The sequence below is a fragment of the Arachis stenosperma genome, chromosome 1, assembly GCF_014773155.1.
Source record: "Arachis stenosperma cultivar V10309 chromosome 1, arast.V10309.gnm1.PFL2, whole genome shotgun sequence".
Classification (NCBI taxonomy): Eukaryota; Viridiplantae; Streptophyta; class Magnoliopsida; order Fabales; family Fabaceae; genus Arachis; species Arachis stenosperma.
The window spans coordinates 119,695,126-119,767,214 of NC_080377.1; the positions used below are offsets into that span (position 1 = coordinate 119,695,126).

The window sequence follows — 72,089 nt, forward strand, 5'->3', positions numbered from 1 at the left end:
TAGCATTGGATTCTGATTGGTGGTCTTCTTGTTGGTCGGCGTTCACTTCCTTGTTGACATTTTTTCTTTTGCCTTTATTTTGCATAGTGGCTAATAGCTCGGTCATCCGCTGATTCTCTGCAAGCAGTGCGGTGTTTGCTGCCACGAGGTCGGGACCAGCATGGGGATGCTGTTGAGTGCCCGATTGATCCGTCATGCTTCAGTTCCTGAAAAGCAAAAAAGAGCACAAGGTGTATGGGAGTAAACTTGTGAATGAGAGAATCGAGGCCCCACGGTGGGCGCCAATTGTTTCATCCAAAGTATGCTTCTGAAGCTTGATCGGCAATGCGGTTTGAGGAAGACTCGGAAGCGATCTCCTGAGAACTGTTGACCTCGGCGTGGAACCTGCAAAAAGGACTCCGACGCTCAAATCAGCTCGAGAATTAAGAAGTTAAAAGAAATAAAGTTAAGAAATAAAACTAAGAAATAAGGAGCGGGAACGATTGCTCAGTATCTTCAATGATCCACTGATTGCTCGTGCTTTTTTTCTGCCCCTTTGATGAGTCTTGCTCGTCTGTTTAAATGGATCTCAAGGTGGTCTATGTTCATTAGGTGAATACTCGAGTAATGTTCGGTTTTGTTGGAGTTTGTTATTAGAATTGGGATTCTGATTTCCGTTACACAAGAATATCAGCATAATTTAAAGTAGTGGACTTGTTCTCGATTTATAGTTTTTTGCCGAGGATATTGAAGAATTTGGCTGAGAATATCGAGAAGGTACAGTTTCTATTCAGTTATGCAGAAGATAATCCAACTTCTAATCATAAAATGCTTTATTCCAATTCTAGATGTTGGTTGTCATGATGAAATACAATAGTTGTAAATAATGTCTTTGTCAAATATACTAGAAAACCATATGCTTCTAGGCTTCTAGCATGCATGTGTTTAATATGGCTAAGACATTTTTGTGGATTGATTTTGCCACTCTTGCCATATATGGTTGTTGGTGGGTATTTAAATTTGTTGATATGGTAGACCTTAGTTTATCTAATTCTTAATGTAGTAAAAGAATTATTTACACACAATTGACACAAGAGCAGACGCAAAATGTCTTTTCAATTTACTTGATAAAAAAAGACGATATTTATAAAACAATATCTAAGTGAACAGGAAACACACTTAATGCGCCTGTATTGCATGAAGAATATTTTTACTATTCTAAAAATTAAGCAAATCTTATCGTAACAGCTAGGGGTGACAAGTGGGGAAGCCCATCCCGCCCCGCCAGAAGCCCGCCTTTTGACGGGCTGGCTCGCTCCGCCCCGCCTAATGAGGCGGTCCCAAAATTCCAGCCCGCCCCACCTAACGGTGAGCTGGCAGGCCGGCGGGCTAAGCTCGCCAAATTCTTTTTTTTTACTTTTAACTATTAAATAATATATATAAAGGCATAAAAAAATCTCTTCTATTTTTTACTTTTAAATATTATAATTTATAAAAATATAAACAAATTATAATTTTTATATTCACAAACATTAAAGTTTTTGTAATTATAAATATCTAATAAACATAATTATAAACCAAGTTTTCATTCAAAACATAATTATAAATATTGTTCTCGAAGTAAAATAAACATAATCCAAAACATAATTATAAATATTGTCTCTAAAACAAAATAAACATAATCCAAAACACTCAATTTTCATCTTCATTCTCTTGTAAGTTGAGTTGGGGGAAGTTGGGTTTTGACAAAAAATTGTAAAAGTACCCCTTGCAAAAAAAATACTAAGCCCGGTGGGGAAGCCCGCCCTGCCCCGCCAAAGCCCGCCAAAACCCGCAGTTTAAGCGGTGCGGGTTAGGCGGGCTTTTACTATTTGGCGGTCCCAATTTTCAAGCCCAACCCGCCTTTTTTGGCGGGTTACGCGGGCTGGCCCAGCGGGTTTAGACCCATTTGCCACCCCTAGTAACAGCAGCAAAGACAAGCTACAAAAAATTAAATCAACTAAAAATATATTTGAATTATTTTGTTATCGATAAAAAAAATTATTAAATTATTTAAAAATGTAACAAATTACATTATTATTAAAAATTAAAACGTTTTACGTTAACGTTTTACGTTAACGTTTTACGTTAACAGAAAAATTAATGTAATAAATGGAGCTTTTTATAATAACTAAGGGTGAAAATGAATATGCCGTCTATCCTATTTATTAGGCGATTCTAAATTTCTATCACGCTTTGTCTAACGGCAGGTTAATGGGTTAAGTCCGCCAATTCTTTCTCTTAATAATTTTATAAACATTTTAATAAACTTATAATTTGACAAATACTAAAATATTTATAATTTTAAATATCTAATAAAATAATCATCAATCACATTTTTTAAAACAAAATAATAAAATCAAGATTGTTTGAAGGGAAAGCAAAACAAATATTTTAAAATATATAATTAAATATTGTCAAAATCTTTAATCAATCAAACATAATTCAAATTATAACTTAAAATAAAACGAACAAACATTTTAAATACGAGCACAATAATAACGTTTCAAATTCAATTATCATCTTAAAGTCAAAAGTCTCATCAAAATCTGTCAAAATCTGTAGATTAAGCAGTGCGGATTAGACAGACTTTTTATTATGGTAGTCTCAAATTTTTAATCCAACCTATTTTTTTTTTGCGAGTTATGCGGGTCAGTTCGACGAGTTTCGTCTCGTCTACCAGCCTTATATATAACAAGTGAAACTGTGACATTAGTAAATGTATCATGTCACACTTTTTTGTTAACGGAACAGATTTTTTTATCACGATCGAGTATTTTTATCATATTTTTAAATTATTTGATAGTATTTTTTATAATAAAATTCAAAGACATTTTTATTAGTATTCAAATAATTCAGGTATATTTTTAATAATTTTTTTCGTCTATAAAAATATTTTAGGCATATTAAACATAAACATGCTAAAAAATTTTAAATTATGTAAGTAAAATGTTAAATTAGTAAGATAGATGTTAATTGACATTTGACAACATATGCAAAGGAGATTGGTTAAGAATTAATTAGCCTCTGATTCATATTAGTAGAAACTCATGAACAACACATATATATAACTAAATAAATAAATATCTATATACATATAAAAAATTATGAAACTTTTGGTAGAAGGAATATACGGTGTAAATTCCTTCTTTCAGGGGCACATGGAATGAACTTCTTTTGTTGAATGCAAATATTTGAATTTTGGACTCTTAATTTGTAGTGTAGTGTTTGAAAGGGATATGATGATCTTCATTTACGGGATTTTCTTTTGGTCGTAATTTATGGGTCTATCTGGGTAAGGCTAATACCACCACAACGACGGTGTGTTACTGTTTTGGATATTGTCACATTGACGTTTCCACTGGCCCTCATGTCTCACTCTCACCCATCAAATCTTCTTCTTCCCTTACCATAAAACATCTGAATTAATTATTAATTAAAAGTATAACTTTAATTAAACTTAATTAAATATCAGCTTTCAATAAGAAATAAAAAATTATGTGTACATACATATCATATTTTAATATATATTTTAAATTTTAACATATATTTTATATAAATAATTAATTTAGTCACTAATTTTTAGTATATAGATAATATGATAATGTATGTTGTGGATTAAGTTTAAACTAAGAGTATTTATGTTGCGGTTTAGATCGATTTTGAGTAAAAAAATCATTTGATTTACACACAAATTTAACTTGCATAATGATATGGATTGGAGATTTTTTAAAAAAAAACAAATCCGATTCAATTTTAAGCGGTTTAAATTGGAATAGATTTACGATTTTGTAAATTAAAAAAATTAAATATATATAACAAGTCTCATCATTAAATTTTAAATAACTAACAATGACATAATAAATTTCAATAATATTTTGAAAAATCAATAATAACATAACAATAAAAATAAAATTATAGATTAATTAAAATAAATAAATAAATCTTATTTTGAACATAAAATATTTATTAAATAATAATAACATATGAATAATATAAAAATGTATAACAAATTAAACATATTATAAATAAAATTGTAAATATAATAATAAAATAATAATATTATAATATATTATGCAATTTGAATTGAATTGAATCGATTTTGAGAATTAAATCCAAAATTTGATCTGACTTATATAATTTATAAAAAAATAGAATCCAAATAAATTTAAATTAGTGTTATTTTAATCGGTAAACATCCTCCCTTATAGGATACTATTCCAAACTCAGGTTTATTGTTCATGAGCTTTGACCTCCCAAAAATATCTATTCGAAAAATAAATAACTTTAATCATTTTTGCTCTAGATTGTTGATTAGTCTCTATGGTTATTTTTCAGTTAAGCCATATTCATGACTCAACTCTCTAAATTTTATATCATTTTTTTTTTGAGAAAAGCTCTATATCCATATAAAAATTACATGGATCATATCCATATAACTTTCACTCCACGCCCCACACCCCCGCTTGTTTTACACGCGCCTCTTATAATCTAGATAACAAATCTTTATTTTGCGTTATCAACGTTTTTCAACGTAAACTTTTTCATACAACGTAAACCTCTTCCTCCTCCTCCTCCTCCTCCTTATTCTTCTTCAACCTAATTAAATTCGTTGTTCTCCTCTTTCGCATTTTTCTTCTCTGCATTATGGATCTGGATTGATTCAACACAATTATCTTCGTCGTTCATCTTCTTCTTCGTTTTCTTCTTCGATCTGCACTTTTGAATTGAAACAATGAATGAATCAACTTCAAATCAGTTGAATGAGTGCGATTTTGATGATTCTTCTCAAACGCATCAATTTGATGAGGTTTGAATTATTGAATTCTAAATCGAATTTAATGAAATGAAATTCCTAATTTTATTTGAAGTGAATTGAATGGACTGAGGTGATCTACATCTGAATTGAATTTAATTGAATTGATAATATGTAACCGTGAGTGTCAGTAATTGTGAGTAACTCTGAGTAAATGTGACTATGTGAGTAACTTTTTGGTTCGGTAAGTACTAAAGAGGTGGTTCATCACTTTCATGTTTTCGGTTCGGTTCACATAAATGAGTCTAACAAAAATTAGACCAATATGTTCTATTTTCTTCCTCAAGCATTATATAATTGTTTCACTGTAATTAAGATTTCGGTTTATCATAACTAAGATTTCGGTTCATCATGAGTACTGTGTTCGGTTCACCATGAGTACTGTGTTCTGTTCATTCTGCACTATTCAAAACTCTTCTTCCTCACCTTCTACTGCTTTTTCACCAGAGAGAGAAGGAGAAAAAGACAAAAAATACAGTAGCAACAACAACAAAAGAATGACGATGGGGTTTCAAGGTTTTAGGGTTTAGGGTTTATGGGTTCAGGGTTCAGTATACAGGGGTTCAGTGTATTTCAAACTTTCGGTTCGTCCCATGTATTAATTTTGGTTCACTGTGTTTATGGTTGAGGGTTTAGGATTTAGGGGTCTAGGGTTTAGGGTTCATGGTTAAGGGTTTTAGGGGGTTTAGGGTTTAGGGTTTACAGTAGGGATTAGGGTTTGGGGTTTAGCATTTAGGGTTCAGAGTTCAGTGTTCAGGGTTCGGGTTCAGGGTTTAGGATTTAGCGTTCAGAGTTCAGAGTTCAGGGTTCGGGTTCAGGGTTTAGGGTTTAGGTTTTAGGGTTTTAGGGATTTAGGGTTTATGAGTTCAAGGTTCAGTATTCAGTGTTCAGGGTTCTGGTTTTAGTGTTTAGGGTTTAGGGTTTAGGGTTCAATGTTTATGGGTTCATAATTTTTTGGTAAACAGGAGAGCGATTTGGATTACTCTTCTAAAACAAATCAAACTGATAAAGTTTGGATTATTCAATTTTGAATCGAATTGAATGGAATACAATTGCTAATTTGAATTGAATTAAATGGACGGAAGTGTACTGAATTAAATTGAATTGAATTGATAATATGTAAATTGTAGGCAGAGTTATTTGAATTTGATTTTATATAATGGATTATGTTTCGTTCATTCAGTACTATACAATTGTATTGTTTTCGGTTCACCATGAGTACTGTTCATACCCTGGGTCAAGCTGTCCGACCCGGGATGTTTAGCGACAAGCCGACCGACCTCTTCAGGTCAGACTATCCGACCTTTTCTCAAAGAGCTCGGCTAAATCGCCAAAGAAGCCCAAAGCAGGCCCAAAACGAAGGAACACAGCCCAATCTAAAGGCAACCAAAGCCCAGAAAGATAAAGGCGGTTTCCCTAAAGATAAGATGACCTCACTCAAAGATAAAGATAAGATAAGATAAGATAACTATCTTATCTCCAGAAAGGTCACTCCTCACCATTATAAATACACTGGAGCACCCAGGTATAACTCATACTCTGATTCTACTCAATACCTGCTTAATACCCTTGCTAACTTAAGCATCGGAGTCCCTTGCAGGTACCCCCCACCCTCCGGGGACGAAGGATCAGCACCACCACCAAGTCCAACAAGTCGGACACACCAGCTCCGGCCGCCGTACACCTGCCGGACACGTCGGCTCCAACCAACACAGAAGATCTCATCCGAGATTGACCTACAGTTTCAGGTAACCCTCGGAACATTGGCGCCGTTGCCGGGGAACCTGGAAGTCATCCCACCACCATAGCGGACAACCATGACAACGACCACGATTTAGATCTAGAGGATAGAACGCCGCACAAAAACGCGGACACTACACCAAAGGATACTCCTCAACTTAACAACGAAAAGAATTCTCCAAATGCGGGAGCCATGGAGGTGCTTCAAGACCGTTTCAAACAACTGGAAGAAGAAGCCCTACATCAACGAGAGGCTGATAAAGACCTACAAAGGGAGATAAAGCGACGCCGGGAATTGGAGGACAAACTCCTAAAACTCGAAGCCGATCTCAAGGCCAAAGCTAATCGATCCTCTTATGAGGATAGCTCTTGCAAGGACCAAGATCCATTCACCAAAGAGATCATGAAAGCTAAAGGTCTCAAAGGACTTCAAAACTCCAGACATGACCCCATACGACGGTACATCAGATCCAAGCCAGCATCTTAGCAATTTCAGAAGCAGGATGTATTTCACGGAGGCCTCAGATGCAATCCGTTATTCTCCATCCAGAAGGACAAAGCCAAACACACACCGAGCCTATTAGGGATCAAGCAAGGAGATCGAGAGAGCCTTCGCAACAACATGGAAAGATTCAACAAAACATGTATGGGCATACAAAGTCTGCCAACAGAAGCAGCTATCAGGGGCCTCATCAATGGTCTACGAAAAGGACCTTTTAGCCACTTAATATCCAGGAAGCACCCAAACATCTCTAAACAAGGTACAAGAACGAGCAGAGAAGTACATCAATATGGAGGAAAACTCTCAACTAGGAGAGATCTCAAAAACCGAACATTCCTACTCCTCTCGGGATAAGGATAAAGAGTCCAAGAAAAAAGAAGATCAACATGGAGAGAAGTCTAGAAAATACCACAATTACACCCCCTTCGGGTGTCTGTTGTGGATGTCTACCGAGAAATATGCAACACTGAGAAGATCCCATCAACTTGCCCAATCAAAAACCAAAGAGGTCGGACGTGTTGAAGGTCCACCTCACACCAAAGAGGTCGGACAAGTTGGAGGTCCACCTCACACCAAAGAGGTCGGACATGTTCGACCTCGTTGAAGGTCCACCTCACACCAAAGAGGTCGGACATGTTGAAGGTCTACCTCACACCAAAGAGGTCGGACAAGTTGAAGGTCAACCTCATACTAAAGAGGTTGGACAAGTCGAACGTCTCGCACCAAAGAGGTCGAACGAGTTGAACGTTCACCTCACACCCCTGAGAGACATGTTCATGGAAGATTCGCAGGAGGAGAGATCTCTAAATCATCTCGCAAAGGACACCTCAAAGAGGTATATTAAGGAAGGGAGAGAGGTTTGAATAGGACAACGGGGTGCAAACAAGCCTTCCGAGATTTCAAAAGTTCTTGGGGCAACCACCCATTCTTTCCCAACCAAGGGAAAGTGAAAAGCTCATATTATACCTTGTAGTGGGAAGTCGGGCAATAGCCTCATCACTAGTTAAAGAAGACAAAAGTGGGCAACAACCCATCTACTTCATCATCAAGGCTCTACAAAGGGGCCGAACTATACTATCAAAAGATAGAAAAGTTCGCCTACGCCCCCATACTCACCTCTCGATGACTCCACCCATACTTTCACACACTATCAGAGTTCGGACCAACCAGCCCATCGAAGGCATCCTACAAGAAAACAGACTTATCAGGAAGAATTCTACAGTGGGCAGTCAAAATCAATCTTCGACATAAAGCTCAGACAGCCATCAAATCATAGTACTTGGCCGACTTCATTACAGAGTACACTGACACCCCGGGAACTCCTACAAAATGGAAACTCTACATGGATGACTCTTCAAACAAAACCGGGAGTGGTGTAGGTGTAATTATAGAAAAGCGATCAGGGAAGGCAAATCAAGCCAAATGACCAAGCTGAATACGAGGCACTACTAGCTGGTTTAAGGCTAGCTAAGAAGGTAGGAGCTTACCATGTCCAATGACTCACAAGTAGTCACCTCACAAATAGAAGGGAACAACCAAGCTGAGGATCCCACCACAAAAAATACCTCGGACAATTCAGGGGACCCTAGACAAAAATAGAAAACAACTCGGACATTTCGGGGAATATGAAGTCTGACACATACCTCGGGAGTAGAATGCCCGAGCTGATGCATTTTCAAAACTAGGCAACACCAAACTAGGGGGCAATAACAGAAGCCTCATCCAGGCTACATCACAAGACCACAACATGTCAATCTCAGGGATGTACTCAGGGTCAGCCACAGTAACACGCATTAAAAAACTATGGAATCCAGCCAATTAGACATGCCGTCCGGGATCTTAATATACATCTCAAAGACATAGGTCAACTATGGGGTTACTACCAAACAACTTGGGCAACAACTCAAACAATAACAGCAAAATATCAGGTGTCAGATACAACAGTAAAAGGGAAACCCCAGGACTCACACGAAGGTCCAGGGGCACCCTTTGGAGGCAACAACGGAGCAAAAACCCAAATACAAAGTCAAAGCTTTACATAAAAAAACATGCCAACTTCCACATTTCCCCACCAGAGGAGCTCATTAGTGTAACATCACCTTGGCCGTTCGCAAAGAGGGGACTCGACCTCCTCGGACTATTTCCCCAAGGATTGGGACAAGTCAAGTTCCTCATTGTAGGGGTGTTCATAAAATGGATTGAGGCAGAGCCCCTAGCTAATGCCACTACTCAAAGAAGTCAGAAATTCTTGTACAGAAACATTATTACAAGCACCAATTCACATCCGTAGAACACCCACAAGCCAATGGACAAGCAGAAGCTGCCAACAAAGTCATACTAGCTAGGTTAAAACAGAGACTACAGGACGCAAATGGAGCTTGGGATGAAGAGCTCCCACAAGTCCTATGGGCATATCGGACAACTCCACACTTCACCACGGGGGAATCACCCTTCCGATTGATTTACGGAATGGAGGCAATGATCCCAGTAGAGATCAAAGAAGGATCCCCCAGAATGATCTTCTACAATGAAGAGGTCAACTCCCAAATCCAAAGGAAAGAACTCGACCTACTTCCAAGAGTCCGAGAGAGAGCTCCGATCAAGGAAGAGGCGTTAAAACGTCGAATGGCCTCAAGATACAATCAGAAGGTAGTACAGCGAAGCTTTGCCAACAAACAACCTCATCCTAATCCGAAATGATATCGGAATAACTCGACCTGGAGAAGGAAAGCTAGCAGCCAACTGGAAAGGACCATACCAAGTTGTTCAGAAGAACTGGGGAAAGGTTGCTACAGACTGTCCGAACTCGAAGGGCAAGAGCTACCAAGTTCATGGCATGCCTACAATCTAAAAAGGGCGCCAGGCCGAGATCCAAAAAGATTGCCCGACCTAGAAAGGTAAGTACTAACATGTACACACTCTTATCTTTATATTATTGTTTAAAAGATTGCAGATTCCCTAAAAAGTTTCCTACCAAGACGCCCGACTACGGCAGGTCGGCAAGGTGAAACACCAAAATCACCGCCCGATCACGACAAAGTCGGCAAGATGAAAACCAAACTCATCGTCCGATTACAAAGCGACAAGTCGGCAAGGTGAAAACCAACTTCACCGCCCGACCACGATGAAAACTGAATTCATCATTTGATTTCGACAAAGTGAAAACAAAATTCACTGCTATACCAAGACGCATTAATCTGAAACGCAAATTTCACTGCCGAATCACGACAAGGTCGGCGGGGTGAAAACCAAACTCACCGCCCGATCATGATAAAAGTCGGGAAAGATGAAACCAGAATTCATCGCCCGATTTCGACAAGGTCGGCAAAAAAAGTGAAAGCAGAGTTCATCGCCCGATTATAAAGCAACAGATCGGCAGAAAGTGAAAAACAATTTCACTGCACGATCACGATAAAGACAACCGTCCGATAAAGGTGAAAACGCGATTCACCCAAAGGACGATCTAGAGATGACAACCACTTTCTACAAATCGGCAAAGATGAACACAGAATAATGTAAGAAGTTATCGAAAGTGATCTAAAAAAGAACCTGACGAGGTCTTACGGATCGCTAAAATAATAACTTAAGGACTGTTCGAACGTTAAGAAGTCGAACCAAATCAACCCAAGTTATAAGTAAACCCTGGAAAGAGGTCTAGCCAACCCTATTAAAGAGGATTACTTTAACTTAGAAGGGCCTGACATAACAAAGTCAGCCCAAAACAAAAAGTTATATAAGTAGTCCCTGAAAGAGATCTGACAAAGATCCAAGAAAGAGGACTACAAAAAATAACTTAAAGGAGACCGACGTAACCAAGTCGGACTCCTACCACTAAAAAGTTATCAAAGTAATCCCTGAAAGAGATCTGACAAAGATCCAAGAAAGAGGATTACAAAAATAACTTAAAGGAGACCGACATAACCAAGTCGGACTCCTACCACTAAAAAGTTATCAAAGTAATCCCTGAAAGAGATCTGACAAAGATCCAAGAAAGAGGATTACAAAAATAACTTAGAAGAGACCGACATAACGAAGTCGGACTCTTACCACTAAAAAGTTATCAAAGTAATCCCTGAAAGAGATCTGACAAAGATCCAAGAAAGAGGATTACAAAAATAACTTAGGAAGAGACCGACATAACGAAGTCGGACTCCTACTACCAAAGAGTTATAAAAGTAATCCCTGAAAGAGACCTGACAAAGGTCCAAGAAAGAGGATTACGAAATAACTTAGAAGAGATCGACATAAAGAAGTCGGTCTCCTACAACGGACAAGTTATAAAAGTAATCCCTGAAAGAGACCTGACAAAGGTCCAAGAAAGAGGATTACAAAAATAACTTAGAAAGACCCGACATGAAGAAGTCAGCCTGAGCCAATTAAAGCGACAGCTTGGATCGACAAGAAGAAGTCGGACCAACTAAAGCTGCTGCTTGGACCGACAAGAAGAAGTCGGACCAACGAAAGCTACAGCTTGGACCGACAAAAAGAAGTCGGACCAACGAAAGCTACAGCTTGGACCGACAAGAAGAAGTCGGACTAACAAAAACGTGCGCTAAAACGGACATAGCTCCGCCCAAAAAGCCACGGCTCCACGACAAGGCTATCAAAATTGTTCAGACTGACTAAAAAGTATTCTACGAGAATACTAAAAAGTCGATGGACAAGTTATCCCCAAGGACCACCTCGACCAAACAGAAAGTGGATGAAACCAGAAGTGATCAAGAGAGGTCGGACAACGAAGTACCGACACTCTGCAAAGATCCACAAAGGGGACAAAAACATCTCGAAACGGCTAGAGGAAGGCCAGAAATGCTTTGCTAAAAAGTACGAAGTCTTGAAAAAAGACACTACTTAAAAGGCAAAAGCACAAATCAAAACGGCGCTATAAAGTCATCCAAACAGACTATAAAAAGGTTTCCCATCGGAACAGTTGTTGGATTATGACTAAAAAGCCCGAGCAATGAAGACAAACAAATCAGAAGAAGGCTGAAAAGACCTCTCAAAGTAAAAAAGGGCAATACCAGACTCGCACAAGGAGAAACTACTCAAAATCGACCGAAGACAAGATGCTTGAGCACGACTTCCCCAAAGAGATCAAATCTCTGAAAAGCACGATCTCACGGAAAGATCGAACTCAAGCAGGGGCAAAGTCATACAGGTCGACGTTAGATAAAGAAGAGGCACAAGTACGACTTCAAAAAAGAACAAGCCAAAAGGTTGGGAAACAACTTAAGGCTCAAATGTGCTTAGCCAAAAGGGATACAACTCCACTCAAAGAAGGCACAATCTCAAACAGGGCTACGAACATCATCCGAGACTAAAAAAGGTTCTATATAAAGAACACTAAAAAGTCATTGGACAAGTCACTAAAAGCTCGGATATCAAGCCGCAAGGATAAACTTTGCCAAAGCAGAAGGTTGTCAACACAAACTTAAAGCAAGGCATGATCCAGAAGGCAAGGGTATAAAACCCGCACTACCACTCAAAAGGGGTTGGACTATGAAGTACCAAACCTCTAGAAAATCTGCAAAGATTGCGAAGCAATGAAGAAACAAGCCAGACAGATGCTTGAGCACGACTTCCAAAGAGATCGAAGCTCTGAAAAACACGATCTCACGAAAAGATCGAACTCAAGCAGGGGCATTGTTCATACCCTGGGTCAAGCTGTCCGACCCGGGATGTTTAGCGACAAGCCGACCGACCTCTTCAGGTCAGACTATCCGACCTTTTCTCAAAGAGCTCGGCCAAATCGCCAAAGAAGCCCAAAGCAGGCCCAAAACGAAGGAACACAGCCCAATCTAAAGGCAGCCAAAGCCCAGAAAGATAAAGGCGGTTCCCCTAAAGATAAGATGACCTCACTCAAAGATAAAGATAAGATAAGATAAGATAACTATCTTATCTCCAGAAAGGTCACTCCTCACCATTATAAATACACTGGAGCACCCAGGTATAACTCATACTCTGATTCTACTCAATACCTGCTTAATACCCTTGCTAACTTAAGCATCGGAGTCCCTTGCAGGTACCCCCACCCTCCGGGGACGAAGGATCAGCACCACCACCAAGTCCAACAAGTCGGACACACCAGCTCCAGCCGCCGTACACCTGCCGGACACGTCGGCTCCGACCAACACAGAAGATCTCATCCGAGATCGACCTACAGTTTCAGGTAACCCTTGGAACAAGTACTATGTTCGGTTCACCGTGAGTACTGTGTTTGGTTCATTCTACACTATTCAAAACTCTTCTTCCTCACCTTCTACTGCTTCTTTACCAGAGAGAAGGAGGAAAAGACAAAAAAATACAGCAGCAGCAACAACAAAAGAATGACGATAAGGAGAAAGCACATGAAGAAGAAGGAACGCGAAAAAGGAGGAGAAGGAGGAGAAGGAGGAACGCGAAGAAAAAGGCAAAGAAGAAGAAGACGCTCCGTGCGTAAACGAGCGTGAGAAGAAGAAGAAGAAGAAGAAGAAGAAGAAGCATTGGGCAATTTTGTGTGTATTAAGCGCGTGTATTTCACATTTCATTTAATAGTATTGAATTTTTTTAGTGTTGGGTCAACTTAATTACATGGATGTGTAACATCTCCATTTTTTTTATATTCCTAACTTGTTCTAATTTTTTCAATAATTTTTTTTTTGGAATCCACCACCAAAATCTATCAACTTCCGCACATATTTTTTTTTTGCAAAAGTACTTAGGAAATTTTGAAACACTCATGGCATATAAGGAAATAGCTTGAATGATATTTTTAACGAGCATTTTTTTTGGTAACTACTCAAATAAAGATGATAAAAATATCTTCTTATAAAATACTTTGTTTAAAAATGTAACTTATTTATTTAGCCACACTTTAAACAAAGATAACACTTTTATAAATATTAAAATCTAACCATTCAATCTATCATCTAAAGATAAAAAAATATATTCACATAAAAACAATTATTAAATTTTCATTATAGTATCTACTTTTTTTTTTCCTTTTGATTAAAGAGATTTTTTTTCATTCTTCAATTTTTCCATCTACTTTGTCCTCTATCCATTTCGAAACCTTTGTTTTTTTTTTTTTTTTATCTTTTTCATTGAGCCAAAAGATCTATGTATTTTTTTGAGTTGTCTAAGGACGAAATGTGTAGGATGTCTTCTATATTAACCATTATTTGGATGAAAATTTGGTGGCTAAAGATGATTCGTGGTTTTTTTAAATTAATCATCTGTCCCGACGCTAATATGTAGCAGTTAAGAACTTTGAATTACTAAGTAGATTTCTTTCTCTTGAATCCCTGAAAAAATAATACAATCATCAACAAATAAAAGATGAATAATAGTTGAAATATTAGGAGTTAGATTAACCACTAAAATTAAAATTTTCCTTTGTGTCTCATACATTAAAATGGTGAAGAATTCCAAAAATTATGATAAAAAGATAAGGTAAAAGAGATTTTTTTTTTTAGGGAATGACTTCTTTTTATTGAAATTGTCATTAAATTTGAATATGTATTTTACAACTTTTACACATTTCATCATCATTCAGCCCCATCTACTTTGTCTAAAACCAAAAACTATCAACATATTTTTCAAAAAATCTCACTAGCTAGTCAGTCTAATTAGTCATACGCTTTATTCATGTATAGTGTGGCTACTAAGTTATCTCAGCTTCTACGGTTCTTCTTTAGAAAAGAGTGAAACACTTCTTGTGCTATATGACTATGTTATTTTGGACAAGTCTATGCTATTAAACGGATCGGCTTAACCTATTTAGATTTAGCCTGCTTAGGATTATAGGTTATACGAGTTGATTGATTTAAACTCATCCTGTTCACGAATTATAATTTTTCAGTTTAGATTGTTTATAATTAGTCTAATAAATTAAATGGACTGATGTATTTACTTTTTTTTAAAAAAAAAATATTTTTACTAAAAGATCAATTTTGAATAAAAAACCTTAAACAAATAAAGATTTTTGTTGACGAATTAAATTTTTACATTCGATAATATGAAATATTGGTAAAAAATTATTTTTTTAGAAATATAAAAAAATAAATAAACCAGTTTGGACAGGGGAGATGATCTGATTCTGAATCGCTTTCAGTCTTTTGGAAGTCGGCAGTCAAGAATGAAGAGTTGAAGACGGATGACTGATCCGCAAAATAGTGTTAGTTGTTCGTTGTATCTTTCTTTTAGTAGGGTTCGTTACACATTTAATTCTTCAAGCTTCTCCTTAGTTATGGGCAGGCCCACCACAAATAACATTTCTTTTCCAATTAATTGCCAGAAGGAGACAATTTCCATTTCATTGTGTGAAAATGAGAAAATGGAAAAAGGGCTCCACATTATATTTGTCTTTTGGTCGTGGCATTCAGGAATCACTCTTAATATTAATGCACCTTCGTCACATCACTTCTTTATTTATGGTATGCTTCGAATTTAGCAAAATAATTCAATGAGTGACATCATACGCGGTTTATCCATTTTAATTTTAATCGTTTGCAGATTTAATAATAAATAACAAGGGCCAAATGTTGGGTACTGTTAATGCCATTAGCCCATTACAGAAGGTAGGAATTAAGACAAGCTTGTATTTCTTGAAGACATATTAGTAATTATTTTGAAAGATATATTTTATTTTATTTTTTAAAACAATCATAAAAAATTCAAGAATGATTCTTAGTTAATACTTTTAATTATTAATAAAAAATAATAAATGAATGCTAATTATTTAACATTTTTCTCTTTAGATAAAGTATAAAATCAAAAGATATTGTGATCCTTGGCCCTTGGTAGTTGGTACGCGTTTTGGATCCCCTTTTTCTTTCCAACTAAAAGTTCATGGTTACTTATCATCAATGGATTATTCTAATTAATCCAAGGTTGCAGGGGAAAAGCCACTTGAGACTGAGAAGATGGATGATTCTAGCTTTTGTGGAATAGTAGGGCCTACATGACATGAAATCTTAGAACTCTATTCTTTTGGAAAATGTTTTATTTTTCTGTTCTGTTCAATACTTTTTGTTTTTAGAATTTTATAACAAAAAAAATAAAATTCTATTTTCAAACTGTAAGGGCCCATATTGACAGGTGGCCAATTTTCAAATTTTTTATATTTGAATGAATTAACTAAATAAAAAATAATCAACTTAGATTGGTCGAATGGTCAATTCACTCGATCATTTAAATAAGTGTTAGGTGTAAAGCTGAAAGTGAGTCAAGCCAGCTCGAACTCGACTCGTTAACAGCTCGATAAGCTAAGTTCGTGAGCTGGTGAGTTAAGCTTGAGCCTGAAATTGAGCTCATAAATTAAATGAGCCGAGATTGAGTTTGGATAAGCTCAGCTCATTAGCTCGTGAGCTAGCTCGATTATATATATATTATAACAATCTTAATTATTTAATATTTATATTTATTTTTTACATATAATTTTAATATAGGACATAAATAAAAAAATTTATAATTTATTGATAGATAAACAATATATAAAATTGATCTTTTCAAATATTTTTTAAAATATATAAGTTATAATTTATTGATATAAAATTATAGATTATGTATTTATGTTTCTCTTATTTGAGCCAGCTCGTGAGCTCGAGCCAGCTCGTGAGTTTTTGATGAGCCGAGCTTGAGCTTAAGAAATAAGCTCGATTGTTAATGAGTCGAGTCGTGAGCTAAGTTCAATTTTTGTAAGCCGAGCTTGAGCTTGGTCTAGCTTAACTCAGCTCGACTCACTTCCAGCCCTAATTAAATGTTTAAATTTTATCAACAATTTATTATCTATTAAATTAAAAGATATCGTAAAAAACTAAATAAAAGGATTGAGACACAATAATATGTGTTTTGTTTGTTGTTTGACTTCGACATAAGTGTCGACGATTAAGTTTTGTATCAACGATTTTAATTTGGAGAGTACATACAATTTTTATAAAAAAAGTAATTAAATTCTTATATTTATATTACATCACAATGTTCCTAACTTCACTGCTCAAATTAAAGTGGAAAGGGAGGTAAGCTCCTGAATCCTGATGTGGGATATGGATATTGACATTGACGAACCTCAAGAGCTGAGTAATGCACTTTCAGTTCTGAGGTTTCAGCTACCCTTCACAAGTGGACTCACGATATTTATCCAACACATATAACACGTTGCATGGTTATTAAGAATCTTCCTTATTAAGCAATTTCCTATTACTCAAGAGAAGACACCTGTATTCTAATATTTTGAATTTTAATGCGATTAATTTGAATCATATTTATAGATTTTTATTTATATTTTCCTTTTGTTTTTTCCGGGGGTTTTGCCAGGTTGACGTGAAGTTTGTTCTTTTTTGTTTTACTCATCTTTGAAATTGTTTCAAACAAGTTATCCAACTCTTTCTCTTTCTTATTGTTTATGGGCCTTGAGTTTTCAACGACAAAATAATTTCGAGCCCAAAATGCACATAGTTGAAGTCGAAAGCAAAATTAATTCCGCTGTTTTTACAGAATGAAGCCCGTTTTCCTTGATCGAAATTACATGATTATTTTTAGGACAAACACAAAGAGCCCACTTGAGACAAAAAATAAAAGGAATTTCCCAACTGTCTTCGTTATTGTTGATACAGTACACTGAGGAATGAAGATCACAGCAATAAACATCTTATCGTTTGTGGTAAGGCTATGAATAGCCTTGTAAAAATATCTTCGGGTTCCAATAGAAACAATGAATTAAGAACTTTTAAGTACACTATGTAAGTGTGTGTGAGTTGTATGAAAGGCAAAAAAAATAGGTGAAAACTCACGTGCAGTTATGAAGTTAACATAGGAGAGTCGTGATTTAAAAGATTAGACTAAATCTCATCTAATCGTTTTTAGTTGTCAGTTTTATGAAAAGTTAGTTGCACTTAAATTTATATTAAAAAATATTATCATTTTCTTTTTTCATGAACTCTATTCTTTCTGTTAGTGTGCTTCGTTGCGTTATTGTTGCGCTGTGAGAAGGAGAACTATCAGCGAAGAACAATCATGTGGTGGGAATTCAGTTTTTTACTGCTAATTGTAAATTTTTAGATTTTTTATTTCTTAATGGTTAGCTGGCAGTCGGGGGTGAAGATTCGCTGGCAGATAACACTTATTCAAATAAGTAACTACCCCTAAAATCTCTCAACCCATTTTCAGGAGCTATATCCTAACTTCCCTACGATAAAGGAACGGTTATCCTCCTTAAAAGATGGAACTACTTCAATGGTGGTTATTGGTTCACCACTATAAATACACTAACACCCCTCAAGTATCACTAACTTCCAATACTCTCTAAACTTGCTTAGACCCTTGCTGACTTAAACATCGGAGTGTCTTTGCAGGTACCACCCCCCATTCTCTCTCATACACAAGTCGGAAGGAGGCTCCCAGGCGTGAACCTGCTCGAAGGCTTCCTCTACTAGACGATTGGGCCAACCTAACGAGTTCAACCCATTAATCTCCGGTTACCCACCGTAACATTGGTGCTGTTGCCGGGGACCCGAGAGATCACCCAGTAAAAACGGCGGACAATTCACCCGAAGACGGTCATACAGTGTTCGATTATGAACAAGAGAATCTGGACGTTGGGAACAACGACGCGGACATGGCCACCCACCAAGGGGTGACCAACCAGCACAGAGAAGGCACCTCTGGGTTGAAAGACCTAAAAGCAAACTCTTCTGAAGGGCGCGAGTCAGGAAAAGAAGGACAACCCCATGCAGCTGACTTCATGGGTTTGTTCCACGACCACCAAGAGCGTCTGGAATAGTTGGAACAAGAACTGGAACGGCAGCGGGAGGCAGAGAGAAACTTGAGGAACGAGATAGTGCGACAAAAAGAGCTAGAAGAAGAGCTCTTGAGGCTGGAATCCACTCTCAAAAATCGAAGTTCCCGTAGCGACTGAGAAGATTCTCCCTTAGGAGAAGAAGACCCGTTCAGCGAGGACATAATGAGGGCAAAAGTTCCAAGAAACTTCAAAAGTCCTGATATGGACCTCTATGATGGAACCACTGAGCCAAAGCATCACTTAAGCAACTTTAAAAGTCGGATGTACTTGGCCGACGCTTCTGATGCTACTCGCTGCAAAGCTTTTCTGACCACACTGACGAAAGTAGCGATAAAGTGGTTCGATAATCTTTCCCCTAGGTCAGTCACTAGCTTCGATGACCTCTCGCGAAAGTTCCTGATGAGATTCTCCATCCAGAAGGACAAAGTTAAGCACGCACCGAGCCTCCTGGTAGTGAAACAGGAGATCGGTGAACCTTTGAGAGACTACATGGAGAGGTTCAACAAGGCGTGCTTGGAGATTCAAGACCTGCCCACGGAGGCAGTGATTATGGGCCATGTAAATGGACTTCGAGAAGGTCTTTTCTCTCAGTCCATATTAAAAAGGCACCCGACCTCCCTGAGTGATGTACAAGAGAGAGCTGAGAAGTACATCTACATGGAGGAAAATGCCAGGCTACGAGAGTCGAATGGCGATCTGGACACTCTCACTCGTCAAAGAGAAGGAAAAAGAGCCCAAGAAAAAAGAGGAAGTTGGCCCCGAAAGGCCTAGGAGATATCACTCCTATACTCCTCTGCGAGTTTTCCTGGTGGTTGTATACAGGGAAATCTGCCATGCTGAAAGGCTGTCGCCCCCTAGACCCATCAAAAATAAAAGGGGGGGAGTCGGGGTTACTAATGTGAGTACCATAAGATATATGGTCACTCAACGAATGATTGTTACGACCTTAAAAATGTGATAGAAAAGCTTCCCAGAGAAGGTCGGCTTGATAGATATCTCATGGAAAGGTCGGACCATCACAGAAAAAGAAAGCGAGACGACGAGGACCGAAGAGATCCACCACCACAGACCCCGGAAAGACATATACATATGATCTCGGGGGGATTCGGTGGAGGCGGCCTCACAAAGTCGTCTCGCAAGAGGCACTTGAAGGAAGTCTGCCAGGTCAGGGGCGAAGCTCCCGACCTCCCAACTATCTCATTCACCAAAGAAGATAGGCAAGGAATCATTCCTGGACATGATGATCCAGTGGTAATAACTATGATCCTTGCCAATGCCCATCTTCATAGAACCCTAGTAGATCGAAGGAGCTCAGCCGACATTCTTTTCAAACCAGCGTTCGACAAGCTGGGATTGGATGAAAGGGAGTTAAGAACTTATCCTGACACACTGTATGGACTGGGGGATATACCAATAAAATCATTAGGATTCATACCTTTCACACAATTTTTGGAAAAGGGAAAACATCCAAAACTTTGAGTATCGACTTCATAGTCGTCGATGTGGGGTCAGCCTACAATGCCCTAATCGGTAGGACTACCCTAAATCGGCTCGGAGCAGTGCTATCTACCCCTCATCCTTGCATGAAAATTCCAACACCAAAGGGAGTAGCAACCATCAAGGGAGATCAGAAATTGGCGAAAAAATGCTACAATGAAAACCTGAACCTGAGAGAAAAAGGCAAGGAAGTGCACACAATTGAGCTCGGAGGAGTCAGAGCCAAGGAAGAGTTGCGACCACAACCAGGGGGAAAAATTGAGGAAGTACAGGTCGGAGAAGAGGAAGGAAAAAACACCAATATAGGAGCCAACCTGAAAAAAATTTTGAAGGAAAATCTTATAAGACTCTTACGAGAAAATTCTGACCTCTTCACCTGTAAAGCTTCTGACATGCCAGGGATAGACCCCGAGCTTATGTCACACAAGCTATCAGTGTACCCCGATTCGTGACCTGTTCAGCAGAGAAGAAGGAAGCTCAGACCTGAGCGAGCTCAAGTAGTGGAAGAGCAAGTACAAGCCCTCCTAGAAGCTGGGTTCATCAAAGAGGTTAAATACCGGCGTGGCTAGCAAACGTGGTGCTAGTAAAAAAATAAAACGGCAAGTGGAGGATGCGCGTCGATTACATCGACTTGAACAAGGCGTGTCCCAAAGACCCATATACACTCCCAAGCATTGATACTCTAGTAGATTCCAGCTCAGGGTATCAGTACTTATCGTTCATATATGTATACTCGGGATATAATCAAATCCCGATGCACAAGCCGGATCAAGAGAAAACATCATTCATCACGCCTAGAGCAAACTATTGCTATGTGGTCATGCCCTTTGGGCTGAAAAACGCTAGATGCCACATATCAAAGGCTGATGAATAAGGTGTTTGCGCCTCACCTTGGGAAATTGATGGAAGTCTATGTAGACGACATGCTAGTAAAAACCAAGGATGAGGCAAACCTCCTAGCTGACCTTTCGCAAGTTTTCAGCACCATAAGGACGCATGGGATGAGGCTAAATCCCACAAAATACACCTTTGCGGTGGAGGCAGGGAAGTTTATAGGATTTATGCTTACACAGAGGAAAATCGAAGCCAATCCTGACAAGTGTAAAGCAATCTTAGAAATGAAAAGCTCGACTTGCTTGAAAGAGGTCCAGCAGCTGAACGGTCGACTTGCCGCCTTCTCCAGATTCTTGGCGGGATCAGCACTAAGATCCCTACCACTCTTTTCTCTACTAAGGAAATGATGCCAATTCGAATGGACACCTGAGTGTGAAGAATCATTCCAGGAGTTCAAAAGGTTTTTAAGCCAACCTCCCATTCTGACCCGACCTAAAGTTACGGAAGAACTCGTCCTGTATTTGTTCGTAGCAGACAAAGCTATGGCATCAGCTCTAATGCGGGAAAACGAGGTCGGACAGCATCCTGTATACTTCACCAGTAAAGTCCTACAAGTTTCTGAATTAAGGTATCAAAAACTCGAGAAGTTTGCGTATGCCTTAATAGTAGCCTCTCGAAGGTTACGACCTTATTTCCAAGCTCACACAATAAAAGTTTGAACTAACCAGCCCATGAAGCAAATCCTCTAGAAGACGGATATTGCGGGTAGAATGGTTCAATGGGCAATAGAGCTATCCGAGTTCGACTTATAATACGAAACTCGGACTGCAATAAAAGCCCAGTGCCTCACCGACTTCATAGCAAAATATGCAGGAGATCAAGAGGAAGAATCCACTATGTGGGAGCTATATGTAGATGGATCCTCTAACAAAATCGGAAGCGGTGCAGGCATAATACTAGTTAACCAAGGGAAAACGCAAATAGAAGTCTCCCTCAAATTCGACTTTCTAGCTTCTAACAATTAGGCAGAATATGAAGCCTTGATTGCAGGATTAAAGCTGGCAGAAGAAGTCGGTGCAACCAAAGTAATAATATTCAGCGACTTTTAGGTGGTGACCTCCCAAATAAATAGAGAGTATCAGGCTAAAGACCTCAATATGAAGAGGTACTTGGACAAAACCTTAGAGTATCTTAGGCGCTTTGCAGAAACCGAGGTCAAGCATATAACTCGGGATCTCAACAGCAGAGCAGACGCCCTCTCCAAGCTAGCAAGTACCAAACCAGGAGGGAATAACAGAAACCTGATCCAAGAAACCCTCTAAGAACCTTCTATGGCAAAAATAGAGGACAAGCAGGACGTCCTTGAAGTCTCCGAATTAGACCTCGAATGGATGAACCCTTTAATCGAATACCTCAAATTCGACTTCCTACCTAAAAGAGAAAAAGAATCCAAGAAAATCCGGAGGGGGGGGGGCACAAAACTACACTTTGATAAAAAAAAATGTCCTCTACAAAAGGGGAATATCAACACCATTATTGAAGTGCATTCTGACCTCAAGGACGACAGAAGTCTTAGAAGAGGTCCACAATGGTATCGACGGAAATCATCTCGGAGCAAGGTCCCTGGCTAGGAAAGTCATCCGAGCCGGGTTCTACTGGCCGGCTTTGCTGAAAGATGCCACCGAGTTTGTGAAGAAGTGTCAGCCATGCCAAATGCATGCAAACTTCCATGTTGCTCCCCACGAGGAGCTCATAAGTATAACTTCTCCATGGCCTTTTGCTAAATGGGGATTTGGCCTATTGGGACCCTTTTTCCAAGCACCTGGACAAGTAATATGAAAAAGGTACTACAGCTAAAAGCAAAGTCCATTCCCTAATGTACTCTTTTCCAACTTCATGGTTTTTTCTCAAAGAAAGAGTTTTCTTGAAGGGGATTTTTAACGAGACATCAAAATGGAGACTAAGGGGCACCAAAAATTATCAAAGCCCTTAGTAGCAAAAAGCACCTTCAAGAATAAATAAAGATCTTTTTCCGTTCATATCTCTGTATAAATTCCTTTTACATTATTATCATTATTTCTACGAAACGCGCCGCCTTAAACTCGACAAAACGTAAAAATTCCATGACCGACCTAAGTGGTCGTCAGGATAAAACGACGAGGTACAAGTCGGTGTAAAGAGGTTATAAAAGCTGATCATGTAACTCGGAAGCATAATGACTAACTAGTCGTAAAACCGAGAAAAACGAAATGTATCGCAAAAATAGCCTAAGTTACTCACAATTCAAATAGGAAAATTTGAGTTCACAAGGAGTAGAAAAAGAGATAAAAGAAAGCCATCAAAAGAGCAAGCTGTCTCAAGTCTTTCCAAAATCAAAGATAACTTAGACAAAAACACGACCTGCACAGAGATAAGAAGCTTTCAGCAAAAAGATCAAAAAATGATTTTTTCAAAAAACCTAGAAACAAGAACAAAAAGCATACACACACCAGATATAATTTAAACCCCTTATCCAAAAAAGGGGAGCAAAAAATTAAAGGCATTTTTGGTTAATGGCCATAAAAGACAAAAAAATGTCAAGGACCAACCACCACAACAAAACAAAATATAAAACTGTTTAAAAACAAGGGGCCCAAGGCCGGGCCCTAGTAACCGAATTTTAATTAACAGGAGGATCAGCATCACCAGAAGGAAGGTCACCACCACCAGGAGATGGATCTACAGGGAGAGAAGTCGGAACAGTACTAGGGGAGGACGGAGTAGGCTAGTCAGGACCTTGAGGGAGAACTCTAGAGGAACTCGACACGTCTCCCTGAGGAGGGGACTCCACTATCCTTTGTCCCCTCGTCTTCAAGTCAGAGTCGGTCTTTGGTCGGGGAGGAGAGACAATAGCCCCATCAACCACGACCTTGTCGGGGTCCAGCGGAGAAAGATTCAGGTCAGGGGCAATAACTCCTACCTGCTCCTTGAAGATCCTCCACGCCTCCTCGGAACCTTCAGCACCGAGTCCTCAAGCTCCTGGAAGGCCTCCCGACATCTTGCCAGCTCCTTCTTTAAGTCCAGGTTCTTCCCAAAGAGCCTAACATAGTTCTGCTCCGCCTTCTCCTTAAGGCCCTCCGCCATGGCACACTGGCCCATCAACCTCTTCTCCGTCTCCTGGAAACGAACCTTCTCCTCTTTCAACTCGATGACCTCCTCCTTCAGCCTCTTCTATTCTTTTTGATATAAGAAAATTCTCCCCTCTAGCTCGTCAAACTTTCGGGAAGAACCCAAAGAGCTGAGGGGAGTCCTTTTAAAAATATCAAGCAATTTGGTGCACACACTAGCCGCCTGGACACTCCCCTGAACTAAAAAATTAAGATGGTTTCAAACGGAAACATCATCCATATTAATTCACGTATAAGGATAGATGTGGTTCCGAACGAATTGGGGACCATCAAAATTAGATTCCCCAGCAAAAGAAGAGCCTGACTCTGAAGTCTTGCGCTTCTTCTTCTCAGGTTCAGGAAAAAATCGGGGAGAAGGAGAACAAAGAGAAGAAGCAGAAGAAGAAGATACTATAATAGGACGGGAGGAGGTCCCCAAGTTATGAGGAGGAGGAGGAGGAGGAGGCAGAGTTCTAGTGGCCCTGGCAGCGTCAACTCGGGCCCGAGACCTCTTCTTGGCGTCTTGTACTTTCTGGTAGGAGGAGCTGGAATTTTTCTTCCCCATCTCTTAAAAGAAAACAGATAAGTCATCAAGTCAGAAAGAAGCAAAAATCTTCAAATAACTAAAATCTCAAAGTCGGAATCAACAAAATCAAGTCGGAAAGCAACAGTAAAACTACCTATTTGGGTCCAAACAAAATTCGGAGACATTTGGAGAAATTTCTTTGTATCCAAATAAGGGGCCCTCCCCCAAATTTCTCGGAGAAACCCCACAACAGCCTCTTCGACATCATCTAAGTCGTCCAAACCATACTTCTCCACAGGAGAAGCCTCCAACCAGTGTAAAGGAAAGCGATGAGCAGAATTTTCATCCAGAAAAAAGGGGTGGTAACCCTCTACGACTTGAACTTTAAAAAAGAAGTTTTTGAAGTCATGAAAAGATTCATCAAAAAGGGTAATGACTCTCCGACCTTGGATGGCCCGGAAAGATACCCACTGTTGTTTATTATTTTGCCCACTGAATAGCTTGGTCATATGAAAAAGAAAGAAGAAAATATTCAAAGAAGTCGAAAAATCTAATTCGCGGCTAATAAGTTAATAAATTTTCATAAAACTCCAAGAATTGGGGTGAAGTTGGGTGGGAGCATCTCGACAATACGACAACACGGAGATTTCAAAATCAGAAAATGGCAGAAGAACCCCCAAACGGGTAAACAGACAATCGTACATAAAAAATAAAGGAGGGTCAGTATCAGCGGCTTTCCCAAAACAAACCCGGTATTCGGGACCCGAGGCAATCAATTCATACTTGGGTTAGTCCTCATCAAGAACACAAATTTTATGGTGAGTACGAAGATCAGTGATATAATCGATGTCTACAAGGGTTCCTCCCCAAGGATTGTGACATCCACCCACTAGGAAAGAGACTCTAAAAAAGACATCTTTTTCTAAAAAAGGTGACGAAACCTACAAAGAAAAAAGGGAACGGATCAAAAATAGGGTCTCTAAAAAGTCTAAAGCAGGTACTACAATAAATAGAACAACTAGGCCTACAGTCAGACGCATCATAAACACTCCTCTAAAACAAAATATGCAAAACAAAAGTATTTCATAAAAGAGGAGATGCTAAAGAACTGACCTTTACTTCTAGAGAGAATCAGGCGCGACAGCAAACACTCGAAAAAGGAAGAAGCTTTCTTTTGAATGAAGAGTATAAGTGCAAAAGTTTTCAGAAACGAAACAAAAAAACAGAGGAAAAGTATTTATAAACACGCCAGGGCATAATGGTAAAGTCAAAACGGTCATTAAAGAGATGTGCCATTACCAATGTAACTGCTCCCCGCGTGTAAATACGCAAACTCCTAATGGATGCGACATTTGATTAGACGCGACTGTTAAGAAACTTTAAATTACGTCGGTTTCGAAAGATCACGTCGGTTCCTCATCATGTCGGCTACAAGCTCGAGTTAAAATACTCGAACCCAACTCTTGAATAAAAGAGATTGTACTCGAGTAGGTGCATTGTTCATACCATGCCCCAACACTAAGGCCCAGGTCCAAATGAAAGACCCAATCCAAAGATTGGCCCTCATTTGACACCGACCTTCTCTCAAGAAGTCGGATCTAACCACGACTTGCTCTAAGGAAGTCGGGAGTAAAGATTAGCTGGCAGATAACACTTATTTAAATAAGTAACTACCCCTAACATCTCCCAACCCACTTCCAGGAGGCATATCTCAACTTTTATCCTCCTTAAAAGGTGGAACTACTTAAACGGTGGTTATTTATTCACCACTATAAATACACTAACACTTCTCAGGTATCACTAAGTTCCAATACTCTCTAAACTTGCTTAGACCCTTGCTGACTTAGGTATCGGAGTGTCTTTGCAGGTACCACCCTTCATTTTCTCTCATACATAAGTCGGAAGGAGGCTCCCAAGCCTGAGCCTGTTCGAAGGCTTCCTCCACTAGACGATTGGACCAACCTAACGAGTTCAGCCTATTAATTTTTGGTTATCCATCGTAATAATTATCATAATTTTTGTTTATTATTTTAATATATATAACTAAATCATATTTAATAACATCTCTTAAGTCACTCAAAACACATTGAGAGATTCTATTTCTTTATATTCCGCACATAAAAAATACAATATGAGAATGAAAAGCTACTCATGTGTTCATTTTTTATTAAATCATTTTTTAACTATTCTCTCTTTCTTTCCATTTGTGTGTCGGGTGGTAGGAAAAAGTTTATGTATTTTAAGTGGATTGGATTTTCCCCTATCACCCTATGTGGCTGTGGCTGTTATATTCACCTTTATAATATTCGAAGTTAGCAATGGTTCACTTTATACTTTAATGAAAAGCTATTGACTAAAGGACAAGCTGTCCATGCCTTTTTGCCTGATTGATTTGAACTTTGGATGGTTAGAGTTATTTTAAGGGTACCTATATATAATAAAAAGCTAATTTTATGGTGTTTTTTGTTTAGTGTTTAATTTTTGTTTAAATTATTTTTTATAATAATTTTTAAATATTTAAAATTTTTAATTTTTTAATTTTTAAATTTTAAATTAATTATTTAATTTATTTTAGTAATTAGAGAATATCTTTTAGACATCATAACAAATATTATAATAGAAAGATTTTAGTGTATTTTTTCCAAAATAAACTTTAGACATTTTTATTGTTAAAGATTCCATCAATTCAATTCAACCTAATTAAAATTGTAATAAAAAATAGAAGTCTTCTAATAATATATTCTTTTGCACTCTTATAACTCAAATTAAAAACAATTAATTAACGGATAAAAGTACTACTACTTTAGGATAATTTTATGATATCTATGACTTCATATTTTTTTTTATAATAAATTTTAAATATTTAAAAAAATATTTATTTATATATTTTTTAATTAAATATTAATTTTTAATATTTTTTATAAATTTTTTTATCAAATAAATTAAATAACTTCAATTTTTAATCTTAGACATTACATCATAAACTCACACACACTATTTATATTATTCACACATCTAATATTACATGCTAATGTGTCTTTTCAACTAAATTTCAGCTACATATTTTTTTAACAAGTTAAATACCATTTTTTAGATACTATAATAATCATTACTATTTTGTGCATTTAAATAGAGGTGACAAAAGTCACCAAAAAAATAGAGGTGACAATGAATAGGAGAGAGTAGAATTTAGAACAAATCTTAATTTTACTTACAAATTAAGAATATCCCAAAATCTGCGAATAAAACCCTATAGGTTACAAAAAAATATAATATTATTATATATTTTGATGATAATTTAAAATAAAATTAATTTTTATATAAAAAAATATTAAATTATTAATTAATAATCTTATTTTAATAATTAAAAATTTTTTATATTTAGTGAAAAATTTTTGATTTAATATCTATTAAAAACATATATATATATATATAGTACAAATTGGTTGGATAGAGTCGAGATTCAATTCACACCCTATCCAATCACACGAAAACTCTACCTAAATTCTATCATATCCACTACAATCAGGTTAATAAATAATATTCCTATTCGACCAGGTGGAGCCGTATAATATCCGCAGATAAAATGCATATTATCACTCATGTACCCAAACCATCCCTACAAAATTAGGGTGCTCAATCAATTCTTATTTTTCTGTTATAACGGGCCGAGTACAAATTGGTCGGATAGAGTCGAGATTCAATTCACACCCTATCCAATCACACGAAAACTCTACCTAAATTCTATCATATCCACTACAATCAGGTTAATAAATAATATTCCTATTCGACCAGGTGGAGCCGTATAATATCCGCAGATAAAATGCATATTATCACTCATGTACCCAAACCATCCCTACAAAATTAGGGTGCTCAATCAATTCTTATTTTTCTGTTATAACGGGCCGAAGCCCAGGTCCTCAAACAAATATATATTGTTTAATCCACTGATTACACCCTTAAATTTATAAATGCCTAAAGACCGAAAAATTTAATTTTATAAACGTCTAAATAAAGTAAGGTCAATTCTTCTATGCCTTTAATTTTGGTATCAAAATTGCTGAAATTATTTTTTATAATAAGTTTTAAATATTAAAAAATTGTTTATTTTTATATTTTTTAATTTAAATATTAATTTTTATTTTTTTTAGTAATATAGACAAGTATATATAAGCACCGTAAAGTAAACAGTTAAATAAATGAAATGAACAACTTATAATAAACAACCATTTTTATATTTTGTGCAAATAACATTACTAAGTTTGAGTGAAAATGTAATACTATTAAAGTATCCTTCTAATCATTGCTACAAGAGCATGACGATACAAGAATAGCGTCGTCATTTACCAGAGTTTCAGCTATCTGTCCGGTATTGTCTCCATTTCAATATTTGCATTTACATACAAAGTTCTACGCATCATCCAATAGTAACAAAACAAAGCAGTTGAGGGAAAAAAAAATGGTACCAACACATAGCATCATCAACTTCGCACTTTCAGCCTTTTATCCTTTCACTTTTATGCTTTTTATCTAATCCCTGTTTACGTTTTTCATTCCGCTGGTGGATCTCACAATGACGTTATATACAACATTATGGAATCTAATAATAAAAACGGAAGAAAAGAAAATAAAACCTACTTTAAAAAGCTTCTTGCGGCGGCGATTTGGTTTTGAACCAGTACTACTGCGGCTGCTTCAGCTGCACTGAACTGCAACCAGAAATTATCTTCGGCGTTTTCAGATCTGGATACTACATTATAGATCAACTAAGAGCGGCGATTTCCACGGTTGCGGATGCGGTCTTTGCCGGGACCGGAGATTCTTTCGGAGGCGGAGACTGCGGTAGCCTCGCTGAGAAACTCCTGAGATCATCGACGGACCTGTCATCGCTTGCTTCATCCTCGAAATTCAAGGCGTAACTGAAAGCGTCGTAGTGGAAATCGGCGGAGTGGCGGCGATGATGGTGATGGTGGCGGCCGATGCGTGCGATGAAGTTGCAGCACTTTTCCTTGATTTGAGGGAAATCGTTGGAGCGGGACTTGCTGTGAAGCGAGGCACTCCGAACAATCCTTGGCTGCACGCGGTGGTGGTGGAGGATTTGAGGGAAGCAACATGATAAACAAAGGGAGGATCTGAGCTTGTGTTTGAGAGAGTGAGGCGATCCTGGACTGGAATCTTCTGCCGCCATGAACGAGAGAGAAATAGAGAGAGAAAGAGAGAATGAATTGTAGTAAATAAGTGAGAGGGGAACTGAAATGACGAGAAAGGGCACGGAGGTTGCGGTGGGTGGTCACGAAAAGGAACGGCCGAAAATGAAACGGGCTTCTGTTAGAAAAGGAGGAGACTAGTTTCGGGGTATCGCATTATACGGAAGGGTGTTTGCGTCAATTCAGGGTGGTAAATATCGTAGCAGTTTGTTGCCACTAGTGTGAGTCAGTGCGTACATTGAAAGAGTTGGTGGGTGGTGCATTTGCATAACTGTACTGCTAATGCTAATCAAAAACCAATTATTACTTGGTCCATCTAGCTTTGGTTTTACTTTCCATTTTCATATTTACCCTTTATACTTACCGGCATGTTATATTAGTTAAAATTTAGGGAAAATCACATGTATAAACCAAATGCAAGCAGATATTACATAATTCTACCAAAAAAATATTATAAGATTTTGTTAAAAAGACATTTTTATGTAGTTTAAATGAGATTAATTCCAATTACAAAATTCAAACTACAAAATTTATAATAATTCGAATCACATAAATTCGAATTAGTTAATATCAACATAATTCGAATTTTTGATAAAATCTTGCAATATTTTTTTGGATAAAATTGTGTAATATCTGCTTGCATTTCATTTATATACGTGATTTAACCTAAAATTTATTATTTTTAATTTTTTTAAATTTAATAATTTTATATAATTTTATTCTTTGCATATATACTTAATTCCAGCATTACTATGATAATAAAGTCACACAAATAATATTTAATATTGTTATATGCGGTTACATTAATAAAAAGGTAGAAACTCATGCCATTTAATTCTTATATTGTTACATACGAGTTTTGTTTTGTTTTTTTTTAATATATATAATAGTAACATACGATTTGTTATTATTATAAAAATAATAGTTTAAATATTTTAAAATATCGAATATATATATATATATATATATATATATATATATATATATATATATATATATATAACTGACATCTAATATATAGGGGCACATTACATTTTATATTTGTTGAATAAACGTATAAAATAGCAAGGTTGACCGCCGATAAGAATTATCTTTCCATACTTGCATCTACGTATGTATGTTCGAGTGTTTATCTTTCCATGTATGGTTAATCTTCAATGTTCATCGTCATATATAAGCGATGCTGACTAAATTATTCCAGGTCAACCAATAGTCATCATGTGCTAGTAATTTAAACTTTAAAGTGAAGCAATATCACGTACATTTGAATAAAAATTAAATTGAGTAACAACATTCCCCTAAAATCATAGTACGAGGAGCAGCCGCGTAAGATAAAGAGTTAGGTTGCCAGATGCTTGAGTTGCAGACTTGCATATGCATGGATCGGTTTTGCTTTTATTATGACCGTGACTCAGTATTAATCTTCATCGCATTTAATTAGAAATCATATCGGTTCACGCGCCAGAATAATGATGATTTCTCACAAGGTACCTGCAGATCATGACTCCTGCTAATTCTTCTGTTTGAGGGACTCGAAAAATTATCCTTTCTTATGTGAAGAATAAAATTAAAATAAATTTTATAATAGCTTGATTTTCCAGTAAATACGAAAGCAATTTATAATGGTTTGTCCAATTTTCCAGTAAATTGTATGCACGTACGTGCATACAATGATGATGATTGCTTATATCAACCCTGGCCTATAGCAGGTGGAGGTTTCAGGGAAGCCATCCATGACTTTACATTCCAAAGGATGGAAGGTAGTGATGATTTGAATTGGTGGTTATTGTTACTGGTTGTTTTGGAACGCACATTCAACACATAAGAGAAAAGTAGTTCCCAGAGCCAGAGAAATTCGAAGGAAATGGACTAGCTCCTTACATTTGGCCAGGAAACGAGTATGCGAGGCTAGTAATAATGGTGTTCCTGCACAATTTGGTGAAACGCTTCAAATGGCAAGCTTTGATTATTCCTCATGAGAAGATCGTTGTTGATCCTTCCCCTGTGCCTGCAAATCATCCACCACTTCGTCTTTTTCCTCACAGATCAGACCACCTACTTCTTATAAACAACAAAACATCATGCAATAAATAATGGCCTTAATTTCCTTTGGTGTTTAATTTCTCTACCTAGAATTGAAGTCGCGTGTGTTTTTGTTTTCTTTTGGTTTTATGAAGGTGGTGGTTGTAATGATACACAACATTTTGTCATGCATGGTGGTTCCACAGTGCCTTATTATTATGGCACAAAAATTCATATGCAGTTATCTTTGTATAAAATTGATAGTTTATAATTGTTAGATAATAATTTAATCAAATTCATCAAATTATATTGTTTTTGTTAGTAATATTATTATTGTCTTTTTACAAATTCTAATTTATTTTCTTCCCTTGCATCCATCTCTGGTATATATTGTTCTCTTGTTTGGTTTTGGAAATTTGCCCAAGAGGACCACAAAGTTTGATATATGGTGCTTAATTTGCCGGAATCAACAAGCTGTGGTGGTTGCAGGTGGCCCCGCACAAGAGCCATAGCAACACTGCAAGTATATAAAAAGCCATGGTGACCAAAATACATTGCAACAACATATCCTCCGATCCTCTTAAAATATGTACTTGATCATAATGAACATCCTTCTCTGGGTTTGTTACCTTTCCCTATTCCTCTTCCTATTCCTCGTGTTCCGTCACGTGTTTCCATTTATCGCTCCGAAATTACCACCAGGGACAATGGGGTACCCCATTATGGGGGAGACCTTGGAGTTCTTGTCGACCGGGTGGAAAGGACAGCCGGAGAAGTTTGTGTTCGACCGGACGGCAAAGTATTCATCAGAATTGTTCAAGACATCGCTGTTAGGGGAACCAACGGTTGTGATGGGTGGAGCCGAGGGTAACAAGTTGTTATTCTCCAATGAGAACAAGCTGGTGAGGCTGTGGATGCCCGACAATGTGCACAAGTTGTTTCCCTCTTCGTTTCATGACACCAGCTCCAATGGAGATGCTGCCAAGAAGGTCAGAAGCATGCTCCCTCAGTTCATAAAGCCTCAAGCACTCCAACGTTACGTTTCCGTCGTCGACTCCATGGCACACACCCACTTTGCTTCCCTTTGGGAACACAACCTTCAAGTCTCTGTATACCCTTTAGTCAAGAGGTGAAACCCTAATCAACATACTTCAATTTTTAGAAATTTCACTTTCGTTTATAGTCACTACTACTCACGTGAATTTTGTCTTTGTATAAAGATAATATTTTGTTGGAAGAATGGACAAAAATACATATAAATTTTCACACGGTGGGACAGATATATATTCTATTTTTCTAGTGAGTCATCGGTACACATTAATATTAAGTTTTGTTGATATTTTTACTTTTTTATTGTGTGGTAACTTTTTTAGCAGTAGTGACTATTAGATGATGATTTTGTGTGCATGGTGTAACATGACTCTTTATGTAACATAACCCTTTTAATAACAAAGCATGTGAAAATTAAATGATAAATTATTAAATTTGTTAAATTTAAATAAAAAAATTTACAAGCTACATTTCTATTTCTGAGTTGAAATCCTTGATCCACATTTATTTTTTGAAAAAAAAAGAAAAAAATAAAGATTCTAAGTCATTTGTAATTTTTTAAATTCAAATTTAATAAATTTAATAATTTATCATTTAGTTTTTACTGTGTTATTTAAAAAAGATCACGTCACACAATGTACAAAATCATCTGACAATCACTACTGCTAATAAAATTCCTCAAATAAAAAGGTAAAAATAACAATAAAATTTAATATTAATATGTACGGATAATTTATTAAAAAATTAAAATATATATCTATCCGCAGTATGAAAATTTATGTATGCTTTTGTCTATTATTCCTATTTTGTTAAGTTAGATGATAATTTTGTCTATCGTCTTTATACGAAAATAAGTTAGTATGAGTAGTTACTTTTGTTTATTCAATATTTAATTTAATAAATGAAATTTGTACTAATAGAAATGAGTTAATTGAATTTGAAAATGGTGTATGCATTGAGGAGTGTAATATAGGTACACGTTGTTGTTGTCATATCGTTTGTTGGTAAGCATTGAGGACGAGAAGCACGTAACAAAGCTGGCAAAGCATTTTAAGCATGTGGGTGCAGGGTTGATATCGTTGCCTATTGACTTTCCCGGAACTAACTTCAACAAAGCAATCAAAGCAAGCAAATCGATAAGGAAGGATCTTATAGGAATCATAAGGCAAAGGAAGGTGGATCTAAGTGAAGGGAATGCGTCCCCAACACAAGACATATTGTCTCACATGTTGTTCATGTGCGGCAATAAAAATGGAGACTATATGATTGATGAATGGTTAATTGCTGATCAGATGCTTGGACTTTTGTTTGGAAGCTATGACACTGTTAGTTCTACCTGCACTTTAATTGTCAAATACCTTGCTGAGTTCCCTCACATATATGATAGAGTCTATCAAGGTAGTGGTTTCCCTTGTATATATGGCAATTTTTCTTATTTGTATATAAGATTGTGATGTATGTGGAATTTGTTCAGAGCAAATGGAAATAGGAAAATCAAAATTAGAAGGAGATTTGTTGAATTGGAATGACATCAACAAGATGAGATACTCATGGAACGTAGCTTGTGAAGCTATGAGAATGACTCCTATAGCTCCTGGAGGTTTCAGGGAAGCCCTTCATGACTTTACCTTCAATGGTTTCTCAATTCCAAAAGGATGGAAGGTAACTAGCTAATATCTATCTATATACTTTCCATTTTCCTATATTATAAGGTTGATGTGATTTATGTATGTAGTTGTTTTGGAGTGCAAATTCAACACATAAGAGTGCAAAGTATTTTCCGGAGCCAGAGAAATTTGATCCAAGTAGATTCGAAGGAAATGGACCAGCTCCCTACACATTTGTGCCATTCGGTGGAGGACCAAGAATGTGCCCAGGAAACGAGTATGCACGCCTAGTCATAATGGTTTTCCTCCACAATTTGGTGAAACGCTTCAAATGGCAAATGTTGATTCCTCATGAGAAAATTGTCATGGATCCATTCCCCATGCCTACAAACAACCTCCCAGTTCGCCTTTATCCTCACAATCCCTACTAAATTAATTATTAGATATAAGTAAACCTTTTGTTTTTTCATTTTTAGTACAATAAAACAAGAACCTGCTACTGTTTTTGGTCATCCTCGTACTCTGTAATAATGCAGTTCGGGCCAATGTGAGCAAATACCATTGGGCTATAAAGTTAGACCGATTCAAACATTTGGGCTTAAATACAATAAAGCAAATTATGGAGTCCGAATGAATAAACTGAAAACGAGAAAAAAAAGCATGACAACATGACCAAAAAAAAATCATGGTGTAAACAAAAGAGAGAATTTCGAGTGTTTTGTCTGGGTCCACGGACAGGAATCAATTGTGTTTTTAAAATAACTTAATATTAAGTAATTTTTTATTGAAAAAAAACAACCGATTTAACTGATTTACTTTTTGTTTATTAATTTTATGAGTTTCTTTTACCGATATTATATAACTAACTTTTTGTTTGAATTGATCCAAAAATTGGCGACTTTAATTTTGTACAAACGGAATTGAACTCGATTTAAAAAACGATCCAAATAGAATAAACTAAAAGAAAATACACAAATTCAACTCAACAGAATACACAAATTCAATTATAATTTTAATTTTTATTTTATTTTATTTTATTTTATTCTTTATCTTTATCTTATTCTTTATCTTTATTTTATCTTTATTTATTTTTATTTTTCATAAACTAATACTCTATATATACTTAATTTTACCTTCATTGTTTACAATTTTCAATCCATCAATAACCAATAAAATTTCTTCATCTTACTCTTTATTTACTCTTTCCCTTTTATTACTTGGAACAATGTCACTGACTTGTAAACCCCCTCCTGAGATAAGAATTGAAGGAGAGAATTGCCCTAGTGCGGTTGTGGAATGGTACCAATGTTCTGCGTCAAAGGATCAAAGACACTATTTTGACCTGAGCTTGAAGGCGAAGAAACACCTCGTTTCGTTGGGTTGGACCTTTTCTTATTGCGACAAGAAAACTCGCTGGGAACTTCGTTACAAATCCCCTTCTGGTAAGACCTATGTTTCTCTCAGAACTGCATGCAAAGCCTGCATTGAAGAGAAAAAGAAAGATTCTTCATCTAGTTCCAATTCATTGCAAGGATCACAGCAATCTCAATCCCAATCTCTACCTGCTGCATCACCAACGAGTTCCAAGGGAACCGGTGGTAGGCCTCGGAAACGCAAGAAACCGAGTGACGATGAAGATTGGACTCTTCCGGAGACGCAAGTATCCAATTTAGTAAGTCCTCGTTCTGGTTCTCGTGCACGTGGCGGTGGCGGTGGCCGTCGTCGTCGTGATTCTGGTGAAAGTCCTAATGCCGCAAGAAAAGTAAGGAGGGCACGGAGTTCTTCTGATAATCCAAGAACGATTCTTTCTTGGCTGATTGACAACAATGTGGTGGCGCAGGAGGCGTGGGTTTTCTGCCGTGGAGGGAAAGATAATGAATTGGTGAAGAGAGGGAAGCTGTTTCGTTCTGGTATTTTCTGCCATTGTTGTGATTCTTTATGCACACTCTCTCAATTCCAGGGTCATGCCGGTTGCAAAGGTCAACCTCCCTCTGCTAGTATCTTCTTGGAACAAGATAAAAGGTCTTTGTTGGATTGCCAGAAACAAGCATTGATGATGATCAAGGATAACAACAATGGGGATAATGATCATCATCATGAAAATGATTCCATTTGTTCAATTTGTCTCCAGGGGGGTTTCATTCTTCTCTGTGATCGCTGTCCGGCGTCATTCCACGCCGAATGTATTGGCCTTGATCATGTTCCCCCTGGTGATTGGTTCTGCCCTTCATGCTCTTGCAGAATTTGCAACCGTCCCAAATGCATAGAAGATTCTTGTAGAGAGGAAAGTCATTTGGCTAACAATTTTATAGCTTGTTATCAGTGTCAACGCAGATTCCACATTGGATGTTTAGCTTCTAGAGGCTTTGCTTTTCTGAACATGGAAACGGATTGTAATGAGCTTTGGTTTTGCAATGAAGATTGTAAGAAGATATTTTTGACACTGAATAACATGTTGGGAAAACCAATTCCTGTGGGTGATGGTAATCTAACTTGGACATTGTTGACGAGCCTCAAGAAAAGCACTAATGACAATGATGACGATGGAACCATTACTGAAATGGAGAGCAAGCTAAATGTCGCACTTGGAATAATTCATGAGTGTTTTGAGCCCATCATAGATCCTGTATTTGGAAGAGACATTGCTGCAGATATTATGTTCAGCAGATATTCACGGCTGCCACGTATGAACTTTACAGGGTTCTACACTGTGATTCTAGAGAGGAATGATGAGGTGATCTCTGTTGCAAACACAAGGATTTATGGCCAAAAGGTTGCAGAAGTGCCGCTTGTCGCGACGAGTGACCAGTATCGAAAGCAGGGAATGTGTCGAATTCTGATGGATCAGCTTGAGAAGCTGTTGGATAAGTTGGGTGTTGAGAGGTTGCTATTGCCTGCTGCTCCTTATTTAGTAGAAACTTGGACAAACTCATTTGGATTTGCAAAAATGACACACTCAGATCAGTATTACTGTGTAGGTTATCCTCTTGCAAATTTTCCAGACACAACATTGTGCCACAAATCATTGAAGCAACCTTTGATGCTGTATTGAGGTCTAAAACGATTGCATGGAGTTGGAAGTAGTCACCCTGTTGTATGTTTAGTATTGCTTGCTGCATTCCTGAGATTTGTCTGTTATGCAATGTAAATTAAAACAGTTTGTTTATGACAAAAAAAGTGTATACAAAAGACCAACTGATTTTACCGATGTACTTTTTGTTTATTAATTTTATCAGTTTCTTTTACCTATATTTCATAACTAACTTTTTGTTTGAATTCATCGGCCCACTTTAATTTTGTAAAAACTGAATTGAACTCCATTTAAGAAACAACCCAAATAAAATAAGATAGAAGAAAATACAAGAAAGAAAAGATCTACATATCTTAATGTAATCTAATACAAATGGATGACTATCCATGTAACAAAGCTGACAATAATGAAGAGTTGTTAAATATTTTAATAAATTTAATTAAAATATTATTAATTAAGGTAAAAAAAAGTTAATATCTTATTTATTATTTTTACATAAAATATTTTAAAAAATTTACGTACCTTTCTTTCGTTTTCCATGATGTCCTGGAATTAGTTTGTTAATTGATGTTTGCTAGGATATCTAAAAACATTAAATAATTAATTTTAAATTTAAAAAATTTAAATACTTAAAAATATTAAAAAATTAAATTAAAAAAATTAAACACAATAAATTTGACAAGCCCCATGTTTAACAAAATTTGAATCCGAAGTTTCGAGGATGGTTCTTAATTGGTAGTCTTCGGCGAATCTTCACCAGTTTTCATGTATTTTAATTAGAAAAAAAAAAAAAAAGAAAGAAGAATCCTTTTCTGTGGGCTATGCTGTATTTTGACAATACAACAGTCAAAGTAAGGGATTAAATACACACAGATTCTTGTTAGCTTGGCTTCATTCTCAGGTTCTGTATCAATCTCTTGTAATGGCTGGAATGCTTCCTGGAGTTGAATGTGCTCGAAGGAGACGCTTGCATAGTCACGCAACCTCAAGCAGCGCTATTGAAGATAATTATTCAACAAGGCACTCTTTCTCTTTGTATTACACAACCAATTTCAAATCTCTTATGTTACCTTCATCACTCCCCTCAATTTCACCGGTACTTGCTCTTTCTTTACTTGATTATAGTTTTTGATAATGGAAATCAATGCATTTTAATATTTTCTTTTTTTTCCCTATAGATAGAAAATAAAAGAAAAGCGTTAAAGCATGAGGATCTAGATGAGGATATTGGAGGAGCAGCCAGAGAAGCTAAACAAAAATTGGATGACAAGTTCAGACAACAACGAAAACTAGAAACACCAAAGAATAAGAGGAAGAGACCCTTTTGGTGGTTCCTTATAGCTTATGTCTCCTGCAAACTCCAACACACTTCTTCCATCTTGCAACCCAATCACTGATCACACCACATGCTCAGACTGCACCTCCCGTCACTTTTATATTTTTGAAATCTCTATATACAACTATTTTAAATTTTTGTATATATAGATCTTGTGCATTTTATTTTTTTAGCATTAACTTTTTTTTTATTATTTTATTTTCTTTCAAATGATATTTTAGATAAATATTCTAGTATCCATTCCTTGATGTATTTGTCTTTGCTCAGTTTGTGTATACAGAGTTTTGTCAATTAGAAGAGTTGATCATGGAAGTTCACAACAATGCTATAACTTTTATTGAATTTTTAGTATTCAATGGTAGGATTACCAGTTTTAGATTGAGGTTGGGATGTTTGAATTTGCTATTGACTCTGTCAAAATACAACTCGCAAAATTAAATTACTAATGAAATTAATTTAAAGAATAACTCCTTTGTTCACACACACACACATATATATAATATTATAAAAAATTTAAATGGTAAATATTCTATTAGAGATCTTTATTTTTGTACTACTAGACTACTAGTAACATTATAGGGATTAATTTTTTGTTAAGCAAAAATAATGCATGTGCTTATGGTATGCATGCTTAAGTGGAACAGTGGAACACTGAATCAAAACCCCGATAGTACAAGGAAGTTATTCCTTTTATCCCTGTTTCTGTTATTATTCCTATCATCATGCAAATTAAAATTCCACCTCTCTCTATTTTTTTTGCAGGTTGTTACAACTACTTACGACATACAATAATTTTCCTTAATTCTCAACTAAACGGCCAAAGAAAATAAAAGTTGATTCTATCATAATTACTATTTTATTATCTTTAAGACATTTTATTACATAGATTGAAATAATATAGAAAAAATATAAATATTTTTTATAGTTATTTTTAATTATTTTATTAATGTTCAAAATGTGAATCTTAATTTTTTTAATTTCTCTTTTATTCCATAAAAAAAAGAGAGTGCTAGGAACTAGTAGAATTTGTGATGTTTAGTCATCAATTAGCCATTATCAATATTTTCAATGGTGTGAGATGACATTTAATTATGTAGAATTAATCATTTTCTTTTTTATGGTTAAGTGCTGGCCAAATTTCAACAAAAATGCTGTCCCTAGACTTTCTCAAAAAAAAAAAAAAATCTATAAACTTACGTTTTTATGGTATAATTCACCTACTACCTTACCTTGTTTAGAGACATTTGCATAATAATAATAATGAGACGTCTTCAACTAGTATGTATGCATTCCCATAATTAGGAAAGAAATGTGTTAAAGCATGCATACCTAGATCATGAGGATATTCCCATAATTAGGAAAGAAATATGTTAAAGCATGCATACCTAGATTATGAGGATATGGGAGTAGCAGCTATAGAAGCCAAAGCCAAGCAGAGATTGAATCAAAGTTCAAAACACAGGACCACACATTAGAAAATCCAAAACGGAAATGCTTTTTTTTTGTGTGTGTGTTTATATCGCATCACTCTTAGATCTCAAGTTTAATTGTACGGGGGATGCTCTCATAAAGACGCGTAAAACGTCTTTTTTTAAAGATATTTACGTGTTATATTATTATTGGACGTATTAATGAATCAATTATTTTTTAATTTTTTAACAAATTAGAATAAAACCAATTTTTTTATAACAATAACAATAAATCCAAATTTTTTTAAGGACTTAATTGTATTTTTTAATTTTTAGGAATTTAAATGTCTGCAAAACAAAAAGTCAGGAATATATTTATCTTTTTATAAAAAAATTTAAAGATATTCGATTTAGATTATATAATTCGATCGGATTAAATCGGGTCTAATAATTATAATGCAGACAATTGAATTTATTATTGTTACTATAATAAACCGATTTTCACTGATTTATTAAAAAATAAATTATTAACCGATTTAATAAAAATGTTCAATAATAATATAACATGTGTAAACATCTTTAAAAAAAAGACATTTTTAGTGTCTTTATTAAAGTGGTCTCCTAATTGTATTATATACTTTGGCGTTGTATATACCACAGGGCAGATACATTATTGATCCTTACCATTACAAGGATAAATACTAATAAACTATTTATAGATCATTTCTTTAATTCTAACTATTATGAGAAAAGGACAAATAGGTCCCTGACCTTTTGCCCCGCAGACATTTTCGTCCCTGAGCATTTGAAAATACATTTAAATCCCTGACCTTCACAAATTTTGGACGGATGAGTCCCTCTGTCCAATTGCCTCCGTCAGACCCAACAGGAAAAGTCTGACGTGGCTCCGTTCTGATGACGTGGCATGACGGATTAACATGTGGACTGCTGACTGGAAGATGTACTTTTAAAAATTGGACAAATAAGTCCCTGTACCTAAAAAAAATTCAAAGACTGGAAACGAAGCGTTTAGATTTAGAACATTGAAGAACACAGTGTGCAGATTCGTCGATCTTCCTTCGTCTATACTTCTCAACCATGAAACATATTAATCATCAAAGCCTGACATCACTCATAAGTCATAATGAAACAAATTAGGGACGAAAGTAAACAAGCAACCTGGCTGTTGAGTTGTAGTTGCATTTGACAGAGATGAAGAAACAACAGGATCCCCTTTTTGGATTGAAACAGCATTCTCCGGGTTAAGGTTAGTATCCGGAATAACCGAGATTTGTGCCTCAGCCTGTATTTTTTTTCACCCTGGTATATGCTCATTCTATGGTATTCAATTGCACCAAAGATACAAGATTTAGTTCCCTGTGATCAACAACAAAAACCAATTTTTTTCCCTGAGAATAAAAAATATGCCTCAGCTGCAACTCACTCGAATAACTTGTGGATCATATTTTTTTAATTTAGGTCCACAACCAAAATTCACAATGTAGCTTACAGGCACAAAAAAAAAAATCACTAGCATCAGTCTTATTTCCATTGGCCTACTTCACCTTTTTGTAACCTAATTTTCCAATCAATGGCGCATACAGCTTTTCAAGGTCCACCCCTTTGCTGAAGAATCTGTCAATCCACAAGTACCCTCCACCTCTCAAAACCCTATCCACATCAAACAGCAAGAACTCCATCATCGTCACTGGAATCCACCGGTTCACGGCACACCCGCACCGCACAAGGTCGACCACTCCGTCGAACACCGGTAGCCGCTGCTGCAGCGGCACGTGAAGTGGCACAAGCCCCCTTAGCGCCACCGCTTCGCTGTATGGCACACCCATGCGCATAGTCGTCGTCACAACTGTCATGTTGCGGAGCTTCGTCGTGGCGGCGAATGACCCAGTGCCGCCACCGACATCGAAGCCCAGCCGGATGACTGACTTTGTGGACTTGGCGATCTGGAAGAGCTGCGAGATCGGGAGATCGAGATCGGTCTTGTAGGTTGTGAACTTGGACGAATCGAAGGAAGGGTTGAAGCCTAGGTTAGGGTTTTGGCGGTGGAAACAATTGAAGGATTTGCAAGGGTAATGGTCCCAAATTACAGAGAAATCGGGGAGTGAAGAAGGAAAAGGGCTTGAGGGAGAGGGGATGAGGGTTTGTGCGGCACGGTTCGGGAGAAGTAGCTAGCGGCGGCGGGAGAGGGGGTGATTTTGGCGATTGGAGAGTTGAAGAGAGGTGATAGAGTGAGAGGATGTTGGTGGCCACCATTGCCATCAGAAGAACAAGGTTCAGTGTCATTGAAGAAGGTGAGGATTAGTTAAAACGACGTCATTTTGAGCAACAGGGACTTATGTGTCTATTTTTCAAAAGCTCCATCCCACTAATGTGCCACGTGGGAACCTGTGATGCCAGGTAAGCAGAGGGGAGAGCCACGTCAGTCTTTTCCGTTGGGTCTGACGGTGGCTTATGGACGGAGAGACTAATCCGTCCAACTTTTAAGAATGTCAGGGACTTAAAAATATTTTCCAATGGTCAGGGACTAAAATGTCCGCGGGGTAAAAAGTCAAGGACTAATTTGTCTTTTTCTCAACTATTATTTTAAAAAAATGACTGTAATTTTAGCAGTCTATTGAGTTATGTTTAGTCTAAGTTCATCTATATGGTCAAATTACAGAAGCAGACCAATTCATTGACGCCTCAATATATTAACGGAACCTACTCTTCATTGTTAAGCTTCAAAAATTATAATATATATATATATTATTGGTAAGAAGTGTAATTTTTTTTGTCTCATTTATATTTTTTTAATTAAAAAAAATCTTAAACGGCTGGTGATAATTATTTTAAAATAAATTTACATCGCATAACTGTTGAAATTTATCTGTTAAGAGTTAATTAGAATAATTATTAATTTTTATTTTTATATTTTAGTTATTTTTTTAAATATATTAATTAAATTTATTGTGTAAAACTATGAAATATTAGTGATTTTTAAATTATTTTTATTTATAAAAATTAAATGAAAGATGCATTAGTGATTAACGAGTCAAATACAACAATGCTAGAACCAAAAGGGTATTAGCCAAAAACAAGCCAAATACCTCTGGGTGAATTCAAAATCTCTACGAGTTAATATATATGGATATTTCTTCTGCTAAGTATCAGAATGTTTCTTTTTCATACTAAACGGATGTTCTTTTATATATTTTTCAAATTTTTTTGTATTGCAAATGTGAATGTCTCTATTTTTTTAAAAATTTTATATTTTTTAAATTGTATAGATATTTAATTATTTTTGTTAAAATATAACTGAATATTTCTTTTGTTAAGTATTAGGATTTTTTTCATATTAAATAAATGTTTTTTATATTTCTATAATTGTGTAATTTGCAATCTATTTAATCATCAAAACGGCACCTAATATCCTAAAACACAGAGAGCAATATCGTAATGATTTCATATAAATTTGGAATGATTAGCTTAGCATATCCAATTTTTAACCAAAAAAATTTAAAAATAAAAAAGATATAGGCATAGAGAGTATGGTGGAACATAGAGCAGTGTAGAGTACCCCAACGCATCTGCATTCTGCTCCCACAGGCCACAGCCTGACCTCAATGACCTCAAATTCGAACCCTCTCTTCGTCTCACTGCCCCAAACAAGACCCAACCCATTCGATTCATTCTTGCCTATCGCAACCTTCTCTATTCTCTTCTTATTCTGTTATTCATCAAAGCAACACCAACACCACACAAATCTCTCATATTTCTCAGCTATTTTTCACTGTGCAATCACCACAACAACATTAATATGGCTCCGGTAACACATCTGGTTCACGAAAGGGAAGCGATTCTTGTCGACAGTAGCAAATTCGACAAGTCAGATGTCGGTGATAGAAGAGGAGTGGATCGCGGTGGGGAGGCGGAGAGGGCTTGACGGTGAGAGAGAGGTTTGTGTGTGTGATTGTTGGAGGTAGATAGGTTAATGTGAGAAAGAAGAGGAAGGTTTTTATAGGTTTTAATTAGGTTTACTTAATCAATTTTAAATTTTTTAAATTTTAAATTTTAAAAATTTAAAATTAATTATTAATATAAATTAATATGGTTTTGTTTATTTTTTGCTGGTAACCTCTTGGTACTATAAACTTTTCCAGTCAAATAAGAGTTAATACTCAAATTGGCCCCTGAAATTTAACCCCCGACTCAATTTAGCCCTCAAGATTTCAATTGACTCTAACTGTACCCTGAAATTTTGACCCGATCCTCAAATTGGCCCTTCCGGCGTTTTCTGACACCGGAAAGCTGACCTGTCAATTTTGGTTGACACCTGGCACCCTTGCAGTTAGATGACATGGCAAAATATTTGAAGGCATCAATTTAACCCCTTAAAATTTTAAATGAAACCTATAAGTCCCAATTTCCCCAAATCGCAAGAGTGTCTCCAAGAGTTGAGAAGAATGTTGGGAAGTAGCAGCCAAGGCTCAGGTAGCTCTAGTAGAGCTCGTTCGCATGATGGCTGGGTGAAGAACGCACACCGTGACAGAGGTGACAGAGGTGGAAAGGTTCCACATTGGTGCGGTTGTGGGTTGCGTCCTATTCTTCGGTGGTCTGGGACGGATTCTAATCAAAAAAGACCATTCTATGGATGCTCTAACTATAATGTGAGTTGGTTGAATTGTTGCAAGTTAATTGTGTGTCTTATTTCTCAAATGCTTGTTGGTTTTGTAGTTGTTCGTCCTCTGAATTTTTTTTTTGAATTTTTGGTGTTGTAGACTACTGGTAGGAGATGGTGCGGGTTTTTTAAATGGGCAGATGTTGAAAAAGAAGAAGTCATAGTTGGCAGAAATAAAAGTTCAGTTAGTGAAGACCATTGAAAAATATCTTTGGGATGGAAAATTAGTGCAGTTGAAGCTGAAATTAGAATATTAAAATTATGGAATATTATGTTGTCTGTGTTTGTTATTATTTTTGGAATTGTGATTGTAGCTTATGGATTAGGTGGGATGAAATATATATAACTGTGATGTCAGTTATGTGAATAAAACATTGTTATGTATTTAATGACAAGATAGAAATGGAATTTTATGTTCTCTTGGTAATGATATTGATGAGCGGATAATTTGTACGCTTTTTGGCATTGTTTTTAGTATGATCTAGTTAGTTTTTAGTATATTTTTATTAGTTTTTAGTTAAAATTCACTTTTCTGGACTTTAATATGAGTTTGTGTGTTTTTCTGTGATTTCAGGTATTTTCTGGCTGAAATTGAGGGACCTGAGCAAAAATCTGATTCAGAGACTGAAAAGGACTGCAGATGCTGTTGGATTCTGACCTCCCTGCACTCGAAGTGGATTTTCTGGAGCTACAGAAGCCCAATTGGCGCGCTCTCAACGGCGTTGGAAAGTAGCTAGACATCCTGGGCTTTCCAGCAATATATGATAGTCCATATTTTGCCCAAGATTTGATGACCCAAACCGGCGTTCAAAGTCACATTCAGAATTCCCAGCGTTAAACGCCGGAACTGGCACCGAAATGGGAGTTAAACGCCCAAACTGGCACAAAAGCTGGCGTTTAACTCCAAGAAGAGTCTCTACACGAAAATGCTTCAATGCTCAGCCCAAGCACACATCAAGTGGGCCCGGAAGTGGATTTTTATGTCATTTACTCATCTCTGTACACCCTAGGCTACTAGTTCCCTATAAATAGGACCTTTTACTATTGTATTTGAATCTTTTGATCACTTTAGATCTCTAGAAAATCTTCGGACATCTAGTTCTTAGATCATTTGGGGGCTGGCCTCACGGCCATGCCTAGACCTTGTTCTTATGTATTTTCAACGGTGGAGTTTCTACACACCATAGATTAAGGTGTGGAGCTCTGCTGTACCTCGAGTATTAATGCAATTACTATTGTTCTTCTATTCAATTCCGCTTGTTCTTGTTCCAAGATATCACTTGTTATTCAACTTGATGAATGTGATGATCCGTGACACTCATCATCATTCTCACCTATGAACGTGTGCCTGACAACCACCTCCATTCTACCTTAGATTGGGTGGATATCTCTTGGATTCCTGATACACGATGCATGGTTGATCGCCTGACAACCGAGCGCTCGCCTGACAAACGAGCCAGCCATTCCGTGAGATCAGAGTCTTCGTGGTATAGGCAAGAACTGATGGCGGCATTCAAGAGAATCCGGAAGGTCTAACCTTGTCTGTGGTATTCTGAGTAGGATTCAATGATTGAATGACTGTGACGTGATTCAAACTCCTGAGGGCGGGGCGTTAGTGACAGACGCAAAAGAATCACTGGATTCTATTCCGGCCTGATCGAGAACCGACAGATGGATAGCCGTGCCGTGACAGGGTGCGTTGAACATTTCCACTGAGAGGATGGGAGGTAGCCACTGACAACGGTGAAACCCTTGCATAAGCTTGCCATGGAAAGGAGTAAGAAGGATTGGATGAAGACAGTAGGAAAGCAGAGAGACGGAAGGGACAAGCATCTTCATACGCTTATCTGAAGCATCTTCATACGCTTATATGAAGCCTTGATTGCAGGATTAAAGCTGGCAGAAGAAGTCGGTGCAACCAAAGTAGTAATATTCAGCGACTCTTAGGTGGTGACCTCCCAAATAAATGGAGAGTATCAAGCTAAAGACCTCAATATGAAGAGGTACTTGTATAAAACCTTAGAGTATCTTAGGCGCTTTGTAGAAACTGAGGTCAAGCATATAACTCGGGATCTCAACAGTAGAGTAGACGCCCTCTCCAAGCTAGCAAGTACCAAACCAGGAGGGAATAACAGAAGCCTGATCCAAGAAACCCTCTAAGAACCCTTTGTGGCAAAAACAGAGGACAAGCAGGACGTCATTGAAGTCTCCGGATTAGACCTCGGATGGATGAACCCTTTAATCGAATACCTCAAATTCGACATCCTACCTAAAGGAGAAAAAGAAGCCAAGAAAATCCGGAAAAAATATCCTCTACAAAAGGGGGATATCAACACCATTATTGAAGTGCATTCTGACCTCAAGGACGACAGAAGTCTTAGAAGAGGTCCACAATGGTATCGACGGAAATCATCTCGGAGCAAGGTCCCTGGCTAGGAAAGTCATCCGAGCCGGGTTCTACTGGCCGACTTTGCTGAAAGATGCCATCGAGTTTGTGAAGAAGTGTCAGCCATGCTAAATGCATGCAAACTTCCATGTTGCTCCCCACGAGGAGCTCATAAGTATAACTTCTCCATGGCCTTTTGCTAAATGGGGATTTGGCCTATTGGGACCCTTTTTCCAAGCACCTGGACAAGTAATATGAAAAGGTACTACAGCTAAAAGCGAACTCCATTTCCTGATGTACTCTTTTCCCAACTTCATGGTTTTTTTCCAAAGAAAGGGTTTTCCTGAAGGAGATTTTTAACGAGGCATCAAATTGGGGACTAAGGGGCAACAAAAATTATCAAAGCCCTTAGTAGCAAAAAGTACATTCGAGAATAAATAAAGATCTTTTTCCCTTCATATCTCTTTATAAATTACTTTTACGTTATTAATTTATTATCATTATTTCTATGAAACACGCCGACTTAAACTCGACAAAACGTAAAAATCCCATGACCGACCTAAGTGATCGTCAGGATAAAACAACGAGGTACAAGTCGGTGTAAAGAGGTTATAAAAGCTAATCATGTAACTCGGAAGCATAACAACTAACTAGTCATAAAAACCGAGAAAAAATGTATTCCAAAAATAGCCTAAGTTACTCACAATTCAAATAGAAAAATTTGAGTTCACAAAGAATACAAAAAGAGATAAAAGAAAGCCATCAAAAGGGCAAGCTGTCTCAAGTCTTTCCAAAATCAAAGATAACTTAGACAAAAACACGACCTGCCCAGAGATAAGAATCTTTCACCAAAAAGATCAAAAAGGATTTTTTCGAAAAACCTAGAAATAAGAACAAAAAGCATACACACACCAGATATAATTTAAACCCCTTATCCAAAAAAGGGGAGCAAAAAATTAAAGGCATTTTTTGTTAACGGCCATAAAAGGCCAAAAAATATCAAGGACCAACCACCACAACAAAACAAAATATAAAACTGTTTAAAAACAAGGGGCCCAAGGCCGGGCCCTAGTAACCGAATTTTAATTAACAGGAGGATCAGCATCGCCAGAAGGAAGGTCACCACCACCAGGAGAGGGATCTACAGGGAGAGAAGTCAGAACAGCACTAGGGGAAGATGGAGTAGGCTGGTCAGGACCTTGAGGGGGAACTCTAGAGGAACTCGGCACGTCTCCCTGAGGAGGGGACTCCACTATCCTTTGTCCCCTCGTCTTCAAGTCGGAGTCGATCTCTGGTTGGGGAGGAGAAACAATAGCCCCATCAACCATGATCTTGTCGGGATCCAGCGGAGAAAGATCCAGGTCAACGGTAATAACCCTGACATGCTCCTTGAAGATCCTCCACGCCTCCTCGGAACCTTCAGCCATCGAGTCCTCAAGCTCCTGGAAGGCCTCCCGACATCTTGCCAGCTCCTTCTTTAAGTCCAGGTTTTCCCCAAAGAGCCTAACATAGTTCTGCTCTGCCTTCTCCTTAAGGCCCTCCGCCATGGCACACTGGCCCATCAACCTCTTCTCCCTCTCCTAGAGACGAACCTTTTCCTCTTTCAACTCGGTGACCTTCTCCTTCAGCCTCTTCTCTTCTTCTTGATATAAGAAAATTCTCCCCTCTGGCTCCTCAACCTTTCGGGAAGAACCCAAAGAGCTGAGGGGAGTCCTTTCAAAAATATCAAGCAATTTGGTACACACACCAACCGCCCGGACACTCCCCTGAACTAAAAAATTAAGATGGTTTCAAACGGAAACATCATCCATATTAATTCGAGTATAAGGATAGATGTGGTTCCGAACAAATTTGGGACCATCAAAATTAGATTCCCCAGCAAAAGAAGAGCCAGACTCTGAAGTCTTGCGCTTCTTCTTTTCAGGTTTCGGAGAAGATCGGGGCGAAGGAGAACGAAGAGAAAAAGTAGAAGAAGAAGATACTATAATAGGACGGGAGGAGGTCTCCAAGTTATGAGGAGGAGGAGGAGGAAGAGGAGGAGGAGGAGGCAGAGTGCCAACGGCCCTGGCAGCGTCAACTCAGGCCTGAGACCTCTTCTTGGCGTCTTGTACTTTCTGGTAGGAGGAGCTGGAATTTTTCTTTCCCATCTCTTAAAAGAAAACAGATAAGTCATCAAGTCGGAAAGAAGCAAAAATCTTCAAATAACTAAAATCTCAAAGTCGGAATCAACAAAATCAAGTCAAAAAGCAACAGTAAAACTACCTATTTGGGTCCGAACAAAATTCGGAGACCCTTGGAGGAATTTCTTTGTATCCAAATAAGGGGCCCTCCCCCAAACTTCTCAGAGGAACCCCACAACAGTCTATTCGACCTCATCTAAGTCGTCCAAACCATACTTCTCCACAGGAGAAGCCTCCAACCAGTATAAAGAAAAGCGAAGAGCAGAATTTTCATCCAGAAAAAAGGGGTGGTGACCCTCTACGGCTTGAACTTTAAAAAAGAAGTTTTTGAAGTCATGAAAAGATTCATAAAAAAGGGTAATGACTCTCTGACCTTGGATGGCCCGGAAAGATACCCACTGTTGTTTATTATTTTGCCAACTGAATGGCTTGGTCATATGAAAAAGAAAGAAGAAAATATTCAAAGAAGTCGGAAAATCTAATTTGCGGCTAATAAGTTAATAAATTTTCATAAAACCCCAAGAATTGTGGTGAAGTTGGGTGGGAGCATCTTGACAATGCGACAACACGGAGATTTCAAAATCAGAAAATGGCAAAAGAACCCCAAACAAGTAAACAGACAATCGTACATAAAAAAAGAAAGGAGGGTCAGTATCAGCGGCTTTCCCAAAACAAACCCGGTATTCGGGATCCGGGGCAATCAATTCATACTTGGGTTCGTCCTCATCAAGAACACAAATTTCATGGTGAGTACGAAGATCAATGATATAATCGGTGTCTACAAGGGGTTCCTCCCCAAGGACTGTGACATCCACCCACTAGAAAAGAGACTATAAGGAAGACATCTTTTTCTAAAAAAGGTGACAAAACCTACAAAGAAAAAAGGGAACGGATCAAAAATAGGGTCTCTGAAAAGTCTAAAGCAGGTACTACAATAAATAGAACCACTAGGCCTATAGTCAGACGTATCATAAACACTCCTCTAAAACAAAATATGCAAAACAAAAGCATTTCATAAAAGAGATGGAAAAGAACTGACCTTTACTTTTGGAGAGAATCAAGCGCGACAGCAAACACTCGAAAAAGGAAGAAGCTTTCTTTCGAATGAAGAGTGTAAGTGCAAAAGTTTTCAGAAACAAAACAAAAAAAGAGAGAAAAAGTATTTATAAACACGACAGGGGCATAATGGTAAAGTCAAAACGGTCATTAAAGAGATGCGCCATTACCAGTGTAACTGCTCCCCGCGTGTGAATACGCAAACTCCTAACGGATGCGACATTTGATTAGACGCGACTGTTGATAAACTTTAAATCACGTCGATTTCGAAAAATCACGTCGGTTCCTCATCATGTCGGCTACAAGCTCGAGTTAAAATACTCGAACCCAACTCTTGAAGAAAAGAGATTGTACTCGAGTAGGTGCATTTTTCATACCCTTCCCCAACACTAAGGCCCAGGTCCAAATGAAAGACCCAATCCAAAGATTGTCCCTCATTTGACACCGACCTTCTCTCAAGAAGTTGGATCTAACCACGACTTGCCTAAGGAAGTCGGGGGTAAAGATTAGCTGGCAGATAACACTTATTCAAATAAGTAACTACCCCTAAAATCTCTCAACCCACTTCCAGGAGCCATATCCCAACTTTTATCCTCCTTAAAAGGTGGAACTACTTCAACGGTAGTTATTGGTTCACCACTATAAATACACTGACACCCCTCAAGTATCACTAAATTCCAATACTCTCTAAACTTGCTTAGACCCTTGCTGACTTAGGCATCGGAGTGTCTTTGCGGGTACCACCCCCCATTCTCTCTCATACACAAGTCGGAAAGAGGCTCCCAAGCGTGAACCAAAAAAGATTTTATGTTTCTTGTTGAGTCTAGTGTTTTATTTTAAGTTTGGTGTCTTTCATGCATTGTTTATTTGATCTTGGTTCTATTTTCAAGACAATAGTACAGGGAACTGAAGATTCAGAACATGCAGCAGAGGAATTACACAGAAAAAGCTGGGCGTTCAAAACGCCCAGTAAAGAAGGACAGACTGGCGTTTAAACGCCAGCCAGGGTGCCTGGTTGGGCGTTTAACGCCCAAAAAGGTAGTGCATTGGGTGTTAAACGCTAGAATGTGCACCATTCTGGGCGTTTAACGCCAGGATGGCACAAGAGGGAGGATTTTGTTTTCAAATCAATTTTTTTTCAAGTTTTCAAAATTTTTCAAAATCAAATCTTTTTCAAATCATATCTTTTCAATCAAATGTTTTCAAAATCAATTTCTTTCCTTTTTCAAAGATACTTGCTATCAATTAATGATTTGATTCAACATTTCAAGGATGTTGCCTTTTCTGTTGAGAAAGGTTTAATGTTTGAATCATATCTTTTCTTGTTAGGCAAGTCATTAATTTTTAAAATCAAATCTTTTTAAAATTGTTTTTCAAATCATATCTTCTCAATCCCATCTTTTTAAAACCATAACTTTTCAATCATATCTTTTTAATCACATCTTTTTCAAAATAGTTTTCAATCAAATCTTTTTAATTTCTAATTTCAAATTCTTTTTCAAAAATCACTTGATTTCTTTCCCACTTTTATTTTCGAAAATCAATTAGTGTTTTTCAAAATATTTTCAAAATCTTTTACTTAATTTTCGAATACTACTTCCCTTCTTCTCACATCCTTCTATTTATGGACTAACAATATTCCTTAATGCAAAATTCGAACTCCATCTTCTTTGATAAGTTCGAATTTTCTACTTCTGCCTTCTAATTTTCTTTTCCTCTGACATCTCAAGGAATCTCTATACTCTGACATAGAGGATTCCATATTTTCTTGTTCTCCTCTCTTTCATATGAGCAGGAACAAAGACAAAGGCATTCTTGTTGAAGCTGACCCTGAACCTGAAAGGACCTTGAAGCGAAAGCTAAGAGAAGCTAAGGCACAACTCTCTGTAGAGGACCTAACAGAAATCTTCAAAGAAGAAGACATGGCAGCCAAAAACAACAACAATGCAAGGAAGGTGCTGGGTGACTTTACTGCACCTACTCCCGACTTCTATGGGAGAAGCATCTCTATCCCTGCCATTGGAGCAAACAACTTTGAGCTTAAGCCTCAATTAGTTTCTCTAATGCAACAGAATTGCAAGTTCCATGGACTTCCATTGGAAGATCCTCATCAGTTCTTAGCTGAATTCTTGCAAATCTGTGACACTGTCAAGACTAATGGGTTTGACCCTGAGGTCTACAGACTTATGCTATTCCCTTTTGCTGTAAGAGACAGAGCTAGGACATGGTTGGACTCACAACCTAAAGAAAGCCTGGACTCATGGGAAAAGCTACTCAATGCCTTCTTGGCAAAGTTCTTTCCACCTCAAAAATTGAGTAAGCTCAGAGTGGAAGTCCAAACCTTCAGACAGAAGGATGGAGAATCCCTCTATGAAGCTTGGGAAAGATACAAACAATTGATCAGAAAATGTCCTTCTGACATGCTTTCTGAATGGAGCATCATAGGTATTTTCTATGATGGTCTCTCTGAACTATCCAAGATGTCTTTGGATAGCTCTGCTGGAGGATCTCTTCATCTGAAGAAGACGCCTACAGAAGCTCAAGAGCTAATTGAAATGGTTGCAAATAACCAATTCATGTACACTTCTGAAAGGAATCCTGTGAACAATGGGACTAATCAGAAGAAAGGAGTTCTTGAGATTGATACTTTGAATGCCATATTAGCTCAGAATAAAATATTGACTCAACAAGTCAATTTGATTTCTCAAAGTCTGTCTGGAATGCAAAATGCACCAAGCAGTACTAAGGATGCTTCATCTAAAGAAGAAGCCTATGATCCTGAGAACCCTTCAATGGAAGAGGTGAATTACCTAGGAGAACCCTATGGAAACACCTATAATTCTTCATGGAGAAATCATCCAAATTTCTCATGGAAGGATCAATAGAGACCTCAATAAGGTTTCAACAACAATAATGGTGGAAGAAACAGGTTTAGCAATGGCAAGCCTTTTCCATCATCTTCTCAGCAACAGACAGAGAATTCTAAGCAGAACCCCTCTGACTTAGCAACCATGGTCTCTGATCTAATCAAAACCACTCAAAGTTTCATGACTGAAACAAGGTCCTCCATTAGGAATTTGGAGGCACAAGTGGGACAGCTGAGCAAGAGAATTACTGAACTCCCTCCTAGTACTCTTCCAAGCAATACAGAAGAAAATCCAAAAGGAGAGTGCAAGGCCATCAACATGGCCGAATTTGGAGAGGAAGGAGAGGAAGTGAACGCCACTGAGGAAGACCTCAATGGGCGTGCACTGACCTCCACTGAGTTCCCCAATGAGGAACCATGGGAATCTGAGGCTCAAAATGAGACCATAGAGATTCCATTGGACTTACTTCTGCCTTTCATGAGCTCTGATGAGTATTCTTCCTCTGAAGAGGATGAGTATGTCAGTGAAGAGCAAGTTGATAAATACCTTGGAGCAATCATGAAGCTAAATGACAAGTTATTTGGTAATGAGACTTGGGAGAACGAACCTCCTTTGCTCACCAAAGAACTGGATGACTTGTCTAGGCAGAAATTACCTCAAAAGAGACAGGACCCTGGGAAGTTTTCAATACCCTGTACCATAGGCACCATGACCTTCAAGAAGGCTCTGTGTGACTTAGGGTCAAGTGTAAACCTCATGCCTCTCTCTGTAATGGAGAAGTTAGGGATCTTTGAGGTACAAGCTGCAAGAATCTCACTAGAGATGGCAGACAATTCAAGAAAACAAGCTTATGGTCTTGTAGAGGATGTTTTGGTAAAAGTTGAAGACCATTACATCCCTACTGATTTCATAGTCCTAGAGACTGGGAAATGCATGGATGAATCTATCATCCTTGGCAGACCCTTCCTAGCCACAGCAAGGGCTGTGATTGATGTTGATGGAGGTGAACTGATCATTCAAGTGAATGAAGAATCCTTTGTGTTTAAGGCTCAAGGATATCCCTCTGTCACCATGGAGAGGAAGCATGAAGAGCTTCTCTCAAATCAGAGCCAAACAGAGCCCCCACAGTCAAACTCTAAGTTTGGTGTTGGGAGGCCACAACCAAACTCTAAGTTTGGTGTTGAATCCCCACATTCAAACTCTAAGTTTGGTGTTGGGAGGTTTCAACATTGCTCTGAGTATCTGTGAGGCTCCATGAGAGCCCTCTGTCAAGCTACTGACATTAAAGAAGCGCTTGTTGGGAGGCAACCCAATGTTATATTTTATCTATTTTCCTTTGTTATTTTATGTTTTTTTTAGGTTGATGATCATAAGAAGTCACAAAATCAATTGAAAAAGCAAAAACAGAATGAAAAACAGGAAGAAAAGCAGCACACCCTGGAGGAAGAACCTACTGGCGTTTAAACGCCAGTAAGGCTAGCAGTTGGGCGTTTAACGCCCAGTCTGGCACCATTCTGGGCGTTTAACGCCAGAAAGGGGCACCAGACTGGCGTTAAACGCCAGGAAAGGGCAAGAACCTGGCGTTAAACGCCAGAAATGGGCACCAGCCCGGCGTTTAACACCAGAATTGGCTAAAAATGCATTTTTGCATGCCATTTGGTGCAGGGATGACTTTTCCTTGACACCTCAGGATCTGTGGACCCCACAGGATCCCCACCAACCCCACCACTCTCTCTCTTCTTCACCCATTCACCAATCACCTCAACACCTCTTCCCCAAAAACCCTTCACCTATCAAATCCCATCACCACTCACATCCATCCTTCATAAAACCCCACCTACCTCACCCTTCAAATTCAAACCACTTTCCCTCCCAAACCCACCCTTACATGACCGAACCATGAGCCCCCCTCTCCTATATAAACCCTTCTTCACTCCTTCATTTTCACACAACCTAAACACCACTTCTCCCCCTCTTTGGCCGAACACAAAGCCATTCCCTTCTTCCTTATTTCTTCTTCTTCTACCCTCTTCTTTCTTCTTTTGCTCGAGGACGAGCAAACCTTTTAAGTTTGGTGTGGTAAAAGCATTGTTTTTTGTTTTTCCATAACCATTTATGGCATCCAAGGCCGGAGAAACCTCTAGAAAGAGGAAAGGGAAGGCAAAAGCTTCCACCTCCGAGTCATGGGAGATGGAGAGATTCATCTCAAGGGTGCATCAAGACCACTTCTATGAAGTTGTGGCCTTGAAGAAGGTGATTCCCGAGGTCCCTTTTTCACTCAAAAAGAGTGAATATCCGGAGATCCGACATGAGATTCGAAGAAGAGGTTGGGAAGTTCTTACCAACCCCATTCAACAAGTTGGAATCTTAATGGTTCAAGAGTTCTATGCCAATGCATGGATCACCAAGAACCATGATCAAAGTGTGAACCCGGATCCAAAGAATTGGCTTACTATGGTTCGGGGGAAATACTTGGATTTTAGTCCGGAAAATGTAAGGTTGGTATTCAACTTGCCTATGATGCAAGGAGATGAACATCCTTACACAAGAAGGGTCAACTTTGATCAAAGGTTGGACCAAGTCCTCACTGACATTTGTGAAGAGGGCGCCCAATGGAAGAGAGATTCAAGAGGGAAGCCGGTTCAATTGAGAAGGCATGACCTCAAACCCGTGGCTAGAGGATGGTTGGAGTTTATTCAACGCTCAATCATTCCCACTAGCAACCGGTCCGAAGTTACTCTAGACCGGGCCATCATGATCCATAGCATCATGATTGGAGAAGAAGTGGAAGTTCATGAGGTTATAGCCCAAGAACTCTATAAGGTGGCGGACAAGTCCTCCACCTTGGCAAGGTTAGCCTTTCCTCATCTCATTTGTCACCTCTGTTATTCAGTAGGAGTTGACATAGAAGGAGACATCCTCATTGATGAGGACAAGCCCATCACTAAGAAAAGGATGGAGCAAACAAGAGACCCCTCTCATCATGAGATCCCTGAGATGCCTCAAGGGATGCACTTTCCTCCACAAGACTATTGGGAGCAAATTAACACCTCCCTAGGAGAATTGAGTTCCAACATGGGACAACTAAGGGTGGAGCACCAAGAACATTCCATCCTCCTCCATGAAATTAAAGAAGATCAAAGAATCATGAGAGAGGAGCAACAAAGACAAGGAAGAGATATTGAGGAGCTCAAGCACTCCATAAGACCTTCAAGAGGAAGAACAAGCCGCCATCACTAAGGTGGACCCGTTCTTTAATCTCCTTGTTCTTTATTTTCTTGTTTTTCGAAAATTTATGCTTATGTTTATCCATGTTTGTGTCTTATGATCATTAGTGTCTATGCCTTAAAGTTATGAATGTCCTATGAATCCATCACCTTTCTTAAATAAACAATGTTCTTAATTGAAAAAGAGAAGAATTGCATGAATTTCAAATTTTATAACAGATTAATTATATTGATGTGGTGGCAATACTTTTGTTCTCTGAATGTATGCTTGAACAGTGCATATGTCTTTTGAATTTGTGGTTCATGAATGTTGGCTCTTGAAAGAATGATGAAAAAGGAGACATGTTACTGAGGATCTGAAAAATCATAAAAATGATTCTTGAAGCAAGAAAAAGCAGTGAATACAAAAAAAAACGAAAGAAAAAGAAAAAGAAAGAAATAAAGTTGTGATCCAAGGCAAAAAGAGTGTGCTTAAGAACCCTGGACACCTCTAATTGGGGACTCTAGCAAAGCTGAGTCACAATCTGAAAAGGTTCACCCAATTATGTGTCTGTGGCATGTATGTATCCGGTGGTAATACTGGAAGACAGAGTGCTTTGGGCCACGGCCAAGACTCATAAAGTAGCTGTGTTCAAGAATCATCATATTTAACTAGGAGAATCAATGACACTATCTGGATTCTGAGTTCCTAAAGAAGCCAATCATTCTGAATTTCAAAGGATAAAGTGAGATGCCAAAACTATTCAGAGGCAAAAAGCTAAAAGCCCCGCTCATCTAATTAATACTGATCTTCATAGATGTTTTTGGAGTTCATTGCATATTCTCTTCTTTTTTATCTTATTTGATTTTCAGTTGCTTGGGGACAAGCAACAATTTAAGTTTGGTGTTATGATGAGCGGATAATTTGTACGCTTTTTGGCATTGTTTTTAGTATGATCTAGTTATTTTTTAGTATATTTTTATTAGTTTTTAGTTAAAATTCACTTTTCTGGACTTTACTATGAGTCTGTGTGTTTTTCTGTGATTTCAGGTATTTTCTGGCTGAAATTGAGGGACCTGAGCAAAAATCTGATTCAGAGACTGAAAAGGACTGCAGATGCTGTTGGATTCTGACCTCCCTGCACTCGAAGTGGATTTTCTAGAGCTACAGAATCCCAATTGGCGCGCTCTCAACGGCGTTGGAAAGTAGACATCCTGGGCTTTCCCGCAATATATGATAGTCCATATTTTGCCCAAGATTTGATGGCCCAAACCGGCATTCAAAGTCACCTTCAGAATTCCCAGCGTTAAACGCCGGAACTGGCACCGAAATGGGAGTTAAACGCCCAAACTGGCACAAAAGCTGGCGTTTAACTCCAAGAAGAGTCTCTACACGAAAATGCTTCAATGCTCAGCCCAAGCACACACCAAGTGGGCCCGGAAGTGGATTTTTATGTCATTTACTCATCTCTGTACACCCTAGGCTACTAGTTCCCTATAAATAGGACCTTTTACTATTGTATTTGAATCTTTTGATCACTTTAGATCTCTAGAAAATCTTCGGACATCTAGTTCTTAGATCATTTGGGGGCTGGCCTCACGGCCATGCCTAGACCTTGTTCTTATGTATTTTCAACGGTGGAGTTTCTACACACCATAGATTAAGGTGTGGAGCTCTGCTGTACATCGAGTATTAATGCAATTACTATTGTTCTTCTATTCAATTCCGCTTGTTCTTGTTCCAAGATATCACTTGTTATTCAACTTGATGAATGTGATGATCCGTGACACTCATCATCATTCTCACCTATGAATGTGTGCCTGACAACCACCTCCGTTCTACCTTAGATTGGGTGGATATCTCTTGGATTCTTGATACACGATGCATGGTTGATCGCCTGACAACCGAGTGCTCGCCTGACAAACGAGCCAGCCATTTCGTGAGATCAGAGTCTTCGTGGTATAGGCAAGAACTGATGGCGGCATTCAAGAGAATCCGGAAGGTCTAACCTTGTCTGTGGTATTCTGAGTAGGATTCAATGATTGAATGACTGTGACGTGCTTCAAACTCCTGTGGGCGAGGCATTAGTGACAGACGCAAAAGAATCACTGGATTCTATTCCGGCCTGATCGAGAACCGACAGATGGATAGCCGTGCCGTGACAGGGTGCGTTGAATATTTCCACTGAGAGGATGGGAGGTAGCCACTGACAACGGTGAAACCCTTGCATAAGCTTGCCATGGAAAGGAGTAAGAAGGATTGGATGAAGACAGTAGGAAAGCAGAGAGACGGAAGGGACAAGCATCTTCATACGCTTATCTGAAGCTCTCACCAATGATATACATAAGTATCTATATCTTTATCTTTATGTTTTATTCATATATCATCTATACCCATTCGAGTCTGCCTGACTAAGATTTACAAGGTGACCATAGCTTGCTTCATACCAACAATCTCCGTGGGATCGACCCTTACTCGCGTAAGGTTTATTACTTGGACGACCCAGTGCACTTGCTGGTTAGTTGTGCAAGGTTGTGTTTATGCCATGGTATTGAGCACCAAGTTTTTGGGGCTATTACTAGGGATTATTTGAGTTGTGAAAAGTAGTGATCACAATTTCGCACACCAGATATATCTTGTAAAATTCTTTAAAACTGAGATTATACAAAAGAGGAGGTATAACTTATGACCAAATAAGTATCAGAAGAGCATAGTTTGATCAAATCGGTCAAGCTGTTATGTGTCTGTATATGAAGATAAGATCAGGAGCTGGCTCTGATAATTATATATGTAGTATGAACTTCCATTAATGACAAAAGAAAATCTAATAGAACCTTTTGTGGTTCTTGCACTTGACAAAGGATCCACAAATAAGTAATTCATAAAGTAATTCATAGTCATTAATCATTGTCGATATCACAGCATTAGCAATAGCAATATCTGTATCATACTTTAAATACCCTAGATAACATAGTTTCAAATATCCTAAACCAAAACAGATTACTCTACATAACATAGTAACAAAATATCAAAAGAGCATAGTTTGATCAAATGCTCTCTACAAAATATGTTCTACACAACTTCTAGTCAACATTGCAAATCGTTTTCTATTTTGTTGTTGGTGGTTTGAAGCCCGGGGTGTGAACGAATGTCATAAACTCTGCCAAGTGTGCAGCTATCCCAGAACTTGCTCTTTACATTGGGTCCACATTGAAATTTTTTTTCCTCTTAGTTTGCAGCTTGTCAGACCTTGTGACCTGTTGTAGAGGTGGAGGTGGGTCTGATGGAGGGACCTAGTAAAATTGTTAACAGAATTAGTGACCAATACAATCCAATAAAAACTAAGCAATATATTATCAAATAGTATCAACCAGTTGGATCTACCCAACATTTACTCATGTATTATAAACCAATACAAACTAGTTAACAATTAATCAAATATTAGAAACCAATCACTACCTGTTTCTGATTTTCTGGCTGTGAATAAGTGGGTTGGGTGAGATCAATCTCTGAAATATTTGCATCATCAACAGCTTGCCCTGATGCTAATGGAGTATTTTCATTAATCTCAGCAGCTTGGGTGTTAGTAGTAGCAGCATTTGCTGGATCTCTCTCTCCAGCCTTAGAACCTTTCTCTTTTGCAACAACAGCCACTGCTGCATTAACAAGGGCACTAGCAAGGTCATCAGCTTTCCTATGAGCACAACTTCTCTTTGTATACCCTCTCGTACCACAGTAAGTACATGTGAATTCTTTGTATTTTCTCTTCAACTTGGTTTCAGTTTTTGACAACACTAGATGACTCTTCATCAGCATCTTTCTGTCTTTTTTGAGTTATCGGCCCTGGCTTTCGCTTCATTTTAGGTGCATGAGGCCTATTTTGTTCACTTCTCTCCCAAAGATCTTGTCTTGGTATTGGATTGAGAGAGTATTTGTATGTATCTCTATAGGCTTTCATGGTCAGTCAATGATGATACACAATCGTTATACCTTCATCCATCTATAAATAAGATCCATGAGATACAATGGTTAAAAACAACACTACAATAAATTAAAAATAGTAATTCAGATTACAGACAATTCAGTTGGTGATTAGTTCTAATATATTAAACAACTTAATCAATTAAAAGTGTTTTAGCTACCATTAAAAAACATGAATATTTTGTTAAAGGTATTTGGTTTAATTTCAATTTGTCTCATGAAATCCTTAATCATGAAACATGAAAGAATAAAGCAAGTAAAATCAACAATATTTGGATACAATTACAACTTTTCTAATCAAAGTAAATTCAACTTTGGCTCAAGTATCAAACTATTATGCCATACAACACTACCCAATATTGTCAATACTTCACAGAATATAATGAAACAAGTACAATCCCTTCTACTTTATGAATGGCCAGGATGGATAGGGACTAGGAAACCAAAGTTAAAATGAACATTTTCACAACTGATTAAAAGGGCAAAAATTTTTCACAACTGATTGCCAAAGTATAACAAAGAAGTTAAATTTTTCACACAATCAATTACATAACTAACAGTCACAAGAAGCTAAAATACCTAAACATGAAGGATTATGCTTTCTACCAGAATAATTAATGGCAGGGTAATTCAGACAACAAAAGCAAATAATAGTACTCCCTTTCCACTATATCAGTACTCTTGTAAATAATAGTACAAAAAGGAACAAGGAAACACATGAAAGTAAAATTATCAGCTGTGTTCATTAAGCAAAATTATATTCCAACTAGTAACACACACTTAAAGTTCATGTATAAAAATAGGATTTTTTTTATCAAAATTATATTTCTGTTATGATCATTATGATCATTATATAATGCAGTACTCCCTTTCTACTATATGTACAAGAAGGAATAAGAAAACACATGAAAACAAAATTGTCAGCTGTATTCATCAAGTAAAATTATATTCCAACTAGTAATCACACCCTTAAAGTTCATGCATAAAAAAGGATTTTTTTTATCAAAATTATATTCCTGTTATGATGATTACATAATGCAGTACTCCATTTCCACTATATCAGTACTCTTATAAATAATAGTACAAGAAAGAACAAGAAAACACATGAAAGCAAGATTGTTAGCTGTATTCATTAAGCAAAATTATATTCCAAAACTAGTAATCACACCCTTAAAGTTCATGTATAAAAGTATAATTTTTTTTTATCAAAATTATACAATGTTCAGCACCAAAAATCCTTTATTTTTATAAGAAATTACCCAGTTAACAATTAAATCAAAATGGGATAAGTCACCAAAAAAAAAATTAAAATGGGATATGAAGGTGTAAAATTGTTATTTTAAAATGGAATATGAAGAATCAAAGACTGCTCAAACGGACAAAGAACTGAACGATTCAGTTGATCACAGTCACACACATGCAAAAAAATTAAACCCTAACAAACAAAAACTCTATCATAATCAACAACCATAATCAACCACATTCTCCCAAAGTTTCACTGATGAAGCAGAATGAAAAAAATGAAAAACAATCCACAACAACATTTTGAGAAAAATAGAGCATGGTAGTTGAGAGCAGCGTTTTTGTTACTAATTTGTTTTTCAAAAGATGACTCCCAAGTAATTAATCTTCACAATGGGAGGCGAAACAAGTAAGAAAAGCTTCAAACCTCCATTACTGCGACATCCATGGTACTTCTCTGACGGGAACGTATACGACGGAAAGAGAAGGAAGAGAAAGGGTCAATTGGTTTTCACTTTTGAAGTGGTTAATGTTTGGATTTCATTTAACCCATTTTCTCATGTCAACGACGTCGTTTTTAAGGATTTCGGTGCCAACAGTAAAATGACGTCGTTTTGAGACTGTCAGGTGTCATTTAAAATTGACAGGTCAGCTCTCCGGTGACGGAAAACACTATAAGGGCCAATTTGAGGCGCGGGTCAAAATTTCAGGGTACAATTAGAGTCAATTGAAATCTTGAGGGCTAAATTGAGTCGGAGGTCAAATTTTAGGGGCCAATTTGAGTATTAACTCGTGAAAATGGATCCTCTCCAGTTTTTTCAACACTTGACAAAATACAGTGCAATCTCTCACCTTTGATTTTAATAGTGGGACCAGAAATAAATAAGAGAGAGAATGTGGTGAATGGTTAGATTAAACACTGCACACCATCCAGTTTTTTGTTCACTGGAGAGGATCCACTCCCTTAACTCGTCAAATAAACATGTTTTAGAGAGAGATCAATCTCATAAAGTTAATTATAGGGATCCGAAATTAAAATTTTTGGAGGCCTCCTCAATAGAAACCGAAATGGGTATTCACTTAAAGTTTTAATATTTAATTTTATTCTTAATATTTTTATTTTGGTTAAAATTACTCTTGAACATTAATTCCATCTAAAATACTAAAACAAAATTTAAAATATATAAGAATAAATTTTATACAAATACAAATATTAAAGACAAAGTTAAAATATTACGAATAAAATTGAATAAAATTATAAATATTTTGTATAATAAATTATAAATATTAAAAACAAAAATATATTTTATCCAAAATTTTAAAAATAATTTATCATTATCTCCAAAACTTCAATCTATAATATGTAAATTAAGGTTACTAGCTTGGAAACGTTAAAGATCCAAATATTTGATATATCTCATATAACTATATTGGAATATGATACATATTTGACCATTAAAATACCTAAGTATATATTTATCAAAGAGTAAGATTTTAACTATTTGAAAATAATGCATTTATTTAAAAAGTGTTTTTATGAATTAAACTTTTGATTAGTCATAAAGTTTTTGAATAAATTTTTTAAATTCTTGTCTAAATAAATTTGTTAACTGTATTTTTTTAAATGTATAAATCATCTTAAATTATTTGTTTTTGCGTATGGTTAAAGTTCTTGTATTTTGTAAAATGAATTAATCGTGTATTCTTATAATGTCTCTTTTTTGTTTTTTTTTTTAACCAAAGAGGGATTAATTTCCTTTCTTTAGAAAAACAACAGTATCTAAAGAGGGACAAAAAATAACAATTGGGAATTTCCTACTAGGTATGACTCAAATGAAAAAAAAGTCAAAAAACACGTGACTAAAGAGATGAACGAAACATGAAGATATATGCATAATCCATAGCTTTATCTCAACGGTATTGCACACTGTTTCAGCTCTCTTCTTCACTGTTGAATTTTTTTCTTCAAAAACTTCTCTATTTCGAGCTTTTCAGAATTCCAAGCAAACTACCACAAATTCGAGCAAGCTCGCGACGCCGTCCTGGTTACTGGTAGTGACCCGTAGCCACCACGGCGCAAAATCAGGAGACCCATTTCGAGCAATAATTCCAATAGTAAAGAGGGAGTTCTAGACCGCTACAGCAGGGCCACAACGATGGAGACAGTGAATGATTATTTCATTTTTCAGTTTGCATCTTGAACATGGGGGCGAGGTATAAATCTGCAGTGGATAAGATTTAACACAGGTAACCTTTCTTAAATAGCTCTCCATATAAATAATTCTTGCTTGATTTGAATTTTTAATCTCCAAATCTGCGTCTAAATTTCTTGATTTTGCAACAAAGGGAGAAGTTGCTTTATTAGAACATGATAGCGACCAGGGTTTGGAATTTTTTTGAGTAATATATAATAATAATATTTATTTGTTCTTATTAGATAATTAAATTGATCACACAATAATTTTTTACTCAATTTTGGTATTTAATCGTTAATTTAAAAATTTTATATTAGATATTCGTTAGAATGATCAATTCTTATATTTAAACGAAATTAGTGTTCTTTTTTAAAAATCAACTCAAAAAAATATTATTTATTTTCTTTTCAAATTAGCTTTAATTTTTGCGTAGCAACTATATTAATTGAAAGAACTTTTTTAACTATAAATATCAATAAGAATCGACTTCTAATTGTGTTGGGAAGTAAATTTTTAAATAATTGTTTTAGTAATATATATAGAAAAAGAAAAAGTTTGATTACTGTTAAGAGAAAAATTATATAATTTTTAAAAAATATAAAACTTAAAAAAATAGAATTTTAAATTATATATTATTATTTAAATTACTATTTTAGTATTTTAATTTGTATATTAGATATTTTGAAGGCTAATCATATCTTACAATAACAAAATATAATCATAATATTCATGCTATATGTACATAAAAAATAATTATTTGTATAAAATATATATTAAAATATAAAATACACATTGAAAATAAGTTAAATAATACATGTATTTATATACAAATGTACAGTGGTTAATAGATAATTTAATATTTAATTTTTTATATACAAATATTATTATTATTATAAAAATTATTATCATGTTATATCAATTTTGTATTCACTATTAAAATTTTATGGATCCCTCACGGATAGAGACATTATATTATTTTTGTTTATTCCAAATCCACCGAAGCTTTTCAACACCATCAGCGGGCAGGTGGAAAGTAGGAGTGTTTATGGTGCAGTTTGGATTGGTTTTAAGTCAAAAACTCATTCGATCCGAACACTATGTTTATCTGTGATGCGGTTTGGATTGAATGATTTTATTAAAAAAATCCGATCCGATCCGATCCAATTTCGAGCGGTTTGGATCGGATTGGATTTGCAGTTTTGTAAATTAAAAAAATTAAATATATATAACAAGTATCAAAATCAAATTTTAAATAGCCAACAATGACATAGTAAGTCTTAACAATATCTTAAAACATCAACGATAACATAACAATAGAAATAAAATTATAGGTTAGTTAAAATAAATAAATAAATCACATTTTGAACATAAAACATCTATTAAATAATAAAATACATGAAAATATAAAAATGTATACCAAATTGAATATGTTATAAGTATAATTGTAAACATAATGATAAAATAATAATATTATAACATATTGTGTGGTTTGGATTGGATTGGATCGTTTGTGAAAAGTAGATTTGAAATCCGATCCGATCCAGCGGTTTGCAAAAAATAAAATTCAATCAAATTCAAATTAGTGCGGTTTTAATCGATTTTCAGTTTAAATTGGATTAGATGAGCAGTTTAATTTGAATCGGTTTGGATTTAAACACTCTAGTAGAAAGGATACGAGTTTCTGTCTCCAGACAATTTTTTTTTATCTATTTTTATTTCCATTAATGATTCACTGTAAGTAAATATTTGAACCAGTAATATTACTGCAATTAGGAATAAATGAGTAAAGGAAATTAACTAAGGGTCATGTCATATTCGAACATTGGAATAAAAGTGACCTTTTAGATATTAATAAAGTTGATTACAATTTTTTTATAAAAAAAAATCACAAACAAAAAATAATCCGTTTTAACTTTTTAACAATAAAAGTATAAAAGTGTCTATTTTTTTTAATTATATTTATAAAATGTTAAAATAAAATATGATTTTAAAGTATTTTTTAAAAATATATATTTAATATTAGATATTATTACTGTATTTTATAATATTTTAAAAATATTTTTATTGTTATAAAAAACGAAGTTATTTTTAACAACATTTCAAAAAATTCATTAGAATTCTAGTAGTTTATCTTATTTTAGAGAATTAAGTGCTTGTTTAAACGTTATTAAATCGATAAAAAATATTTTTTTAATAAAAAATTTTTTAGTATATTTGACAATTTTTTAATAGTAAAAATAAAAACATTAAAAAAAATCTTTTGTAAGAAGCTATAATTTACAGTTTTTTAAGATTTTTTTTACTTAAAAAATTGATATTTTTTACATAATAAATGAACAAAAAAAATATTTTTATGTTATTTTATCTAAATATAATTGATAGATAAAATATTTGTTTTATATAAAATATCTAAACATAAAATTATATTATTTTTTTATAAAAATATTATTAAAAAAATATATTTTTAAAAATGACACCCAAACAAGTTCTAAATATATTTCATAGTGGAATACAATATGACTACTTTATTTATTTGTTTTTTTTTTACTAAAAATAGAAAAATTCAAACCCGTAACTTTTAAATGAATATACAGAGATTATATTATTTGAGTTATAATCTATCGACAATATATTAATATAGTTAAAATATAGCAATTATTAACTAATTTTTTTACAAAAAATCGATTTTACTGATTTACTTTCTCTTTATTAATTTTATCTGTTCTTTTTACCGATATTTTATAACTAACTTTTTGTTTGAATCCATACAAAAATTGGGCGACATTAATTTTGTAAAAACTGAATTGAACTCGATTTAAGAAACGATGCAAATAAAATAAGAAATAAGAAAATACAACAAAGAAAAGATTAGAACAAGAAAGAATAGAGGAGAAAACAACTCATTAATAAAGAATATTAATGGCTTTTGAGTTTTGGCATACATTGATATATCTTAATGTAATCTAATCCAAATGGATGACTATCCACGTAAAAAAGCTGACAATAATGAAAAATTATTAAATATGTTAATAAATTTAATTAAATTATTTAATTAAAATAATTTTTACATAAAATATTTTAAAAAATTAAGTACCTTTGTTTCGTTTCCCATGATGCTCAGGAATAAATATATAAAAATAATAATTAATTTTAAATTTAAAAATATAAAAATAAAAATTTTACATATTTAAATTTTTTTATAAAAAGTAAATTAAAAAAATAAATATTAAATCAAAGACACTATACAATTCGCCTCGTTAATTTGACTGGGCCCCACATGTTGAACAGGATTTGAATGCGCAATTTCGAGGATGGTTCCTAATTTGTAGCCTTTGCCGAATCTTCACGCGGTTTCATGTATTTTAATTAGAAAAACAAAAAAGAAGAATCATTTTCTATGGGCTATACTATATCCTGACAACACAACACTCAAACAAGGGATTAAATACAGAGAGTTTTTTGTTAGCTTGGTTTCATTCTCAGGTTCTGTAACAATTTCCTAATGGCTGGAATGCTTCCTGGAGTTGAATGTGCTCGAAGGAGACGCTTGCATAGTAACACAACCTCAAGCAGCGCTGTTGAAGATAATTATTCAACAAGGCACTCTTTTTCTTTGTATTACCCAACCAATTTCGAATCTCTTATGTTATCTTCATCACTCCCCTCAATTTCACTGGTACTTGCTTTTTGTTGACTTAATTATAGCTTTTGATAATGGAGATGATGCATTCTGATATATTCTTTTCCTACAGAAGGAGAATAAAAGAATAGTGTTGAAGCATGAAGATCTAGATGAGGATATGGGAGGAGCAGCCAGAGAAGCTAAACAAAAATTGGATAACAAGTTTAGAGAACAACAAAAACTAAAAACCCCAAAGAATAAGAGAAAGAGACCCTTTTGGTGGTTCCTTGTAGCTTATGCCCCCTGCAAACTCCAAAATACCTCTTCTATCTTACAACCCAATCACTAATCACCACGTACCAGACTATACCTCCAGTCACTTTTATATTTTTGAAACCTTTATATACAACTGTTTTTATTTTCCATATATAGATTTTTTTTATATAGCATCAACTTTTTTTTTTGGTTATTTTCTTTCACAAGTATACTAGATAAATATTCTAGTATGTATTTGTCTTTGCTCAGTTGTGTATACAGAGTTTTGTCAATTAGAAGAGTTGATCATGAAACTTTTATTGAATTTTTAGTATTCAATAGTCGGATTATTGAGGTTGGGATGTGTGATTTTGCTATTGACTCTTTCAAAATCTAACTCACAAAGTTAAGTTACTAATGAAATTAATTTAAAGATTAACTCCTTATTTTTTCATATATATATTTGTATGTATTTAATATTATCAAAAATTTAAATATTAAAGATTTTATCAGTGATGTTTATTTTTTTACGACTAGTAACATTATTGGGATTAATTTTTTGTGAACCAATAATAATGCACGCGGGTATGATATGCATGCCTAGAAAGAAAAATTTTATATTAAAGACAAAAATATAATAAAATTTAGATATAGATTTTTTTTAATTTTTCACAATACTCAACAAATTAAAAATTAATCCGTTATAAATTTGAGTTTTACTTTAAGAGTCTGCAATTACATTTATAACATTTGTTTATTCACATTTATAACATTTGTTTATTCGACTAACTCAAAATGATTTAGATATATTTAAAATTTTAAATTAGAATTATTTATATATATATATTAATAAAAACTAAAAATATATGAACAATCACTTATTATAATATTAAAAATAATAAAAAAATAATTTCACACATACAATATAATATTTAAAATAATAAAAATAATAATTTATAATGATAATTTTTTTATTTTTAACATGATAATATTATTTTTTATATATATTTTTAAATAATTATTTTATTTTTTATTATCTCATATTTAACTGTTAAGTCTACTTATTAGGGGTGACAAAACGGGCCAGCCCGCCCCGTCCCGCCAAAGCCCGCTGCAAAACGGGGCGGGCTGGCCCGCCCTGCCAAAATGATATGGGCTGAACTTGCCACCCTGCCCCGCCAAAGGGGCAGACCGCCAACCCGCCTTTCTTTTTTTTTTGTCCCAATAAATAGTTTGAAATCTTAAATAACATAACAAATAACACTATCTAAAATAAGATCAATAACAAAATCAATTACAAAATAACAACAAGAATGTTAATACAAACTAAATCAATAACAAATTAACAAAAAGTAAATAATAGAGAACTGAATAGAGATTAGAATTAATAATCAGTAAGAAAAAGGTATAAAAAATAAAACAAAAACATAGAACAGAATCATCCTCCCAAGCTCCCACAAACAGAACCATCAGTCATCAAGCATCCCTCCTACAAATAGAGAACAGAATCGTCGTTCCCAGAAACAGAAAAATAAAAGAAAAACTAAACAAAAATAGAGAACAGCTGTTCCACAAATAGAATCATCAAACAGCCTCCCACAAGGAAAAAAAAAGAAAAATTAAGAGTCGTCGCAGACGCGAGTCGTCACTGCCAGTGCTTTCTGGGTTGCGCTACGAGAGAGGGAGAGCCCAGTTGTCGTTTCTGCCGGTGATTCTGGATTATGGTGCTTCTGGACGGGAGGGAGACAGAGACATGAGGGAGAGAGAATGCGAGAGTGAAGAGGGAATGCGAGTCGTCGCGCGCCTTCAAAATCAAGTTGTGAGGGAGAGAGAGCCAGTGACGTCGGTGCGAGGGAGAGATCCGATTCGTCGTCGCCGCCAGTGGGAGGGAGAGATTAGGGATGATTCGGTAAGGGTTTAGAGAGAGAGAGACCGCGCCTTCCAATCGAGTTGTGAAGGAGAGACAGAGACAGCAACGCTGCCATGTGGGTGCGAGGAAGAGCGGGGATGTTGTCGGAGGGGGACAGAGGCTACTGTTTGGTGACGTGAAGACTAGAGAAAGAGGGCTAGAGGGAGAGGGAGAGGGAGGCAGCGCTGCTGTGCTGTGGCCTGTGGTTGTGGGTGTTCACAAATGAAACCCTAAACTCATGTTAGTTCCATATATATATGACAGTGTAAATGACCAGAATGTCCTTCAAAAAAATTTTTGCTAGCCCGCCGGGCCAGCCCGCCCCGCCCCGCCAAAGCCCGCGGATTTGGCGGTGCGGATTTGGCGGATTTTTAAAAAATGGGGGGCTCAAAATCTCGCCCCGGCCTGTCCTTTTTGGCGGTTTTGGCGGTTTGACCCGGCGGATTCGACCCGTTTTGCCACCCCTACTACTTATTATATATAATTTTTATAGTATAAACAAAATTTTTAACCAAAGTAATTACTATAACTAAGACCATTTTAATAATGAATATTAATATAATATATTAATATGTAGATAATATATTTTTTATCTTAAATAATTTTTAAAAAATTATTAATAATTTAAACAGTATTTAATTAGAAGATTAAGTTTTAATTTAATTATTAATTAATTAATTAATATAATAAAAATATCACTATTTTTTGAATTTATTTATTTTTTATTTTGTACTAACTCAAATTTAATAATATAATTATTATTATATGTTAAGTTTAACAAAAAAATTAATAAAAAATACTAGAAAATTATTTATATTTTATTTTAAAATAAATATAACAAAATAAAAGATATATATATATATATATATATATATATATATATATATATAAGTATTAGTATTTTTTTTTTACTTTTTGGGGACAAATTTTCATTCTTTATTACATGTGGGTTCATCCCTGTACAAGAGGACTCCGGTACGGGTTGAGATGAGGATCGGGAACCTGTGGGTCGAGGCGGATGTCGGACTATCCGAGCGGAGCGGGGGGGAGGTACCTGCAAAGACACTCCGACGCTCAAGTCAGAATGGATCTAAGAGGTAGAAAGTGTGTGGAATGAATGAATACCTGGAGGGATCTGGGTCCTCTTATTTATAGGTGATGATAGTTATCTTATCTTATCTTGTTTGGCCAAGATAAGAGAGGTGTTTGAATTCGAAAGTTGGTTAGGAGCTCTGAAGGGCCGGTTTTGGGCCTTCAGGTCGAAACGGGTTTACCCCGAGAAACCGGGTTCGTAGGATCCGTGGGTTGAATCCGTAACTGTTGCCCCCGCAGCGGGAGAGCGAGCGAGATCGGGCTGCCGCTGGGAGACGTTTGTTTTCGTTGTGGGCTTCGACTTTTTTCTCGGGTGCCCGTCTGGTCCCTACGAGAGGAGGTCGGTGTCTTGGTTTCGTGTCGTGGAAGATTCGTCTGACCGTTTAGGTCTGACGTGACTCTTCCGTATCAGTCGTGCCCGTTGCGTTCTTCGAGGCGTTACTTTTTTCGATGGAGGGGTATTTATTGTGAGGGGACGTTTTCCTCTTTTGCACCTACGAGTCTTCATTGTGCCTAGGGTTAATTGTGTCCTTTTGCCTCCTTTTAAAACCATTTTTCCTTTTGCTTTTGTTTCAGTTCCCTTCGCTCGTTTTTATTTTCTTCTCCATTTTCTCTTCTGAAAGAAAAACTCTTCGTCTGAGGGGAAGCTCCTCTTCTCTCTGTGGTCTTTTGCTTTTTTGGTGCTGCTTTGCTTCTTCTGTTTTTCTAGCTTTCCTCAAGCTTCCTTTCTGCATTACCAGGTTGGCATGCTTTGCTTTCCTTCTTTTTATTTTGTAAATACTTATTCTGTCTTTGCCATGCGTTGTTCTGCCTGTTTATTCTTTTACTGTTTGTTACTGTGTTTGGTATTTTTTGGGGGGTAGTAATTTGAGTTTTGGAGGGGCTGAGCACCGCCGTGT

At 36.5% G+C, this 72,089-nt stretch overlaps 4 protein-coding genes, 1 long non-coding RNA gene and 1 other non-coding gene across 6 annotated transcripts; 3 read left to right on the forward strand and 3 right to left on the reverse strand.

The window, feature by feature from the left end:
- Positions 1-29,620: 29,620 nt before the first annotated feature.
- Positions 29,621-30,046, reverse strand: LOC130932649 (uncharacterized). The gene has a single exon (XM_057862028.1). It carries the CDS (start codon positions 30,044-30,046, stop codon positions 29,621-29,623), a length of 426 nt encoding a protein of 141 aa, XP_057718011.1.
- Positions 30,047-32,674: 2,628 nt separating this feature from the next.
- Positions 32,675-35,175, forward strand: LOC130932657 (beta-amyrin 28-monooxygenase-like). Its single transcript, XM_057862040.1, has 4 exons — positions 32,675-33,216; positions 34,111-34,535; positions 34,612-34,799; positions 34,873-35,175. The coding sequence occupies exons 1-4, from the start codon at positions 32,675-32,677 to the stop codon at positions 35,173-35,175; spliced, it is 1,458 nt and encodes a 485-aa protein (XP_057718023.1).
- A 794-nt stretch (positions 35,176-35,969) lies between these two features.
- LOC130932661 (increased DNA methylation 1-like) lies at positions 35,970-37,796 on the forward strand. Its single transcript, XM_057862053.1, has one exon. It carries the CDS (start codon positions 35,970-35,972, stop codon positions 37,794-37,796), a length of 1,827 nt encoding a protein of 608 aa, XP_057718036.1.
- A 4,280-nt stretch (positions 37,797-42,076) lies between these two features.
- On the reverse strand, positions 42,077-49,131 carry LOC130932672 (probable methyltransferase At1g29790). Its single transcript, XM_057862064.1, has 2 exons — positions 48,676-49,131; positions 42,077-42,709 (listed from the first exon to the last, which is right to left on the reverse strand). Exons 1-2 carry the CDS (start codon positions 49,129-49,131, stop codon positions 42,077-42,079), a joined length of 1,089 nt encoding a protein of 362 aa, XP_057718047.1.
- Positions 49,132-53,138: 4,007 nt separating this feature from the next.
- On the reverse strand, positions 53,139-53,242 carry LOC130951318 (small nucleolar RNA R71). Its single transcript, XR_009073922.1, has one exon. It is a non-coding gene; the product is annotated as a small nucleolar RNA R71 (small nucleolar RNA).
- Positions 53,243-64,041: 10,799 nt separating this feature from the next.
- Positions 64,042-68,514, forward strand: LOC130946137 (uncharacterized). The gene is made up of 3 exons (XR_009072227.1): positions 64,042-64,364; positions 67,601-67,988; positions 68,065-68,514. It is a non-coding gene; the product is annotated as an uncharacterized LOC130946137 (long non-coding RNA).
- The last annotated feature ends 3,575 nt before the right edge of the window (positions 68,515-72,089 follow it).

Coding starts and splice junctions, on each gene's coding strand:
- LOC130932649 (XM_057862028.1), bottom strand. CDS start 30,046: ATGGCGGCAGAAGATTCCAGTCCAGGATCGCCTCACTCTCTCAAACAC.
- LOC130932657 (XM_057862040.1), top strand. CDS start 32,675: ATGTACTTGATCATAATGAACATCCTTCTCTGGGTTTGTTACCTTTCC. Junction 33,217..34,110: donor GTATACCCTTTAGTCAAGAG/GTGAAACCCTAA, acceptor AGTGTAATATAG/GTACACGTTGTTGTTGTCAT. Junction 34,536..34,611: donor ATATGATAGAGTCTATCAAG/GTAGTGGTTTCC, acceptor GAATTTGTTCAG/AGCAAATGGAAATAGGAAAA.
- LOC130932661 (XM_057862053.1), top strand. CDS start 35,970: ATGTCACTGACTTGTAAACCCCCTCCTGAGATAAGAATTGAAGGAGAG.
- LOC130932672 (XM_057862064.1), bottom strand. CDS start 49,131: ATGGCGGAGGGCCTTAAGGAGAAGGCAGAGCAGAACTATGTTAGGCTC. Junction 42,710..48,675: donor CTGGCGATGCTGATCCTCCT/GTTAATTAAAAT, acceptor CGCCGCCGCTAG/CTACTTCTCCCGAACCGTGC.